The following is a 71,332-nucleotide window of genomic DNA, read 5'->3' on the forward strand; positions in this document are numbered from 1 at the left end:
CCGGATGGCAGCCATTTGAAGTGGCCGGATCCAAAGCAGGAGTAGATCGCTGCCGACTCACACAGGCCGACTAGAAACCCATTACACAGTTTCCATCATGTGAACACACACATATCCCTATACCCGTACCCCCACCCACTGCCCTCCTCAGAGGGGTTAATCCTATAAACGTCCATGCCATACCCCTCTCCACCGGATATATATAACTAGTTTTGAAAGAAAAAAAATAAGTAGCTGGGTCAGCCATGCTCCCTCTCCACCCCTTGCAGGTGTGGCTTGGGGCTGGGCCAAGACCCCTACCCTTACGTGGCAGGATTGGAGTGAGTTTGCCCACTGCCCTGCGCTACGCAGAGGGATCGGGCCCACCTCCCCTGCCCTGGGCAACTCTCCATCCAGCCTAGACGCCAAAAATGCTGAGCACCGCTGGCACAGACGGCGATAAAGGATGAACCACAAAGGACCAATTGTGAATGTGAGGACAGGAAGAGTTTGTATGCTGCATTTTCCCCCATTTCCATCATTTGCTCAGTTTAATGGCAAGTGTTTACTAGCCCTTGCTGTCTGGTGTGCTGACCCCAGGGTCTCCCCTGTGCCAGAGACTGAGCCCCATGCAGAGAGCAGGGCCCTGTGCTGAGCGCTCCCAGCCTGGGGCTGCTTATACCCTCCTGGGAGCAGCATGCAAATCCCTGGCCAGGGCTACTGGTTAAATAGAGATCCTGTATCCAGGAGCCTCAGTCTGTACCCAGCCCCTTGCTGCCTGCTGACTCTCCCGTGTTATAGGGCAGCAGCAATGAACTTCTTCGGTATAAAACAGTACATACCTCACAGAAGCCCCATCATAGGGTGTTTGGGATCCTCATCGCTGCGAACGGCCGTGGCAGTGGGGCTTCTCATTCCCTTGGGCCCTTGTGGCATGTCCAGCCCAGCCTGCCCAAAGGGGGAGCAACACAATAGTCCAAGTCCTGAATTTCCAAGAAACATTTCTGCTGGCATTATATTCAGCTAAGTGTAGCCCAGGTCTACACGGGGTTGTATTCCCCTCTCCAATTGAGGGAATAATTGGCAGGTCAGTGTGCTGTGGAGGGACACAGCAGCCCAGTGGCTGCCGTTGTCCCCTATAGTGTCAATCCCAGTCAATCAATTACTGAACTATATACAAATTTATTACTGCAATAAAATCATTAAAGGGTAAGGACATAAATTATATATGTACAAATTTACAAAACAATATACCCTATACCATTTATATACACCCAATTATTATTAAAAAATACAAATGAATAACAGAACAACCCAGAACAAAGGTTATGGATGGAGCAACCTTATAACTCTGTTAATATACTAACTATTACTTCAACTTATTCACATAAACTTTAAGGCACAGTCTACAAATATAAAAAGGAATCCTTAGACTACGCAGGTGCCCTCTAGGGCAGGGCCCCATTCCCAAGGTACCACCACAGTAAAGGAGACGGGGGGGGGAAAGAAAAGGAGAGGCAGACCCCCAAAACTCCTAAGACCCCGCTGTCACCCAGGAGTGGCCACGTGGTGTCCCTTCACAACCATGGGGGTCTCTCTCCTGAGGGGACCCTCTGTCCAGGGTTACTTACCACTCCACAGGCCCGCAGGGTTGCCTCCCATTCTGCAGGTCGAGCAAGGTTCCCTGCCAGGCTTTCCTGCCGCCCGACTCTGCTGCCACCGGCCTGGCTTAGGGCCACGTACAGCACTGTGTGTAGTGGGCGCTTCACCTTGTGCTACGGGTTGGAGGCCCAGGCAGCCTTGTACAGCACCGGTACTCCGTCTGCTCCTCGACTCTCTGGGCAGCATCGTCTGCACTGAGCTGCTTCTGCATGACAAAGATGCTGCTCTGTACACCAGCCTGTGCACCATGTCTCTGGCCACGCACCAAAAGGTGCAGACCCGAGCCACCTCATGCAACTCCCAGGGCCCAGACACCGTGTGCCGTGCTGCACACCAAGAGCCTAACTGCTGGGGCGGTCTGCAGCTCCCTGCTGATGGACATCCTCAGGGACTCTCCTGGGCTCCGGCTTCACCTGCCGAGCCGCTCTCCTCCGCTCTACGCCCTGCTCTTCTCCCTTCTCCGCCATCTCCCTCTGCCGGGCGCGCAGCTCCTTTCATATTCTCCAGGGCTCCCACCCTGAACTCTTCGCGACCGGACAGTGCTGCAGTCTCCAAGCAGGTCCGCTTCACCTCTTCTTCCCCTCCATTCAGGACAGGGGCATGGCTTCATTGCTCTTGCTGCTTCCTGATTGGTGGATGCACTCCACCAATCAAAACAGCAGAATCTCAAGCCTGGGCCTGAACCCAAGCTCTGAAACATGCGCTGCTGCAAGGACATTTCCAAAAGGCTTGAGGGGAAGCACACAGCTCTCCTCCCCCATTCCCATTTCTCTCAGCTCCTTTGGCTTCCAAAGAAACGCTGCTTGTGGGCACCAGAGAGGAAGGAATCTCTCCTCTACCACCTCAGGTCCTGCTAGGCCCTCACAGCCTCACCAATCGTTCAGGACACTCTTTCCTGCTTCTGTATTTCATGGGTCATTTGAAAAAGCCAGAAAAAATCTTTGGTTACATGAATGCCACCACCTCCCTGCACCCTGGATCAGGTCTGCCCTGCCCTGGCACCCCCAAATCCCTGGTTCTGCACCTTCTCCCACCCAGCAGGGAAGGGATACGACACAGAGCTGCTGCCACCACCCCTCCTGGCTGGGCTCAGGCAGGACAGCAGCAGCGGGGCAGTAAGAGCCATGGTGGGTGGCTGGGCAGGTGTGTCGTCCTTTCCTGCTTGCTCCCCTTGGACAGCCCTGGGAGGTCAAGGCAAGCTGGGGGGCACAGGGGCCATGATGGGAAGTGGGTTTTCTGTAGTCACTGGCTTTCTCTAGGACAGGGACAAAGAAAGTGATTCAGGAGCTAGAGCTTGAGCCAGGGAAAAGAGGTGCTCTGTACATGTCCCAGGACCAAGCCAAGGCACTGTCTGTGAGGAGAGAGCAGCTGGGACTTTGGGTAAGACAGAATATCCTAAATCCTCTCAGTGTCCTGGCCCCTTCCTGCCAGACCTCTCAAGGGCAGTGGCTGCCCTGGGCACAGGGGCAGCAGCCTCCCAGGACCAGGCTGTGCCAGGGGCTCCAGGCTGTAGCCCCCGTGCAGCCAGCATTGGCCCTCAGCCTGGCACCACCGCCCATCTTTCCTGGGTTACCGAAGGACTCATTCCCAGATTAACAGGCAGAGTCACTCCCCAAAGCCTTGGGAACCATGTGCCAGACCTGGGTCTCTCCCTGCCCCACTGTGCCCTCAGGCCCCAGTACCAAGGTTTCCTGTTTCCCCAATCGAGCACAATTCCAGCTTCTGCAAAGGTCTGCAACCGAGAGCACCTCTGATCTGCTGCTTCTCCCCTCCCTGCTGGGCACCTGCCTCTCCAGCCTGCAGGGCAGGAGCCTGCCCAGAGCAGCAAACAGCTTCCTACTGGAGCCCTCCAGCCTCTTCTGACAGCTGGTCCAGGGGAAGCTGATCTCAGTGTGGGGAGATCATTATATCACTCATAAGCCCTTCCTGGGGCAGGGAAGTCTCCAGTTGGGCTTTTTCTTCCCTGCTTCAGGGATCTGCAGCTCATTCCCTCTCCCTGCAGTCCCTACACAGTTTCCAACAAAGTCTTGTTTTGGTTACAGAAACCTTGGAACCTCCCATTCATTCAGCCCATAAGCTTCAACTCTGTCCTGCCATCTTCAAGCCTGGCCCCAGACAAGGGCACCTGACACTGTCCTTGCTTGGTGCTGGACACACCCCAGGGTCTGCTAATGAATTGAAAATACGAGTGTTGCATAGACAAGCATGCATGCATGCACGCACACACACTCACACTCTTCCCCCGTCTTGCAGTTCAGTGGAGACTCAGACTCTCCAGGGCTGCTCCAAGCACCTGCTGCATTTGCAGCCAAGAGCAGCAGACACAGAACATGCTCGGTGTCACCAAATGAGACACAGGGACCAGAACCTGCTGGTGCTCATGGGAACCCGAGCTGCACCATCAGCCTCATCTCTCTACTGCAGGGGGCCAGAAGTTGCACACTGCAGCAATCCAGAGCCCAGCACTGGGATGCCCCCCTGCACAGACACAGCTCTGCAAAGCTTTCACCCCCGGGGGTGTCCCTTTGCACCAACCCTTTCTGCTGCACCAAACTATGGGCATCTGCAATGCAGAGATCACTCCAAGCCCACACAGCCCCACCCTCACACCCAGGCACTGATGGGGGAAGAGCCCATGGCCATCAGCAGCCCTGTTCTGTACCCAGAGAATCTTCTCCTCCTCAGGGACAAACCTCATGACTGGCGGCCTCAGCCCCAAGCCCCTCAGGCTCCCAGGCTCCCCCAGCTAGCACTGGCACCTCAGAGAACATCACTGGGGCCCAAATCCCTACAAAACCCAGTACCCATACCCTAACTCAGGTTACTGACACTCGGGCACACAACATGACCTGCTGGGATCTGGCCTCATCCCTGCCAGGTGACATCGTCTCCTGTCCACTGCGCAAATGGGGATGTCTTATCCTAGCTAAGGAGAGAAGGCCCAAATGGACCAAGGCTGACGATCAAGGGCCCCTGAGATACTCGTGCCCTGTCATCAGGAGGGTGGAGAAGAGCAGGGAACTGAAGCCAGAGTCCTGCCCACAGCCTGCTTCAGCCATGGATCCAAGCACCGGCCCTTCCCCTCTGTCTGTGCTCATCCCACTACCTTCTTATGTGCAGAGACTCAGAGCCCTGTGCAGAGAGAGGAGGGCCCTGTGCTGAGCACTCCCAGCCCAGGGCTGCTCACACCCTCCTGGGACCTGCATGCAAATCCCTGGCCAGGGGCTCCTGCTTAAATACAGCTTCTGGGCCGTGAAGCCTCAGTCCATGCCCAGCCCCTTCTTGCCTTCTGGGAGTCCGCCTTGTTATAGGGCAACAGAAATGAGCTCCTTATTTCTCTTCTTCTTCCTTCTCTCTTCTCTCCCATGTAGGTTGTGGGGAAGGTTGGTGGGAAGCCAGAGCACTGGGGCTTCCTCCCTGGACCTGCTTCTTCACCTACTTTCTCTTTTCTTTAGGTGTGCTCTCTGCTGTGCAGCTGGTTGAGTCTGGCCCAGGGGTGGTGAAGCCTGCAGAGACCCTCACCCTGACCTGCACTGTCACAGGCGACTCCATCAGCAGTTACTATTGGAGCTGGATCCGGCAGCCTCCTGGGAAAGGGCTGGAGTGGATGGGGTACATATATGGAAGCAGTGATAGCACAGGCTACAACCCGTCCCTCAAGAGCCGCATCACCATTTCCAAGGACACCTCCAAGAGCCAGTTCTCCCTGCAGCTGCGCTCTCTGACAGCCGCAGACACCGCCACGTATTACTGTGCCAGAAACACAGTGACACAGAGCAGAGCAGGGGCTGCACAAAAAGGGGAAGCCTGTTCTTCTTAATGTAGCAAAATTACAACAGTCCAGACAAGGAAGTTTCCACTTGAAAACCTCACACACATGGAGGGAAACTCTGATAGGATCATCCTTGGCCATCTGAGGGTTGTTATATTTGGACTCATAACATTGCAGACAGCAAAGGCCTGAGAGCTTCGCTAGGCTTTTGACAAGACAGAGGTTATCAAGCAGTACAAGTCTCAAGAAGGCTTCATCACAGAGCATTTGGGGCCTTGTCAGCATGGATGGGTATGGCAGTGGGGCTCCTCCTCACTGCCTGGCCCTGCCTGCCCAAAGGGCCACCAGCACAATACTCCTCAATTCAAAACCCACATCTTTCCTGCAATTGCATTCACCAAACATTCCCAAAATGCTTGAAGGGAAGTACCCAGGTTCTCCTCTCCCACTCCAGTTTTTCCTAAACAGTGTGAGAGTTTGTGGAGTATTCACTCTAATCTCTTGGCGTATATAAATCACAGGTGAGTATATTAGGACTCGAATTACCACATCATTCCTCATTTCTTTCTCTCACTTGTGACCCTGAGTCTTGCCTCCCATGTCTTGTTGTCGAAAAGAGTTTGTCCTGGTATATGTAACCATTAAGAGATGGAGTACTGGTCTATCCTATTGAGTGTTTGACCTTTTCTCAACAAAAAAACAAAAAAAAAAGAAGAAAAAAAGGTTTTTTATTTTGTAGTAAACCAGAAAGGAAAACTCACTTCGTGCTAAAGTTCCTTTATTAGGTGTCTCTCTAATTTTTTTACATTGATTCTTAGGTCTCACATTGCCTGAGTTGTGTGATCTGACACAAACCTTTTTCCCAACCTACTGATTAATGCCTTCTCCAGTAGAGGTAAGTGTTATGTCCCATATAATCTTTTACCTTAGGTTTCTCCTTTACAACAGTGCTTCAGCCTGACCTCATTTCCCGAACGAAGGATTTAAGAAAAGTTTTACTTGTCACTGTGCGACTCCGCTGTCCCTCCTCCGCTGACTGTTGCTTTCTCAACGTCATGCTGACTCCAGGAGAGTATTCTTGTCGGTGATTATTTATTCCGTTTCCCTCGACTCGACGCAGTCTCCTGTTTTTTCCAGCCAACTGACAGTCGATTCTTCTCTGCCCCATCTTCCTAATCAGCTGCCTCTTTGTTTCCATGTCATGCCTCTCTCCTCCTCTCTGGCTGGTGATGCACCAGGTGCATTGAGCAGCTGCTCCATAAATGCAGTTTCCTCTTTTCTTTTCGGGTCTTGGGTAATGTCGCTGCCAGTTCTCTATCTTCATGACAGTAAGCAATCACCCTAAAAACACCAAAGAAGCTGTGATATGCAGCCAAGCCCTCAGATACCCCCTAATTTGCACTTTAGGAGAACACCCGGGATTGCCACCTCACCAGTCTAAAAAAGACTTTCACCCAACAAGGAAACTTCTCCAGAGCGATAGGTTTTAGACAAAGAAGTTACAGAGTCAGGAAAGGTGGACCGGTCACCCAGCACCAGCTTGATAATCTCTGTAAAGGAGAGAGACTTAGCAGTAAGAGGTGGGGTAACACTCTGCGAACTTCACTGGAGCAGTCTGTCTCCCCCATTCCTGATCTCATGCTAACCAGGCCGGCCACCTATAGTATTTGAGCAACAAACTCTGGTAACAATAACATCCGCAGAGTGATTTGAGGGAGTGTGTGTATGTATGTATGAGAGCTCTTTTGCATATTATAATCAATAAATGAAGCATTTTGCCTTATCTCCCTCATAAAGTCTCGCTCATCAGAAGAGGTATTTGGTAATTTTTGCAGCACTCTCACCTCCCAGATGGACACCTTCCTCTTCAAAACCCTCTTCCCTCAGTTTCTCTAAGCTGCAGAACAGGAGCCAGCCCAAAGCAGGAACCAGCCTCCCCGGCATGAGTCTGATTGAGCAGCTGGACCTGATGGGCAGGTAATGACTGCAACTGAGAGGTAATTAGGGCCCCGTTAACCCTTTCCAACCTACTGCTCATCCAGCAGTCTGGTCTCCATCAGAGCAGGGACAAGGTGTGTGTTTATGCACAGGAGGGTGGAAGTTGTCCCCTTGGCCTCTGCAGGACCAGGTCCCACCTCTGCAGACACTTCCAGGGACTAGGCCCTGGCAGCTCCAATATCTGGAGACACCCTCCCACCAGCCCCTTATTGCTTTGCAGTGAGATGGCATCCTCTAGCTCAGCACAGCCTGTGTAGAGAGGCAGAGATGTCCAGAGAGACCCTGCCAGGTCCCAGCTTTCTGCAGCATGTGGGACAAGGGCCCTCGGGGCAGAGACAGCCCGAACCAGGGACGTTCCTGTGCCCTTACCCCGACCCTGCAGAGACTCAGGCTGAACCAGGCTGATTCCTCCACCAGGGCCAGCACCTCCCCCACCCACCTGTCACCACCTGCCTGAGAGCTTCGCTGGGCATTTGACAAGACAGAGGTTATCAAGCAGTACAAGTCTCAAGAAGGCTTCATCACAGAGCATTTGGGGCCTTGTCGGCATGGATGGGTATGGCAGTGGGGCTCCTCCTCACTGCCTGGCCCTGCCTGCCCAAAGGGCCACCAGCACAATACTCCTCAATTAAAAAATAACAAACATGTCTTTCCTGCAATTGCATTCACCAAACATTTCCAAAATGCTTGAGAGGAAGTACCCAGGGTCTCCTCTCCCACTCCAGTTTTTCCTGCACAGTTTGAGGGTTTGTGGAGTATTCACTCTAATCTCTTGGCCTATCTAAATCAGAGATGAGTATATTAAGTCTCAAATTACCAGATCATTCCTCATTTCTTTCTTTCACTGGCGGCCCTGACTCTTGCCTCCAGTGTCTTGTTGTAGAAAAGAGTTTGTCTGAGAGGATGTAACTTAAACACCACTAAGCAAAGGAGTACTGGTCTAGCCTATTGAGGTTTTGACCTTGGTCAAAAAAGAAAAGGAAAAAAAAAAGGTTTTTCATTTTTTATTAAACCAGAAATGAAAAACCACTGGGTCTTCTTTGTGCTAAAGATCTTTTATTAGGTGTCTATCTAATTTTTCTAAATTGATTCTTACATCTCAGCATCGCCTGAGTTGGCTGAACTGACAGAGGCCTGTTTCCCAACCTACTGATGAATGCCTTCTCCAGTAGAGGTAAGTGTTATGTCCCTTATCATTTTTAACCTTCCAAACAAACTCAAGCAGTGGAAACTCAAATGAGATTTTGTCTTTTCTCCTAAAGCAGCAGTGTCCAAAACAGGGTGACTTCCCCTTTAAGTGCTATAAAACTTTTTGGTTTTGCTGTATTTTATTTTAGGTTTCTCCTTTACAATTGTGCTTCAGCCTGACCCGATTTCCCAATTGAAGGATTTAAGAAATGTTTTACTTGTCACTGTGCGACTCCGCCGTCCCTCCTCCGCTGACTGTCGCTTTCTCAACGTCGCGCTGACTCCAGGAGAGTATTCTTGTCGGTGATTATTTATCCCGTTTCCCTCGACTCGACGCCGTCTCCTGTCTTTTCCAGCCACCTGACAGTCGATTCTTCTCTGCCCCATCTTCCTAATCAGCTGCCTCTTTGTTTCCATGGCATGCCTCTCTCCTCCTCTCTGTCTGGTGATGCTCCAGGTGCATCGAGCAGCTGCTCCTCTTTTCCTCTTTTCTCTTCCCAGGACTTTCCGGTTTTCAGGTAATGACGCTGCAAGTTCACTACCTTCATGACAGTGTTCCTAACTCCCTTTGGCTCCCATAGCACTCATCTTCACGGCCACCAAACAAAGAGAGACTCCTCCACCTCCTTGAATCCTCCTAGGCCATCACATCCTCAGCAGCCACTCAGGACATTCCTTCTGCTTCTGTATTTCATCAGATATTTCAAACCCCACTCAGGAATACTTGTCACAGCGATCCCAAAGGCTCCAGCTCCTTCTCACGCAGCAGGCCCTGGGCACCTGCAGGGCAGAGATTGCTCTGTGCCCAAACAGCCGCACCCTTGCACCCGGGCAGCAATGGGGGAAGGGATCACAATGGTCACCAGGTAGAAAAGCAGGAGCAGCAGGCAGGGAGACATTGTAAGGGCCTGGACCCTGCTCTCTGCTCAGCACCAGCCAAGCCTGGCACCTGAGAGCAGGCCCAGGCTGCTCCTCCCATGGGTAAGGCCAGCTGCAACAGGAGGGGCTCTTGCATCTCCAGGACCCCCATATCTCCATGGACAGCACCCTTCCACAAACCACCCAAGCCTTGGGATTCAGCAACTGTTACAAGACCTGGGTCCAGCAGGCTCCTGGGAAGGGGCTGGAGTGTGTCGGTCTCATACGCTACCAAATAATGGTGGCACAGCAGAGTACAGTAGTGCCGTAAAAGGGCGATTCACCATCTCCAGGGATGAGTCCAGCAGCACCACACAGCTGCAGATGAACAGGCGGAGAGACGAAGACACGGCCGAGTATTACTGTGCCAGTTACAGTGATCCCAAACCTCCTGGGCTTCATACAATAACCTTGAACTGTGAGCTGTTCAGGCCAGCAGAGAGCAGCAAACATTGTCTAATTAAATAGTAATAGGCGTAGACCAGGTCCAGCTCCCAATGGCCACCTCCCCCACCCCTTTTTTTGTGTCATGTCTGAGGCCAAATCAATGAAATCAGTTCTGCATTGTATCCACTGAGCACAGCTCAAATGTTCAAGTGTTTTTGGTGCTGCCACGGGGAAGTCTCCTCCCTCCCAGACTAGGCTACAGCCTGGGGCTTCAGATCTTCCCACATCCATGGCAGGCATCCTGCACGCAGGCCCGAGCCTGGAGGCCTTGTGGTTCAGATGCTCCCTAGTCTTGCTTCCCACTGGACACAGGAAGATGGAGGAGAAGCCCAGGAGCAATCCCTCATCACCAAAATTGTCTAGCTGAGATCTTCCCGCTGGAGGCAGTCAGGTCTCTCGCAGGCAGCAGCCTTCCGGCCCCTCAGCTCCCTAAAGCTTCTCCTGGACATGACATGCCCCTGCACTGACACATCAGGGCTCAGTGCATTTTCTACCTTCAGCGCCAAGCCTGCATCCAACCCCTCCACGGCCCTTGAGGCCTGCTCCATACACAGGCACCAGCAGAAAGCGAGGAAGCAAGGCAGGAGCCAGCCAGGCCTGCGGAGATCCTTCCCAAAGCGCCACCCCCAGACAGTGCTGCTGCCCAGGAGCAATCCCTGAGCAGCGTGGCTGGAGCTCCCTCCCTGCCTCACCCCAGGAAAAGGCCCAGGGAGGAAGAGGAGGCAGGAACTGCTCTGCACAGGGCAGGGACAGGGCGGCTGTGGCCAGCTCAGCACACGTTGTCCAGACCCCCAAGGATCTCACTAAGCAGCTTTCAATGGGGCTGGGCCTCTGGGCTGAACAGGCCTGTCAAGGGGCAAGGTCAGAATAGCAGCTGGGAGGGTTTAGACTCCAGCTGCCAGGGATCAGTCACATCTGTCCTCCGCTGACACTCCCAGCATCACAGCCCTGCCACTTGGAGGAAACCAGGAGCTTAGGCCAGCTCAGAGCCCAAACTGCACAGTTTTTCCAACCAAGACCTCACCCAAGAACCCCGGGTATTTGATAGTTTCCTGGACAATCTTAGCTGCGGCAATGCTCCCTCCCTGTTGTACAACAGAACCAGAAACAAACACCAAAGACAGTGTCAGAGATAAAAGAAGTGCAAGATCTCATGCCAGCATCATCATCTTGAGGACCAAAACCCACCAGTCCCTGCAGCCGCGCTCCCTGGCAGCCACCAACCCCACCACGTATTACTGAGCTGGGGACAGGGTGACAGAGCCATGCAGGGGCTGCACAAGAGGCAGAAGCAGGCTCTGATCAGACACCAGCACCAATTTTTCCTGAGAGAGGCGGTGTGCAACTGTAAGAACAAGAAAAGGAGTCAAAGGCCCCAAAACTGGAGAAACCGCCGCCCTGCCCTGCCCTGCCCTGCGCGGCTGAAGGAAACGTGCCCTTTTCCCAGAGCACAGCCAGGTGCTGCCTGTGTCCAGGGACCAGCTGGGAATCACCAAGCGGGACACAAGGGATGTGAAGACCTTCTGCAAGGCCCTCAGTCTCTGCAGAGAGAGGCAGCCAGGACTCACTCACCATCGACCCCAGCACCTCACAGCGCACAGCAGGGTCAGTCTATGCCACAGGGAAAGCCCCAGCCCCTTCCTCCCACAGCGGGACCCAGGCATTCCCAGTTCCCCCACCTTCCTCCTCCTGCCCCGTCCCTCCAACAAGCCCAAGCCCCTGAGTCAGTGCTAGTGGAGGGGGAACACCAACCACACGAAAAATTTGGTTTAATTAAGCTTTAGCATAAATCAATAATGTTTAGCAAGAATATAGCAATCATTTTATTGTTTGTTTTAATGTATGGATTTTAAGTTATTATGAATTCAGTTTGTTATTGCATCTTTACAGCGATTGCAGGTTGTCCCAGCAACACCCTCCTAGCTACCCATGGGCATTACCAGCCTACATACCCACACCCCACACCAGGATGGCATCCAAATCTGCCTTACATATCTACAAGAGCAACATTACAATTCAGAGTACAGACCCGAAGATATTACTGACCTCATACACAGCAATATCACTTTTAATAACCAACACTTCCTCCAGATCATCTGCATGGCTATGGGCACCAAAATGGCCCCACAGTATGCCAACATTTGTATAAGGCACCTGCAAGAAGAATTACTCAAGGACTGCACCATCAAACCATCTGCAGTGAAAAAGCAATCACCCTAAAAACACCAAAGAAGCTGTGATATGCAGCCAAGCCCTCAGATACCCCCAAATTTGCACTTTAGGAGAACACCCGGGATTGCCACCTCACCAGTCTAAAAAAGACTTTCACCCAACAAGGAAATTTCTCCAGAGTGATAGGTTTTAGACAAAGAAGTTACAGAGTCAGGAAATGTGGCCCGGTCACCCAGCACCAGCTTGATAATCTCTATAAAGGAGAGAGACTTAGCAGTAAGAGGTGGGGTAACACTCTGTGAACTTCACTGGAGCAGTCTGTCTCCCCCATTCCTGATCTCATGCTAACTAGGCTGGCCACCTATAATACTTGAGCAATAAACATTGGTAACTATAACATCCGCAGAGTGATTTGAGTGAGTGTGTGTGTGTGTGTATGTATGAGTGCTCTTTTGCATATTATAATCAATAAATGAAGCATTTTGCCTTATCTCCCTCATAAAGTCTCACTCATCATAAGAGCTATTTGGTAATTTGTGCAGCACTCTCACCTCCCAGATGGACACCTTCCTCTCCAAACTCCTCTTCCCTCAGTTTCTCTAAGCTGCAGGACAGAAGCCAGCCCAAAGCAGGAAACAGCCTCCCCGGGTTGAGTCTGATGGGGCATCTGGTCCTGATGGGCAGGTAATGACTGCAACTGAGAGGTAATTAAGGCCCCATTAACCCTTTCCAGCCTACTGCTCTTCCAGCAGTCTGGTCTCCATTAGAGCATTGACAAGGGGTGTGTTTATGCACAGGAGGGTGGAAGTTGTCCCCTTGGCCTCTGCAGGACCAGGTCCCACCTCTGCAGACATTTCCAGGGACTAGGCCCTTGCAGCTCCAACATCTGGAGACAGCTTCTCAGCAGCCCCTTATTGCTTTGCAGTGAGAGGGCATCCTCTAGCTCAGCACAGCCTGTGTAGAGAGGCAGAGATGTCCAGAGAGACTCAGTGCCCTGCCATGTCCCAGCTTTCTGCAGCATGTGGGACAAGGGCCCTCGGGGCAGGGACAGCCCGAACCAGGGACGTTCCTGTGCCCTTACCCCGACCCTGCAGACTCAGGCTGAACCAGGCTGATTCCTCCACCAGGGGACAGCACCTCCCCCACCCACCTGTCACCCCCCGCCCCCCACACCCCCACGCAGCTCCCGTCCCACTGCACCAGCACACGGGGACCCCGGCTCCTTCCCACCAGCAAGGGACGGCACCACACACCCTGCACTGCGTTTGCTAGGCCCCTAAACAGCCTCCTGCCCCTTTCCCCTAAGCATTCCCCACTAGGGATGCAGACACAGCCCCTGCCCCACAGCCTGCAGCCAGGCAGGGCTCAGCTACCAGGGGCTCTCACTACCCTGGGAGGCAACCAAATCCCCCAGTGTCAGAGAGGGACACAGCGAGAACCCCAACCCCAGGCACTGGGCTCCCAGAAACTGGTTTTACTTTAGGGCTTCAGCTCCCAGGCCTTAACCTGGAGGCCAGGGCAGGGAGTGCAGACACCTCTCCTCATCTTCCTCTCCCAGCTGCAGGGCAGGAGCCTGCCAGGAGCAGCCAACAGCCTCCCTGCAGCCTGCTGGAGCAGCTGGGCTGGAACAAGCTGGGAGGTTAGCCCTGCCTGTGCTGCTCCCCCTGGCCTGCCCCTTCCCTCCTCCAGCCTGGCCTGCACAGGGCATGTTTCCGCATACAAGCTGCTCCCCTGCATCTCCCCAGCACCTACTCCCTAGTTCAGGGAAGAGCAGCAGGGTATCTCTGTGTGTGCCTTGGCAAAGGGTACAGACATGGTGCAACAGGCATTGCCCATAGCAGAGAGGCACAAGTACATACACACAGAGCAGCAACACATGCACACACTCACGCATACACATATAAGACCCTCCATATTATTCCTAGGTCAGGCCCTTGAAAACTCTGTCTGTGTAAGCTTAGGTCAACCTAGCAAACCTGCCCATGTAGCTGCCTCTGAAAACTCAGCACGACGACACCCAGGAGCTGAGCTTCCCTCCTGGGCTCTGCCCCCTGCTCTTCCAGGCCCTACTCCAGGGTGAGGGTTGGGGGCTGCAGACATCTCCACATATTGCACAGGACACAGGCACATAGAGAAGGGCAGGCGCTGGGCCAAAGGGAAGCAGGTCCCTTACAGGCAGTTAGTGCCTTTTTTCAGCATTTCCACTGGCTGCGCACAGTAAGAGAGAAAGCAAAGCAATGCGGCCCTCTGCTCCACCCCAGGACCCTGCCATTCGCTGTAATACCTGCCCCAACCGTAGGCGATTCCCAGGAGCACGAGGAAGCCCCATCCTGGATCTGTATGCTCCAAGCTCCATCTCCCACTCCAACATGGCCTCCTCATCAGCTTGTGCTGCCCCACACCAACCCCACCTGCTGCCTTTGCATCTCCTGGAAGAGCAGGAGCTCCTTGGGGCAGGGCCCTCATGTCTGCTCTGGGCCGGTGCAGCATGAGCACAACAAAGGCTGGGAGATGTAAGGACAAGGGAGGACCTGGCATGAGCAAGGGGAAATCCACAGACATCCCCTGAGAGCAGGGATCAGCAGCAGCCACTGCACTGCACACGGGGAACAAAACTCACACAAACAGGAACACATGAATATCTGTGCAAACTGGTTGATTTGCAGATTCCCCTGATCCATCCCCCATCTCCAGGCCCAAGAGGGGGTGTCATATTGAGGTCCATGCCTTGAGCTGCCAGCCTACCCCTGAGCAAGCAGGAGCCTGGGGCACCATGCCATGAAGCAGGACCAGGGTGGGGGGACCTCTCTTCCACTCCCAGCCCAGCCCTCTGAAGACTCGAGCTGGCAACAAGCAGGTAGGTGCAGGGGGGCAGGAGTGAGGGGAGCCGGTGCCCCCAGGGCAGACCAGGACTGGGGCAAGGTGGGGCTCTGAGCAGGTCTCAGGGGTCGGTGAATCCCAGAGGGGGCTGACTATCAGGGACAAACCTCAGTATGGGGGTCTCAGCCCCAAGCCCCTCAGGCTCCCAGGCTCCCCCAGCTAGCACTGGCAGCTCAGGGAACATCGCTGGTGCCCAAATCCCTACAAAACCCAGGACCCATACCCTAACTCAGGTTACTGCCACCCGGGCACACAACATGACCTGCTGGGATCTGGCCTCATCCCTGCCAGGTGCCATCGTCTCCTGTCCACCGGGAAATGGGGATGTCTTATCCCAACTAAGGAGAGAAGGCCCAAATGGACCAAGGCTGAGGATCAAGGGCCCCTGAGGTACTCATGCCCTGTCATCAGGAGGGGGGAGAAGAGCAGGGAACTGAAGCCAGAGTCCTGCACACAGCCTGGTTCAGCCAGGGATCCAAGCACCGGCCCTTCCCCTCTGTCTGTGCTCATCCCACCACCTTCTTCTGTGCAGAGACTCAGAGCCCTGTGCAGAGAGAGGAGGGCCCTGTGCTGAGCACTCCCAGCCCAGGGCTGCTCACACCCTCCTGGGACCTGCATGCAAATCCCTGGCCAGGGGCTCCTGCTTAAATACAGCTTCTGGGCTGGGGAGCCTCAGTCCATGCCCGGCCCCTTCTTGCCTTCTGGGAGTCCCCCTTGTTATAGGGCAACAGCAATGAGCTCCTTATTTCTCTTCTTCTTTCTTCTCTCTTCTCTCCCATGTAGGTTGTGGGGAAGGGTGGTGGGAAGCCAGGGCACTGGGGCTTCCTCCCTGGACCTTCTTCTTCACCTACTTTCTCTTTTCTTTAGGTGTGCTCTCTGCTGTGCAGCTGGTTGAGTCTGGCCCAGGGGTGGTGAAGCCTGCAGAGACCCTCACCCTGACCTGCACTGTCACAGGTTCCCCCATCAGTAGTTACGGTTGGAACTGGATCCGGCAGCCTCCTGGAAAAGGGCTGGAGTGGATGGCAAACATAGATGGAAACAGTGGTAGCACATACTACAGCCCATCCCTCAAGAGCCGCATCACCATTTCCAAGGACAACTCCAAGGCCCAGTTCTCCCTACAGCTGCGCTCTCTGACAGCCGCAGACACCGCCACGTATTACTGTGCCAGTGACACAGTGACACAGAGCAGAGCAGGGGCTGCACAAAAAGGGGAAGCCTATTCTTCTTAATATAACAAAAGTACAGCAGCCCAGACAAGGAAGTTTCCACCTGAAAGCCTCACACACGGAGGGAAATTCTTCTAGGATCATCCTTGGCCATCTGAGGATTGTTATTTTTGGGCTTATGACATTCCAGACAGCAAAGGCCTGAGAGCTTCGCTGGGCATTTGACAAGACAGAGGTTATCAAACAGTACAAGTCTCAAGAAGGCTTCACCACAGAGCATTTGGGACCCTGTCAGCATGGATGGGTATGGCAGTGGGGCTCCTCCTCACCGCCTGGCCCTGCCTGCCCAAAGGGCCACCAGCACAATACTCCTCAATTCAAAAAACACTTTCCCCCTGCAATTGCATTCACCAAACGTTTCCAAAATGCTGGAGAGGAAGTACCCAGGTTCTCCTCTCCCTCTCCAGTTTTTTCCGGCACAGTGTGAGGGTTTGTGGAGTATTCACTCTAAACTCTTGGCGTATATAAATCACAGTTGAATATATTAGGTCTCAAATTACCAGATCATTCCTCATTTCTTTCTTTTACTAGTGACCCTGAGTCTTGCCTCCCATGTCTTGCTGTAGAAAAGAGTTTGTCTGGGTGGATGTAACCATTAAGCGATGGAGTACTGGTCTATCCTCTTGACTTTTTGAGCATTCTCAAAAAAAAAAGTTTTTTATTTTGTATTCAACCAGAAAATGAAAACCCACCGGGTGTTCTTTGTGCTAAACATCTTTAATTATGTGTCTATCTAATTTTTCTAAATTGATTCTTAGGTCATAGCATCGCCTGAGTTGTGTGATCTGACAGAAGCCTGTTTCCCAAGCTACTGATTAATGCCTTCTCCAGTCGAGGTATGTCCCTTTTAATTTTGACCTTCCAAACAAACTCAAGCAGTGTAAACTCAAATGAGATTCTGTCTTTTCTTCTAAAATAGAAGTGTCCCAAAATAGGGCGACTTCCCATTTAAGTGCTTTAAATGTTGTTGGGCTTGTTGTATTTTATTTCCGGTTTCTCCTCTACAATGCTGCTCCAGGCTGAACCGATTTCCCTAACGAAGGATTTAGGAAAAGTTTTACTTGTCAGTGTGCAACTCCGCCGTCCCTCCTCACCTGACTGTCGCTTTCTCAACGTCACGCTGACTCCAGGAGAGTATTCTTGTCAGTGATTATTTATCCCGTTTCCCTCGACTCAACGCGGTCTCCTGTCTTTTCCAGCCACCTGACAGTCGATTCTTCTCTGCCCCATCTTCCTAATCAGCTGCCTCTTTGTTTGCATGTCATGCCTCTCTCCTCCTCTCTGTCTGGTGATGGTCCACATGCATCGAGCAGCTGCTCCAGAAATGCAGTTTCCTCTTGTCTTTTCCCATTTCTTTCCGGATTTCGGGTCATGCTGCTGCCACTTCTCTATCTTCATGACAATGTTCCTAACTCCCTTTGGCTCCCATGGCACTCATCTTCATGGCCACCAAACAAAGAGAAACTCCTCCACCTCCTTCGATCCTCCTAGGCCTAAGGCCATCACATCCTCAGCAGCCACTCAGGACCTTCCTTCCTGCTTCTGTATTTCATCAGATATTTCAAACCCCACTCAGGAATACTTGTCACAGCGATCCCAAAGGTTGTTATGGAACCGGGGTGGCCAAATACCTTTGGCATCTTGGAAGCTCATCTTTTACTGAGCTGCATAGACTCTCTCAGGTGACAACCTCTGCAGGGACCATTCTCACGGGGAAGCCTGCACAAGGACACCTCCCTGCACAGACACAGCTCTGTAGCTCTCTTCCAGCCTGGTGCCTCCCCGGGCTCCAGCTCCTTCTCACGCAGCAGGCCCTGGGCACCTGCAGGGCAGAGATTGCTCTGTGCCCAAACAGCCGCACCCTTGCACCCGGGCAGCAATGGGGGAAGGGATCACAATGGTCACCAGGTAGAAAAGCAGGAGCAGCAGGCAGGGAGACATTGTAAGGGCCTGGACCCTGCTCTCTGCTCAGCACCAGCCAAGCCTGGCACCTGAGAGCAGGCCCAGGCTGCTCCTCCCATGGGTAAGGCCAGCTGCAACAGGAGGGGCTCTTGCATCTCCAGGACCCCCATATCTCCAAGGACAGGACCCTTCCAGAAACCACCCAAGCCTTGGCTTTCCCAGCAGCCTGCAGGCATTAGGCACAGCTGACACTGCCCGGAGCTAGGACCCTTACGTCTCCATCCTCTGAGCAAACCCTAAATACACACAGTCTGCCTCTGGCTCTCAGCACCACTGTGACTCCCTGCACCCAGCAAGCCAAGCACCGACTCTCTGCTCCTCTGCACCCAACAGGGACCAGGCTGCCTCCCCCTGGCCTCAGACATCTCCACACCAGGAGGCACTACTCTGCCAGGGCTGGGAACACGTCCCTTCAGCAAAAGCGCAATCAGGGCCCCGGGGCCTGGAGTGGGAGTTGCACAGAGGTGGGATAGGAGAGTCCATTACCTGGTGTCTGTGCTTAGCATGGCTGATCCCCATCATCTTTAAGAAGGCCTTTGACACCATCTCTCACCCCATTCTCATCAATAAATTAAGTGACTGTGGCATTGATGCCTGCACAGTTGGATGAGTAAAAAATTGGCTGATGGGGCGCACCCAGAGAGTAGTGGTGGATGGGTTGTACTTAAGCTGGTGAGATGTGGGCAGTGGGGTACCCTCTGATCCTCTGGCCCGCACTGTTTAACATCTTCATCAGCGACTTGGCCGAGGGGGTGGACTGCACGCTGTCCAAGTTTGCTGATGACACTAAGATGTGGGGCGAGGTGGATACACTTGAAGGGAGAGATTGGCTGCAACTAGGTTTAGACAGACTACAATATTGGAGAGATGAGAATAGTTGGAGTACTGCATCCAGTACTGGGCGTCGCACTTCAACAGGGATGTGGCCAGCTTGGAGAGGGTTCAGAGGAGGCCCCCTGCTTGGTGAGAGGGCAGCAGGACAGGCCCTACGAGGAGAGACTGAAGGACCTGAACCTGTTCAGCCTCAGCAAGAGGAGGCTGAGGGGGGACCTGGTGTCTGCCTACAAACTCATAAAGGGAGATGAACAGCAAACAGGCATACCCCTTTTTTTTCCCCAGCACGACCTGCAGGGACAAGGAACAATGGTCATAAGCTGATGGAGAATAGGTTTAGGTTAGAGATCAGAATGCAATATTTCACAGTTAGGGTGGCCAAAATCTGGAATCAACTTCCCAGGGAAGTGGTCCTCGCCCCTACTTTACACAAATTCAAGAGGAGGTTGGATGATCACCTGTCTGGGGTCTTGTGAACCCAGCATTCATACCTGCCTGTAGCAGGGGCTCAGGCTAGATGATCTGTTCAGGTCCCTCCTGACCCTCGCTACTAAAAAACTACTCTGAAACTATACGTGGCCCTACAGCCGGCAAACATCCTCCACCCCCAACAGGGGCTTCAGATATTTCCAAAGTCTTTTGGCAGGCATCCTATGTGCAGGCCCAAGCCCGGAGGCTTGGGGTTGAGATGACCCAAGTTTTGTCTGCCCTCCCACAAGTGCACTGGGCAGGGGAGCAGCAGGGAGGACTCCTTTCCTGGGAACATGGCAACTGCCCTGCTGGGAGCCCTCGACACTGACTGCTGTAAGGGATACTGAGCTTTTGTAGCTGAGCTTCCCGAGCCGAGTTAAACATGGCCAGAGCAGGGAGGAGCCTGGGAAGGGCAGATCTATCCTGTCCTGGGTTCGCATATATGCAACCCGGAGCCTCAGCCCCTGCATAATCCGCCAGCGCTCCAGCCCCTCGGAGTCAGAGGGGAGCAGGGGGACACAGGGATCTGGCACTGCCCATCAGCCTCTGTGCAGCCCCAGTAGCAGGACGACATCTTGGGAAAACATTTTGTTCCTCCTGGCAGCAATGCCAGGTAATTTGCCAGCCCCAGCCATGCCCTGGGCTCCTCACAGACCTCAGGGACCCTCCGTTGTCTGATGCAGAGCAGGCTGCGTTTAGCAGGATGCTTCCCCATGGCTCCTGAGGCTGTGGGGCAGGCCCTGCAGGGATGTGATGCTTACAGAACTTTTCTCCCCAGGTGCCTGGGCCCAGGTGCAGCTGGTGGAGCCCAGACGGGGAGTTCAGAAGCCCGGGGGGTCTCTGCGCCTCTCCTGCAAGACCTCGGGATTCACTTGCAGCAACTGTTACAAGACCTGGGTCCACCGGGCTCCTGGGAAAGGGCTGGAGTGGGTTGGTCTCATACGCTACCAAGTCATGGTCTCACAGCAGAGTACAGTAGTGCCGTAAAAGGGTGATTCACCATCTCCAGGGATGAGTCCAGCAGCACCACACAGCTGCAGATGAACAGCCTGAGACACGAAGACACGGCCCAGTATTACTGTGCCGGATACAGTGATCCTAAACCTCCTGGGCTTCATACAATAACCTTGAACTGTGAACTGTTCAGGCCAGCAGAGAGCAGCAAACATTGTATAACTAAATACTAATAGACTTAGACCAGGTCCAGCTCCCAATGCGCCCCCCTCACCCCGCCTTTTTGTGTCATGTCTCCAGCCAAATCAATGAAATCAGTTCTGCATTGTATCCACTGAGCACAGCTCAGTTGTTCCAGTCCTTTTGGTGCTGCCATGGGGAAGTCTCCTCCCTCCCAGACTAGGCTGCAGCCTGGGGCTTCAGATCTTCCCACATCCATGGCAGGCATCCTGCATGCAAGCCCGAGCCTGGAGGCCTTGTGGTTCAGATGCTCCCTAGCCTTGCTTCCTGCTGGACAGAGGAAGAGAGAGGAAAGGCCCAGGAGCAATCCCTCATCACCAAAATTGTGTAGCTGAGATCCTCCCGCTGGAGGCATTCAAGTCTCTCACAGGCAGCAGCCTGCCGGCCCCTCAGCTCCCTAAAGCTTCTCCTGGACATGACATGCCCCCTGCACTGACCCATCAGGGCTCAGTGCATTTTCCGTCTTCAGCGCCAAGCCTGCATCCAACCCCTCCACGGCCCTTGAAGCCTGCTGCATACACAGGCACCAGCAGAAAGTGAGGAAGCAAGGCAGGAGCCAGCCAGGCCTGCGGAGATCCTTCCCAAAGCATCACCCCCAGACAGTGCTGCTGCCCAGGAGCAATCCCTGAGCAGCGTGGCTGGAGCTCCCTCCCTGCCTCACCCCAGGAAAAGGCCCCAGGGAGGAAGAGGAGGCAGGAACTGCTCTGCACAGGGCAGGGACAGGGCGGCTGTGGCCAGCTCAGCACAGGTTGTCCAGAGCCCCAAGGATCTCACTAAGCAGCTTTCAATGGGGCTGGGCCTCTGGGCTGAACAGGCCTGTCAAGGGGGAAGGTCAGAATAGCAGCTGGGAGGGTTTAGACTCCAGCTGCCAGGGATCACAGTCACATCTGTCCTCCACTGACACTCCCAGCATCACGGCCCTGCCCCTTGGAGGAAACCAGGAGCTTCGCCCAGCTCGGAGCCCAAACTGCACAGTTTTTCCAACCAAGACCTCACCCAAGAACCCCGGGTATTTTATAGTTTCCTGAACAATCTTAGCTGCGGCAATGCTCCCTCCCTGTTGTACAACAGAACCACAAACAAACACCAAAGACAGTGTCAGAGATAAAAGAAGTGCAAGATCTCATGCCAGCATCATCATCTTGAGGACCAAAACCCACCAGTCCCTGCAGCCGCGCTCCCTGGCAGCCACCAACCCCACCACGTATTACTGAGCTGGGGACAGGGTGACAGAGCCATGCAGGGGCTGCACAAGAGGCAGAAGCAGGCTCTGATCAGACACCAGCACCAATTTTTCCTGAGAGAGACAGCGTGCGACTGTAAGAACAAGAAAAAGAGTCAAAGGCCCCAAACCTGGAGAAACCCCCGCCCTGCCCTACCCTGCCCTGCGTGGCTGAAGGAAATGTGCCCTTTTCCCAGAGCACAGCCAGGTGCTGCCTGTGTCCAGGGACCAGCTGGGAATCACCAAGCGGGTCACAAGGGATGTGAAGACCTTCTGCAAGGCCCTCAGTCTCTGCAGAGAGAGGCAGCCAGGACTCACTCACCATTGACCCCAGCACCTCACAGCGCACAGCAGGGTCAGTCTATGCCACAGGGAAAGCCCCAGCCCCTTCCTCCCACAGCGGGACCCAGGCACTCCCAGTTCCCCGACCTTCCTCCTCCTGCCCCGTCCCTCCAACAAGCCCAAGCCCCTGAGTCAGTGCTAGTGGAGGGGGAACACCAACCCCCAAGAAAAAAATTGTTTTAATTAAGCTTAAGCATAAATCAATAATGCTTAGCAATAATATAGCAGCCATTTTATTGTTTGTTTTAATGTCTGGATTTTAAGTTGTTATTATGAATTAAGTTTGTTATTGCATCTTTACAGCGATTGCAGGTTGTCCAGCAACACCCGCCTAGCTACCCATGGGCATTACCAGCCTATATACCAACACCCCACACCAGGCTGGCATCCAAGCCTGCCTTACATATCTACAAGAGCAAGATTACAATTCAGAGTACAGGCCCAAAGATATTACTGACCTTATACACTTCATCCTCATACACAGCAATATCACTTTTAACAACCAACACTTCCTCCAGATCATCGGCACGGCTATGGGCACCAAAATGGCACCACAGTATGCCTCATATGTATAAGCCACCTGGAAGAAGAATTCCTCAAGGACTGCACCATCAAACCCTTGCTGTACTTAAGATATATCGATGACATCTTCATCATTTGGACTGAAAACCTGCAATCTTTGATTGCATTCCATGAGAAATTCAACAATCACCATCCCTCCATCTGAATATCTCTTGAATACTCCAGCACCAACATCTCCTTTTAGACATGATGATCAGCATCCATAATGGCCAACTACAGACCTCATTATGCAAGATCTCACAGACCAACATGTATATCTGCAGTCAACAAGCAATCACCCTAAAAACACCAAAAAAGCTGTGATATACAGCCAAGCCCTCAGATACCCCCAAATGTGCACTGAGGAGAACACCCGGGATTGCCACCTCACCAGTCTAAAAAAGGCGTTCACCCAACAAGGAAACCTCTCCAGAAAGATAGATTTTAGACAAAGAAGTTACAGTCAGGAAAGGTGGACCGGTCACCCAACACCAGCTTGATAATCCCTGTAAAGGAGAGAGACTTAGCAGTAAGAGGTGGGGTAACACTCTGTGAACTTCACTGGAGCAGTCTGTCTCCCCCATTCCTGATCTCATGCTAACTAGGCTGGCCAACCATAATATTTTAGCAACAAACATTGGTAACTATAACATTCGCAGAGTGATTTGAGTGAGTGTGTGTGTGTGTGTGTGTGTGTGTGTGTGTGTGTGAGTGCTCTTTTGCATATTATAATCAATAAATGAAGCATTTTGCCTTATCTCCCTCAAAGTCTTGCTCATCATCAGAGCTATTTGGCAATTTGTGCAGCACTCTCACCTCCCAGATGGACACCTTCCTCTCCAAACTCCTCTTCCCTCGGTTTCTTCAAGCTGCAGGACAGGAGCCAGCCCAAAGCAGGAACCAGCCTCCCTGGAATGAGTCTGATGGGGGATCTGGACCTAATGGGCAGGTAATGACTGTAACTGAGAGGTAATTAGGGCCCCATTAACCCTTTCCAGACTACAACTCTTCCAGCAGTCTGGTCTCCATCAGAGCACGGACAAGGTGTGTGTTTATGCACAGGAGGGTGGAAGTTGTCCCCTTGGCCTCTGCAGGACCAGGTCCCACCTCTGCACACACTTCCAGGGACTAGGCCCTTGCAGCTCCAACATCTGGAGACACCCTCCCACCAGCCCCTTATTGCTTTGCAGTGAGAGGGCATCCTCTAGCTTGGCACAGCCTATGTAGAGAGGCAGAGATGTCCAGAGAGACTCAGTGCCCTGCCAGGTCCCAGCTTTCTGCAGCAAATGGGACAAGGGCCCTCGGGGCAGGGACAGCCCGAACCAGGGACGTTCCTGTGCCCTTCCCCCGACCCTGCAGAGACTCAGGCTGAACCAGGCTGATTCCTCCACCAGGGGGCAGCACCTCCCCCACCCACCTGTCACCCCCCCCCCCCCCCCGCCCCCCACACCCCCACACAGCTCCTGTCCCACTGCACCAGCACACGGGGACCCCGGCTCCTTCCCACCAGCAAGGGACGGCACCACACAACCTGCACTGCGTTTGCCAGGCCCCTAAACAGCCTCCTGCCCCTTTCCCCTAAGCATTCCCCACTAGGGATGCAGACACAGCCCCTGCCCACAGCCTGCAGCCAGGCAGGGCTCAGCTACCAGGGGCTCTCACTACCCTGGGAGGCAACTAAATCCCCCAGTGTCAGAGAGGGACACAGCGAGAACCCCAGCCCCAGGCACTGGGCTCTCAAAAGTGGTTTTACTTTAGGGCTTCGGTACTGAGGCCTTAACCTGGAGCCCAGGGCAGGGAGTGCAGACACCTCTCCCCTCAGCTTCCTCTCCCAGCTGCAGGGCAGGAGCCTGCCAGGAGCAGCCAACAGCCTCCCTGCAGCCTGCTGGAGCAGCTGGGCTGGACCAAGCTGGGAGGTTAGCCCTGCCTGTGCTGCTCCCCCTGGCCTGCCCCTTCCCTCCTCCAGCCTGGCCGGGACAGGGCATGTTTCCGCATACAAGCTGCTCCCCTGCATCTCCCCCACACCTAGTCCCTGTCTCTCAGTCCTACCCAGCTTGAGATATCCTTGTAGCACTGACTTCTTGCACTGATGCCATGCACTTTTCTGCTGGGAGTGAGACCCCCAGCCAGAGCACAGGAAAGTTCAGCAGGGACACTGTGTGTCTGCCTTGGCAAAGGGTACGGATATGGAGCAATAGGCACTGCCTATTGCACGTGGGCACAAGTACACACACATACAGTAGCAACACGTATGATTACACATAGAAGTCCCTCCATATTATTCCTTGGTCAGACCCTGGCAAACTGTCTGTGAAAGCTTAGCTCAACCTAGCAAACCTGCCCATGTAGCTGCTTCTGGAAGAGCCATGACACCCAGGAGCTGAGCTTATCTCCTGGGCTGTGGCCTCTGCTCCTGCAGTGCCCTGCTCTGCCCCCTGCTCCTCCAGGCCCTAACCCCAGGTGAGGGTTGGGGGCTGCAGACATCTCCACATATTGCACAGGACACAGACAGCACAGGCACAGAGAAGGGCAGGCGCTGGGCCAAAGGGAAGCAGGTCCCTTATAGGCAGGTAGTGCCTTTGTCAGCATTTCCCCTGGCTGTGCTCAGTAAGACAGAAGGCAAAGCAATGCAGCCCCCTGCTCCACCCCAGGCCCCTGCCGTTCACTGTAATACCTGCCCTACCCTAGTTGATTCCCAGGAGCACGGGGAAGCCCCATCCTGCATCTGTATGCTCCAAGCTCCATCTCCCACTCCAACACGGCCTCCTCATCAGCTTGTGGTGCCCCACACCAACCCCACCTGCTGCCTTTGCATCTCCTGGAAAAGCAGGAGCTCCTTGGGGCAGGGCCCTGATGTCTGCTCTGGGCCGGTGCAGCACGAGCACAACAAAGGCTGGACCAGAGCTGTAGCCAGTCAGAGCTGTAAGGACAAGGGAGGACCTGGCATGAGCAAGGGGAAATCCACAGACATCCCCTGAGAGCAGGGATCAGCAGCAGCCACTGCACTGGTCCAGGGGAACAGAACACACACGAACAGGCACACATGCATGTGCATGCACACTGCCTGATTTGAAGCTTTCCCTGATCCATCCCCCATCTCCAGGCCCAAGAGGGCGTGTCATATTGGGGTTCAGGCCCTGAGCTGCCAGCCTAACCCTGAGCAAGCAGGAACCTGGGGCACCATGACATGAAGCAGGACCAGGGTGGGGGGACCTCTCTTCCACTCCCAGCACAGTCCTCTGAAGACCCGAGCTGGCAACAAGCAGGTAGCTACAGGGGGGCAAAAGTGAGGGGAGCTGGTGCCCCCCAGGGCAGACCACGAGTGGGGCAAGGTGGGGCTCTGAGCAGGTCTCAGGGTTCGGTGAAGCCCAGAGGGGGATGCCAATTAGGGACAAACCTCACGACTGGGGGCCTCCGCCCCAAGCCCCTCAGGCTCCAAGGCTCCCCCAGCTAGCACTGGCAGCTCAGGGAACATCGCTGGTTCCCAAATCCCTACAAAATCCAGTACCCATACCCTAACTCGGTTTACTGACACACGGGCACGCAAAATGACCTGCTGGGATCTGGCCTCATCCCTGCCAGGTGTCATGGTCTCCTGTCCACCAGGCAAATGGGGATGTCTTATCCCAACTAAGGAGAGAAGGCCCAAATGGACCAAGGCTGAGGATCAAGGGCCCCTGAGGTACTCATGCCCTGTCATCAGGAGGGGGGAGAAGAGCAGGGAACTGAAGCCAGAGTCCTGCCCACAGCCTGGTTCAGCCATGGATCCAAGCACCGGCCCTTCCCCTCTGTCTGTGCTCATCCCACCCCCTTCTTCTGTGCAGAGACTCAGAGCCCTGTGCAGAGAGAGGAGGGCCCTGTGCTGAGCACTCCCAGCCCAGGGCTGCTCACACCCTCCTGGGACCTGCATGCAAATCCCTGGCCAGGGGCTCCTGCTTAAATACAGCTTCTGGGCCGTGAAGCCTCAGTCCATGCCTGGCCCCTTCTTGCCTTCTGGGAGTCCCCCTTGTTATAGGGCAACAGAAATGAGCTCCTTATTTCTCTTCCTCTCTCTTCTTTCTTCTCTCCCATGTAGGTTGTGGGGAAGGGTGGTGGGAAGCCAGAGTGCTGGGGCTTCCTCCCTGGACCTGCTTCTTCACCTACTTTCTCTTTTCTTTAGGTGTCTTCTGTGCTGTGCAGCTGGTTGAGTCTGGCCCAGGGGTGGTGAAGCCTGCAGAGACCCTCACCCTGACCTGCACTGTCACAGGCTACTCCATCAGTACTGGTTACGATTGGGGCTGGATCCGGCAGCCTCCTGGGAAAGGGCTGGAGTGGATGGGGTACATATATGCAAAAAGTGGTAGCACAAGCTACAACCCATCCCTCAAGAGCCGCATCACCATTTCCTCAGACAACTCCAAGAACCAGTTCTCCCTGCAGCTGCGCTCTCTGACAGCCGCAGACACCGCCACGTATTACTGTGCCAGAGACACAGTGACACAGAGCAGAGCAGGGGCCGTACAAAAAGGGGAAGCCTGTTCTTCTTAATGTAGCAACATTACAACAGTCCAGACAAGGAAGTTTCCACCTGAAAACCTCACACACATGGAGGGAAACTCTAATAGGATCATCCTTGGCCATCTGAGGGTTGTTATATTTGGACTTATAACACTGCAGACAGCAAAGGCCTGAGAGCTTCGCTGGGCATTTGACAAGACAGAGGTTATCAAGCAGTACAAGTCTCAAGAAGGCTTCATCACAGAGCATTTGGGGCTTGTCAGCATGGATGGGTATGGCAGTGGGGCTCCTCCTCACTGCCTGGCCCTGCCTGGCCAAACGGCCACCAGCACAATACTCCTCAATTAAAAAATAACAAACATGTCTTTCCTGCAATTGCATTCACCATACATTTCCAAAATGCTTGAAAGGAAGTACCCAGGGTCTTATCTCCCACTCCAGTTTTTCCTAAACATTGTGAGGGTTTGTGGAGTATTCACTCTAATCTCTTGGCGTATATAAATCACAGTGGAGTATATTAAGTCTCCAAATACCAGATCATTCCTCATTTCTTTCTTTCACTGGTGACTCTGAGTCTTGCCTCCAATGTCTTGTTGTCGAAAAGAGTTAGTCTGGGTGGATGTAACCATTAAGTGATGGAGTACTGGTCTATCCTATTGAGTGTTTGACCTTTCTTAACAACAACAAAAAAAAGGTGTTTTATTTTGTAGTAAACCAGAAATGAAAACTCACCGGGTGTTCTTTGTGCTAAAGTTTTTTTTATTAGGTGTCTATCTAATTTTTCTACATTGATTCTTAGGTCTCAGCATCGCCTGATTTGGCTGAACTGACAGAAGTCTGTTTCCCAAGCTACTGATTAATGCCTTCTCCAGTAGAGGTAAGTGTTGTGTCCCATATAATCTTTTACCTTAGGTTTCTCCTTCACAACGATGCTTCAGCCTGACCCAATTTCCCAAATGAAGGATTTAAGAAAAGTTTTACTTGTCACTGTGCGACTCCGCCGTCCCTCCTCCGCTGACTGTCTCTTTCTCAACGTCACGCTGACTCCAGGAGAGTATTCTTGTCGGTGATTATTTATTCCGTTTCCCTCGACTCGACGCGGTCTCATGTCTTTTCCAGACAACTGATAGTCGATTCTTCTCTGCCCCATCTTCCTAATCAGCTGCCTCTTTCTTTCCATGTCATGCCTCTCTCCTCCTCTCTGTCTGGTGATGCTCCAGGTGCATCCGGCAGCTGCTCCAGAAATGCAGTTTCCTCTTTTCTCTTCCCAGGTCTTTCCGGTTTTTGGGTCATGCCGCTGCCAGTTCTCTATGTTCATGACAGTGTTCCTAACTCCCTTTGGCTCCCATAGCACTTATCTTCATGGCCACTAAACAAAGAGAGACTCCTCCACCTCCTTGAATCCTCCTAGGCCATCACTGCCTCAGCAGCCACTCAGGACCTTCCTTCTGCTTCTGTATTTCATCAAATAATTCAAACCCCACTCAGGAATACTTCTCACAGCGATCCCAAAGGCTGTTATGGAACCGGGGTGGCCAAATACCTTTGGCATCTTGGAAGCTCATCTTTCTATTGAGCTGAATATACTCTCTCAGGTGACAACCTCTGCTGGGACCATTCTCACGGGGAAGCCTGCACAAGGACACCTCCCTGCACAGACACGGCTCTGTAGCTCTCTTCCAGCCTGGTGCCTCCCCGGGCTCCAGCTCCTTCTCACGCAGCAGGCCCTGGGCACCTGCAGGGCAGAGATTGCTCTGTGCCCAAACAGCCGCACCCTTGCACCCGGGCAGCAATGGGGGAAGGGATCACAATGGTCACCAGGTAGAAAAGCAGGAGCAGCAGGCAGGGAGACATTGTAAGGGCCTGGACCCTGCTCTCTGCTCAGCACCAGCCAAGCCTGGCACCTGAGAGCAGGCCCAGGCTGCTCCACCCAAGGGTAAGGCCAGCTGCAACAGGAGGGGCTCTTGCATCTCCAGGACCCCCATATCTCCATGGCCAGGACCCTTCCAGAAACCACCCAACCCTTGGCTTTCCAAGCAGCCTGGAGGCATTAGGCACAGCTGACATTGCCCTGAGCTAGGACCCTTACGTCTCCATCCTCTGACCAAACCCTAAATACACACAGTCTGCCTCTGGCTCTCAGCACCACTGTGACTCCCTGCACCCAGCAAGCCAAGCACTGACTCTCTGCTCCTCTGCACCCAACAGGGACAAGGCTGCCTCCCCCTGGCCTCAGACACCTCCACACCAGGAGGCACTACTCTGCCAGGGGTGGGAACACGTCCCTTCAGCAAAAGGGCAATCAGGGCCCCGGGGCCTGGAGTGGGAGTTGCACAGAGGTGGGATAGGAGGGTCCATTACCTGCTGTCTGTGCTTAGCACAGCTGATCCCCATCACAGGAGAAGACAGCAGGGCTGGGGTGAGGCAGGGAAAATACAAATCAGGGGCAGGCTGCCCTGTTTCAACTGCTCTTTCCTGCTGCCCAGATGCCCCCTGCACTGACAAGCCACAGCCCCTCGGGTCTATGCAGTGAGCTGCCAACACCCAAGAGCTTTCCCCAGAACCAAAGAAGGGACTTGGGCGCCAACTCCTTGTCCTGGATGCAGCTCTGAAAGGTATTTCATCCTCCCACAGGTGAGGGAGGGAAGCGTTGCACACATGCTGCACACACCTGCCAGTCCATAATACCTTGTATTGATACAGAATAAGAACAAAAAAAGCAACAATACAAACAATCAAATAATTGTATCTCTACCAATCCTAGGGCTGTCATCAGAGTCAAAGTACATGGGGTCAGGACGCAGGCTCCACTCTGAGGCTCTCTCTCAGGTGTCACCAGTCTGGTGGTGGGATGCCGAGGCCCTCAGCCCGCTTCCAGTGGGCTGCATGAGATGGGCTACTGGTATGCCCTTGGTGACCTCAGGGACCCTTCCCAGGGGATGGGGAGAGGGGGAACCTCTCAAGGAAGAGAAGGAGGGACGGGACAAAGGAAGGGATGGGAAGGATGGACAAGACAAAGGGAGGGATGAGGAGGACCCAGAGCAGTTCTCCTCAACCCGTGGTTCTCCTCAACCCGTCTGTGCCCAGCCCCCTCCTCCCTGCTGAGAGTCTCCCTTGTTACAGGGCAACAGCAATGAGCTCCTTATTCCTGATCCTGCTTCTTCTCACTTCTTCCACATGTAACCCGGGTGCACCCAAGTACTGTGCCCCCCTCTCCAGATAGAAGGGATGGGTGGCAGGCAGAAGTACTGCAAGAGGGATCTGCAATATGCAGGCCAGGACATTTTGCTTGGCACACTACTGCCAAACCGGGCTGTTGGCACTCCGGCACCTTCCAAGGTAGACATTGTGGGGTTTTTCGGCACTCGTGCCAGAAAATGTTGCCTACCCCTGCCCTACAGAGTCAGGCCAACACAAGAGATACTTTACTATATACAGACGTATTTATATATTAATTAAGGGAATTGCTATTAATAAACATATATGTACAATAGGCCTGTGTGAAGCGGCTAGTATCTGTTTCAGATTTGGCTGATTCGGGAGCAGTGATTCAATTCAGTGACTCGAATCATTGTCCTGAACTGATTTGGCTAAATCCTATTCAGAGATTCGGCTCCTGCTGCACCTCCGAATCAGCCAGGCCCATCCCCCCCAGCCGGCAATGACTGCCCGCCCACCCCAGCTCCAGACTCTTTGGGGGGGGGGAAGCCCAGGCTCACCAGGTGCTGCCAGGTAGGGGGCAATTCCTGCTGCCCCCCTACTGCCCCACGCTGCACCCCCCCCCCCCCCTTATTCCCCCAGGCCCCGCCATGTGTGTTCTGCCTGGGGCCAGCTCTGGCCCTTTAAGAAAAAAAACAAAAATGAGAAATGCCCCGCACTCACCATTTCTGCCAGCGGGCAGCAATCCTCGATGCCCCCCGCTGTGTGGGGGCTCTGCACGAGCCCCCTGAAGCCCCAGTGCAGCTGCAGGAGCAGTGAGTCCCAGGGCTTTTCTCCATTTAATTTTCTTAAAGGGCTAAAGCTGGCCTGGGCAGGGCACCAGTGGGGGGAGCTGGGGACTTGTGCAGAGCCCCCATGCATTGGGGGGAAGTAGGGATCTCTATGCAGCCCCAACCCACACAGGCTGCAGCTGGAGGGAATCCACAGCCCCTGCTCTGTGCAGGGCCCAGCCAGTGCCCCGACATCTCTGCCCTCCAGCCCCAGGGAAAATGGACCTGGAGCTTAGTTTGGTTCTCATGACAGCAGTTCTGCAAGATATTTTCTACCTGTGACTCGAGGGAGGCCGTGGGGCATTGGGGCCTTAGCATGGGAAAGTCACAGAAATATCCCCCTTCAGGTTCAGGGAGCATCCAAAGCTGCTGGGCTGCCTTCACAATGTCACACGTGGTCACCCATGCTGTGCACCTTTGACACTCCCACTCGCTCTGTCTTGTAAATAAAGGACTCCGTTGTGGCTGTAGTTGGAAGGGACCTTCCAAATGACCTAGGGGAGTTAGGCACCCACATCTCTGTAAAAAAGTGCCCTGTATACCAGTGAGAACCCACCTGCCCCTGCAACCCAGGACTGTCCTGTGCCAGCACCTGTAGCAGGTCAGGAGAGAGATCTCATTTGCACAGGGTTGCATAGCAGATAAGAGCTCAGGGTTATGTATGCAAGTGAACCCCCACCACCTTCCCTTAAAGGAAGGGCCATTCTCTCCCTCAGGCAGCTTTGGCCAGCTCCAGCCCCTTGTGACACCACTGCATTTGTGCCTTCACCCATGTCCCAGCCCCCAGGGAACATGGGCCCTTTGCTCCTGTGCCCCTTCCTCCTGACCATTGCCTTCAGCGTCTCTCCCAACCTGCCCCGGACCTGCTGCCATCTCCCTGACGGGGCATCTCTGTGCTTTCTTCAGGTGTCTGTTCCCTGGTGCAGCTGACCCAGGCTGGGGGAGCCCAGGGGAAGCTCTCAGGGCCCCTGAGATCACCTGCACCAGGTCTGGGCTCTCCCTCACTGAAGATGGGAACGCTGTGAGCTGAACCGGCAGCCCCCAGGGAAAGGTCTGCAATGGCTGTGCCTCCTCTCCTGGGATGATGACAAGTCTTACCAGGACACTCTGAAGTCCCGCCTGACCAGCTCCAAGGACACATCCAAGAAGGAGGTGTATGTGGAGTTGAGAGGCCTGGAAGCCAGAGACAGCGACACCTACTACTGTGCCAGAGCACAGAGACACGGCCATGGGCCCCCGTACAAATACTAGCTGTTATCCCCTCACCCTCAGCTGCTCTCTCTGAGCATTTGGGACCAGGCCTTCAGCGGGGGGACCTGACCCTGGCCCCAGCACCACCCCCCACCTGTACGAGCTGAGTGTTGTGGGGAGGGGTGACCCCCCCCCCCCCGCCCCACACCCAAAGGCCCAGCCTTGGCCAGGAGTGACACTGTTGTTTGATGCAGATCCAAGTGCTGGAAACCCAAGCAGGGCTGGGGACATGAACATGGGGCAGAGCAGGGTCTGGAGAGTGTGGGGTAGCGCAGAGAGGCTGGGGGTCTGACCAGGGCAAGGCGGCGAGCTGGACTCTGATAGAGAAGTTGTCCCAGCACAAGAAAACTGGGATGGGATGGATAAACTTTTGTTGTAGATTCATAGATTCATAGATGTTAGGGTCGGAAGGGAACTCAATAGATCATCGAGTCCGACCCCCTGCATGGGCAGGAAAGAGTGCTGGGTCTAGATGACCCCAGCTAGATACTCATCTAACCTCCTCTTGAAGACCCCCAGGGTAGGGGAGAGCACCACCTCCCTTGGGAGCCCGTTCCAGACCTTGGCCACTCGAACTGTGAAGAAGTTCTTCCTAATGTCCAGTCTAAATCTGCTCTCTGCTAGCTTGTGGCCATTGTTTCTTGTAACCCCCGGGGGTGCCTTGGTGAATAAATCCTCACCAATTCCCTTCTGCGCCCCCGTGATGAACTTATAGGCAGCCACAAGGTCGCCTCTCAACCTTCTCTTGTGGAGGCTGAAAAGGTCCAGTTTCTCTAGTCTCTCCTCGTAGGGCTTGGTCTCCAGGCCCTTAACCATACGAGTGGCCCTTCTCTGGACCCTCTCCAGGTTATCCGCATCCTTCTTGAAGTGCGGCGCCCAGAATTGCACGCAGTACTCCAACTGCGGTCTGACCAGCACCCTATAGAGGGGAAGTATCACCTCCTTGGACCTATTCGTCATGCATCTGCTGATGCACGATAAAGTGCCATTGGCTTTTCTGATGGCTTCGTCACACTGCCGGCTCATGTTCAACTTGGAGTCCACTAGGACTCCAAGATCCCTTTCCACCTCTGTGCCACCTAACAGGTCATTTCCCTAGGCTGTAGGTGTGCTGGACATTTTTCCTCCCTAGGTGCAGCACTTTGCATTTCTCCTTGTTGAACTGCATCCTGTTGTTTTCTGCCCACTTGTCCAACCTATCCAGGTCTGCCTGCAGCTGTTCCCTGCCCTCCGGCATGTCCACTTCTCCCCATAGCTTTGTGTCATCTGCAAACTTGGACAGAGTACACTTCACTCCCTCGTCCAAGTCGCTGATGAAGACATTAAAGAGTATCGGTCCAAGGACTGAGCCCTGCGGGACCCCACTGCCCACACCCTTCCAGGTCGAGACCGACCCATCCACCACGACTCTCTGGGTGCGACCCTCTAGCCAATTCGCCACCCACCGGACTGTGTAGTCATCCACGTCACAGCCTCTTAACTTGTTCACCAGTATGGGGTGGGATACCGTATCGAAGGCCTTCCTTAAGTCTAAGTATACAACATCCACCCCTCCTCCCGTGTCCAGGCGTTTCGTAACCTGGTCATAGAAAGAGACTAGGTTGGTCAGGCACGATCTGCCCGCCACAAACCCATGCTGGTTTCCCCTCAGCATAATTTGTCCTGCCGGGCTCTCACAAATGTGAGTCTTGATAATTTTTTCAAAGACTTTGCCAAGGATGGAGGTGAGCCTGACTGGCCTGTAGTTGCCCGGGTCCTCCTTCCTCCCCTTTTTGAAAATGGGGACCACATTGGCCCTTTTCCAGTCCTCTGGGTCTTGGCCCGTGCGCCACGAGCGTTCGAATATTCCCGCCAGTGGCTCTGCAGTGATGTCGGCCAGTGCCTTCAGCACCCTCGGATGGAGCCCATCCGGGCCTGCCGACTTAAAGGCATCCAGTTCTTCCAAGTGACTCTGCACCATCTCAGGGTCTACGCATGGCAGTCTGGCGCCTTTCTGCTGCCTCTACAACCCCAGTGAGAGACTTGTCGTGCCCCTCGCTTAGGGACACTGAGGCAAAGAACTCGTTGAGGAGTTCAGCCTTGTCCCCCCTGTCCGTCACCAATTGTTTCTGCCCATTTAGCAGCGGTCCTATTCCTCCCTGGGCCTTCCTTTTACTCCCAATGTATCTGAATATTTCTTGTTGTCTTTTAGTTGGGATGCCATCCTCAGCTCCATGGTAGCTTTGGCCTGTCTAACTGCCTCCCAACAAGCACGAGTAGAGGAGGTATATTCGTCTTTGGTGATCTCTCCCTGTTTCCACTTTTTATGTGCTTCCTTTTTGGCCCTTAGGCTGCCCTGGATTTCTGTGGTCAGCCAGGGAAGCCTCCTGGCCCCTTTCCCTCTTTTGCCTCACATGGGGATCGTCTCGCTTTGTGCCCGAAGGATCATTTCCTTAAGGCACAGCCACCCTTCTTGGGCTCCCATCACTTCAAGACCAGTGTCTTGAACTTCTCAGTACCTGTGCAGTTAATCCAGCAAGGGAGGGGATAAGACCCCAGGGGAAGGGGAAGAGGAACCCAAGGCAGAGCTCACCTGCCTTGTGGCTGCAGCCAAAACCCACCTGCCAGTTAGAGATGCTTTCGGGTAGAAAACCACTCAACACAGAAACAACCGTCTGCTTTTGTCTGCATGACACCTGCCCTGGGGGCCACGGGGGCCACTCAGAGACTTGTCTGTCATTGCCAAGCACTGGCCCACGAGTCCAGAGACCGGCACACTCTGCGCCTTCAGCTTGGGAGGCCGTGGCCATATCACTTCATCTCACCTCTCTGTGCTGCTGCTTTCCGATCCCTAGGGAGGCCTGTGCCGCTGACACTCCTGGGAAAGGGGTGATGCTTGTACCAGCGCTGCATCATACCCTTCCCCCAAGAAACACTGCACCCCTTCCAGCCCCAGCCCCGATTTCCAATGAACAATGCCCACAGAGCAAACTCAGCTCTTGGGCATGTCTCTTCCTTCAGACACGTGTGGGGAACTTTGCCATGTTTCCTCCATGTTGTGTACACACTGAATCTGCTTATGATGACAGTCAGGAATATTATGCAATAACTGAAACCCACTCCAGCCCTTTTTCAGGAGCCTGTTGGATCCAGTGCATGGCGTAGCTGCCAGAGCTGAACCTGGAGACTTTGCAAGAAAGGTGGAAAGAGTCTGCAGGCTTCTTCCTGGCCCCTCCACACTCCACCAGCTGCACCTGGGACCAGACACCTGGGAAAAGACATGTCCATGCTGATGTGACTCTAACCTGGAGAGGCTGCCAGGCTCAGGCCACCTCTTGGAGTTACAGGTATAAAATACCTTGTACAGCTGCTGCCATGAGAACAAAGCTGAGCCATGGGCCATCTTCCCTGGGGCTGGAGGGCAGAGAGCTCAGGGCACTCGACCCTGGGACACGGGTGGGGGGGCTGTGTGCTCTCAAGCTGGGAGCTGCAGCATCAGGTGGGAGCCTGCAGACTTTTAGCAGCAATGTCTTGGGGCAAACTTCAATTACTCATTTAAGAACAAGTGAAATTAATTTACTTTCATTTACTTTATTGCAAGGGATAAAGGGAGCCTTAACCTCCAGGGTAGGAGGCCCTTTCCCCTTGGGCACGACATCCTAGGGCTGGTGAGTATGCTGCCACTACCTATCATCATTCCCTGAACCTCTGATAGAAACCAGCTTCAAATAGAGAGAGACCTGTGGGCCAAATGGGCCTCCGGCCTGATCCATGAATGAATGTCCTACAGCCTGAATTCTCATTTGCTCCAAGACCCCCGACCCTCAGTCACCAAAGGCCCCTGCAATCTAGGAAAAGACAAGCTCCCCACGACAGAACACAAATACCTGAAGTCAGAAAGATTTGTCATTTTCCTAAGCTGTTACTTAGGTATTTGGGACTGGTTGGACCTACTGAAAAACTCCAGGGCCAACTCATGCAGTGAGTCAACAAGGCTCTGCAAGTAAGGAGAGGCTGAAGGGTCAGATCTCCAGAAATGCAGTGAGAGGAATAAAGGGTTTTATAAACAGACCCATGAAGGCTTGGGGCTTGCCAGGCTTCTCCCCATAAGCAATCGCTGGCAGAGCAGCACCATGCTACCCTGGGGGAGCATCCTGTGCCTCCTCAATGCCCTCCCAGGTAACTCTTCCCCCTACCCATGTCCAGGCAGAGGTGGCAGGTACCCGAGAGCACTGCTGGTTTTTACCCTGGTGCCCAGAGAAACCCAGGACAGGATAGGTTTCCAGCGGTTTCATCCGCTCTCATGCAGGGCCTGAGGGAACGTGGTCCTTTGAATGTCCTTTCCCCACAGGTACCCATTTGCAGGTCCAGGTGGTGGAGTCCGGAGGGGGAGTTCAGGTGCCCACAGGATCTCTCTGCCTCCCTCACCTGCCAAACCTCTGGGATCAACTTCATTGCCTAGTAGTTGGAGCGGTTCTGGCTCTCCCCAGCCACAGGGCTGCAGCGGGTGGCAAAGATACGCAAAGCTGCCAACAACCATGCCACCGACTACAGCGACATGGTGAAAGGGTGGTTCACCATCTCCAGGGATGACTCCAGCGGCCTGCTGTACCTGCAGACAAATGGCCTGAAGGCAGAAAACACAGCTCTGTATTACTGCACCAGACACACAACAATCAGAGATGTATTCGAGTCTCTATGAAAACCTCTGCAAATGCTCCCTCCCTCCTGGTGATGGCACAGAGCAGAAGTCACTGAGGTAACACAGCAGTCCCGGCCCAGCACTCCTGGATTTCAAGTTCTCCAGGCCTTTCACCACCTGTTTATGTCTCCATGGCCCCAATCCCAGGTCATGCTGGCCCCATCTGGAGCAGAAATAAAGCAGCCCAAGGTATCCACTAGTCAATCCAGTATAGCATGAGTGCACCCCAGCTTGCCCAGTAGTATTCAATCTGGTCCTCCAGCTTCGGTCTGCTCTCAAGCAAATAGAAATATGCTGTGTTTGGATTGCCAGCAGCAAACTAACTTTTGGTGAGATAGACAGCTGCTCCAGCAACAGACTCTCCTAGTGAGACACCGCTGCTCTCCTGAGCGCTGCTCTGTACGTCTATAGATTGGGACAGGGTTATCTAGGGCCACACCTGAGCCCATCACTGCAGCATCTCAGCATGTCACAAGCCTGGGGGAGGCCAGGGAGAAAACTGCCAAGTGGGAGAACAGGAAAGTGGGTCTGGGGGGAGTGATGGGTGAATGCCAAGAGGCACAGACTGGGCTCCAGCACCATAGTACTGGGTGCCCCAATGGGCAGAAGCGAAGACCCAAACCAGTGCTGTCTGGGGCCTGTCCGGTCCCTTCCTCACCAAACCTCTCCCACAATGGTGAGACTTGAAGGATCATTCCCACAGCACTGGTGGAAGCCTCTGGGACTGGCCGGGGTCAGAGATGGAGCCTGTGTTAGGTGGGCCACTGGTCGCATCCAGCCTACCTAACACCAAACCCCAAGACAACACTCATAGCGCAGGGGTCATCAATGCAGGGCAGGGGGCTCAGGGTACCTGGGAGCATGGTCCCCAGTGCCTAAACCTGCACTCCTGGGGCAGCAATGCAAGCCCTGGCTTAATTCACTGCTCCTGCAGACACCCAAGTGAGGGACAACCCTCAGCCCCAAAGCTCCCAAACACGCTGAGCAGCGACACAGAGTGGGCTGAGAGGAAGGGAAGGGAGCAGGAAGGATTCATGTAAAAAGCAGTCAGTATCTTTGTGTAGACCGCACAGACAGGACCCCACATGCAGACCTCGCATTCAGCCCCTCTGGCCCAGCCCTCCATTGCACTGGACCCTCCTCCTCCCAGGGAGGGGGCTGGAGGGCTGGAGTAGAGCGGGGCTCTATGAGAGCAGAGAGATGCAAATCCAGTGCTGCACAGGCCTCATAAATGCTGACACCCTCTGGTCCTGCAAGGTTGGGGGGAGCAGGGGGTGAGCAGAGGTCTGTGCCATCCCTGCAGCCCAGCACCATGCTGTCCTGGGGATCTCTCCTCTTTCTCCTCATGGCCCTGTCAGGTGAGTCCCCAGCCCCCTGCCACAGCCCACACATCCCTGCACACCTCCAGGGAACAACCACTAATAATCCTCACCTGATTCAAAGGCAATGGAAAATCTGCAGTGAGTGGCCCCCTGGCTCGGTGGGCTTTGGCACAGGCTGGCAGAGACAGGATCCTGAAACACGCTTTTTTCTCCCCAGGTGCCCAGTCCCAGGTGCAGCTGCTGGAGTCGGGAGGGGATGTGAGGAAGCCTGGAGACTGTCTGCGCCTCTCCTGCAAAGCCTCCGGGTTCACCTTCAGCAGCTCCTACATGGACTGGGTCCGACAGGCTCCTGAGAAGGGGCTGGAGTGGGTCGCAAGTATAAATGCTGCTACTGCTAAGCTCACCACATACTACAGTGCTGCGGTGAAGGGGCGATTCACCATCTCCAGAGACGACTCCAGCAGCACATTGTACCTGCAGATGACCAGCCTGAGAGCTGAGGACACGGCCCGCTATCACTGTGTGAAGCCCACAGTGACCAGAAGCCTGCTGTGCCCAATACAAAAACCTCTGTGCAAACCTCCTGCCAGCTCAAGCCAGCACAGAGCAGCAGCCAGGGCCTGAGCACAGTACATTAGGCAGAGGGGGACACCGGGCACAGGCACACGCCGTGCGCAGGTAGTGTGACGCACAGCGGGAGCACAGAGCACGCAGCCCCTGCCCACTTGGGCAGCAGGGTCCTGGCCACAGCATCCTCCCTCCTCCCTGCAGCAGCTGGCTCAGACACAGCCAGCCAGGAGACCCCAGGGCCTGGACAACTGCCCCAGCACCTCGCACAGCCAGGCTGGATCGAGCTTCTCCAGCACTTGCACTCCTGGCAAACACCCACAAGCCGGGACACAGGGAAAATGTATGCTTCTGATGTAGCAGTAAGCTGCTAACAAGTCCACTGTCAGCCCTCTCTTTTTCAGGGTGAAGAGTCCCAGGTCCCTCAGCCTTTCCTTGTATGGCTTGCCGTGCAAGTCTCTGATCATATGGGCAGCCCTGCTCTGAGCTCTCTCAAGCTTTACCATGTCCTTGTGAAGGTGCGGAGCCCACACTGGACGCAGTACTCCAGCTGCAGTCTCACCAGTGCTGAGAAGAGCCGAATAGAGCAGGAGAATCACTTCCTTGCAATGGTTTTGCTGGAGACACATCAATCGATGCATGCCAGCGTAGTGCTGACCCTGCTGGCTACAGCATCGCACTACTGGCTCATGTTCATGAGGTCAATTATTACCCCCAGGTCTGTGGTGGCAAGGGATGGGGAGCTTTAGTCCTGCTGCCTGATGAGAGGCACCAGTTGCACAAGCACCCATGTCACGAGTTTTGTCTCTCAGCAGCTAGGGGTGCAGGGCCCCTGAACCCCCCTGCACCGATCTCCTTAACAGCTGGCAGGCTTCGTGGCCACAGCAGGGCCTAGCAGCCAGGCGGCAGTAGTTTCCCTCCCCTCCGCCTCAAGACAGACGCAGTAGCACAAGCACCCAGGACACGGGTTTTGCCAGTCAGCAGCCAGAGGTGCAGGGCCCCAGATCCCAGACACCTGCATCCATCTCCTCGACAGCGGGCAGGCTTCATGGCCTCAGCAGGGGCTGGCATGTGTGCAGTTTTGGCCCTGCTGTGGCTGAACACATACACCACACAAGTGTGGCTCTCAAGGCGAGGGGTGCCGTTTCTCCCAATCCCCTGAAACTATATTCTTGAAAGTTGGCATGCTTTATGCTCTCAGAAGGGGCTATTATTTCTGCAAGTTTTGTCCAAAGCTGGCTATACACGACAAAAGTTATATGCTGTTTCAACCTTCCCCATTAAAGCCTATGGGTGAAACGTCAAAACAGCGTTGAAATGGTGAAATGTTTCGATTTGCCTCGTTTTGTTTCGAGGCTGTTTCGAACGTATCGGTTTCATTTTAGTTTTCTTGTTTCGACCTTGAAACAGGTAAAAATAAAACTGGTGGGGAAATTTTGCACAGCCCTAATGCAGAGGAAGGATGAGACTGTCCATTAGCTAATGCTGTGTGTATTTTCCCATGAGGTGTCCTGTCCCAGGTCACACTGAAGGAGTCTGGCCCGGGGTAATGAAGCCTGCACAGACCCTCAGTCGGACCTGCACCGTGTCCAGGTTCCCTCTCCTTAGCTACACTGTGCACGGGGTTCACCAGGGAGCAGGGCAAGGGCTGCCGTGGGTCGGAGTTATCTGGGGCAGTGGAAGCACTGAGTACAACAGTGCTCTCCAAAGCTGCCTCAGCACCAGCAAAAACACCCCCAGCTACCAAGGGTACCCATGTCTCACCGGGCTCCAGCCTGCCTGGTATTACTCCACAGCCTGGTATTACTGGCCAAAGACACAGAGATTAAAAGCCAATAAAAGCCGGCACAAGCAAACATCCCTGTGGGACCCACCTGGCCGTGTGAGCAGCAGAGGCAGCATATGCCATCCCGTGCTCTGCCTACTGGGTCAGACACACGAGGCCTTCTAGATCCCATGAACCAGCCAGTGATTAAATCCAGGTAAGGCTCAAGAGTGATCAGTGGGTCAAAATCCCTGATGGAGTCATAGATTCATAGAAAGTTTGGTCCGGAAGGGACCTCAGGAGCTCATCTAGTCGAACCCCTGTTCAAAGCAAGAACAACCCCAACTAGATCAGCACAGCCAAAGCTCTGTCTAGTTCGGTCTTAAAAACCTCAAAGGGTGGATAGCCCACCACCTTCCCAGGTAACCTGTCCCAGTGTTTTGCTACCCTTTTAGTGACATTTTTTTTCCCTAATCGTGATGGCCAGAACCAAAGAAATTAATAAGAAATACATACGTGATTTTTAGAGCCATTTGGAAATTTTGTCTAATATAAAGCTTGTATTTTTGTAACCTGCAAATGTAACTCGTAACTCTTTGTAAAAGTGACTAGGCCTCAAAGACAAAGCTATAGTTGTAAAGTTAGCTGACCTAACGTTTTTTTCTTGCTCAGAAATTAGCCTTGATGATGATAAAACCGGGTTGAACCGCCTGGCCGACCCAGCACGTTCCAGCAAAGCACGTCTCAAAAAACCATCTACAGAGAGATGTAAAGGGGTTGGATTTAGGCGTAGTACTGTTAATTTCAAACCTGAAGATGCTGCGGTGTAATTTGATTATTGGATAAACCCAAGTCTGGGGAGTAACCTTTTATAATAACTCTTAAGTCCTTTTTATCCCGTAGAGTAACCGCTATAGAACAAGATTGTGCATGGCTCTAAAGCCAACAGATTAGCGTAGGACTAGGTATAAAAAGTGCGTGCATCAGGTGACCGACAGGAAGGAGGGAACAGGACGGTCACTGCTGTTCCACGCCCGCACCCCGGACTCCCCGTGCGAGTGAGGATCGGATCCTGATCAAGGGAACTTCCCCGGTCATCCCTCTGGCAGTGGCTATTGGGGACGCCCGACTTCTCTGGGATCACCTGGCGCGCACCCGGCATTGAGGGACTATAGATAAGTTGCCAACCCATGTCTGTCTATTTGTTGTTTTAAACAGCCAGTGGCTGATACTCTCACAGTGCCCAATACTGCATTATCTGACTATCGCATTTATCTTTCTGTTAACTGGTGTGTGTGTGTGTGTAAGCTATAATAAACTTGCAATGATTTACACCCAACCCTGCCTCCTTGATCCGGAACCAAACAACCCAGTGACTAAACTTATGCAATCACAGTGCATCAGGTGAACTGGAGACTCAGGATGAACCAGGCTGATTCCTCCACCAGGGGCAGCACCTCCCCCACCCACCTGTCACCCCCCGCCCCCCACACCCCCACGCAGCTCCTGTCCCACTGCACCAGCACACGGGGACCCCGGCTCCTTCCCACCAGCAAGGGACGGCACCACACACCCTGCACTGTGTTTGCTAGGCCCCTAAACAGACTCCTGCCCCTTTTCCCCAAGCATTCCCCACTAGGGATGGAGACACAGCCCCTGCCCCACAGCCTGCAGCCAGGCAGGGCTCAGCTACCAGGGGCTCTCACTACCCTGGGAGGCAACCAAACCCCTCAGGGGTCAGAGAGGGACATGGCGAGTACCGCAACCCCAGGTGTTGGGCTCTCAAATGTGGTTTTAATTTAGGGCTTCAGCACTGAGGCCTTAACCTGGAGCCCAGGCCAGGGAGTGCAGACACCTCTCCCCTCATCTTCCTCTCCCAGCTGCAGGGCAGGAGCCTGCCAGGAGCAGCCAACAGCCTCCCTGCAGCCTGCTGGAGCAGCTGGGCTGGAACAGGCTCCCCCAGCTAGCACTGGCACCTCAGGGAACATCGCTGGTGCCCAAATCCCTACAAAACCCAGGACCCATACCCTAACTCAGGTTACTGACACACAGGCACACAACATGACCTGCTGGGATCTGACCTTATACCTACCAGGTGCCATCGTCTCCTGTCCACCACATAAATGGGGATGTCTTATGCCAACTAAGGAGAGAAGGCCCAAATGGACCAAGGCTGAGGATCAAGGGCCCCTGAGATACTCGTGCCCTGTCATCAGGAGGGTGGAGAAGAGCAGGGAACTGAAGCCAGAGTCCTGCCCACAGCCTGGTTTAGCCATGGATCCAAGCACCGGCCCTTCCCCTCTGTCTGTGCTCATCCCACCACCTTCTTCTGTGCAGAGACTCAGAGCCCTGTGCAGAGAGAGGAGGGCCCTGTGCTGAGCACTCCCAGCCCAGGGCTGCTCACACCCTCCTGGGACCCGCATGCAAATCCCTGTCCAGGGGCTCCTGCTTAAATACAGCTTCTGGACTGTGAAGCCTCAGTCCGTGCCCAGCCACTTCTTGCCTTCTGGGAGTCCCCCTTGTTATAGGGCAACAGAAATGAGCTCCTTATTTCTCTTCCTCTTTCTTCTCTCTTCTCTCCCATGTAGGTTGTGGGGAAGGTTGGTGGGAAGCCAGAGCACTGGGGCTTCCTCCCTGGACCTGCTTCTTCACCTACTTTCTCTTTTCTTTAGGTGTGCTCTCTGCTGTGCAGCTGGTTGAGTCTGGCCCAGGGGTGGTGAAGCCTGCAGAGACCCTCACCCTGACCTGCACTGTCACAGGCTACTCCATCAGTGGTGGTTACGGTTGGAGCTGGATCCGCCAGCCTCCTGGGAAAGGGCTGGAGTGGATGGGGTACATATATGCAAGCAGTGGTAGCACAAGCTACAACCCGTCCCTCAAGAGCCGCATCACCATTTCCTCGGACAACTCCAAGAACCAGTTCTCCCTGCAGCTGCGCTCTCTGACAGCCGCAGACACCGCCACGTATTACTGTGCCGGTGACACAGTGACACAGAGCAGAGCAGGGGCTGCACAAAAAGGGGAAGCCTGTTCTTCTTAATGTGGCAAAATTACAACAGCCCAGACAAGGAAGTTTCCACCTGAAAACCTCACATACATGGAGGGAAACTCTAACGGGATCATCCTTGTCCATCTGAGGGTTGTTATAGTTGGGCTTACAACACTCCAGACAGCAAAGGCCTGAGATCTTCGCTGGGCATTTGACAAGACAGAGGTTATCAAGCAGTACAAGTCTCAAGACGACTTCATTACGGATCATTTGGGGGCCTTGTCAGCACGGATGGGTATGGCAGTGGGGCTCCTCCTCACTGCCTGGCCCTGCCTGCCCAAAGGGCCACCAGCACAATACTGAATTCAAAAAACACGTCTTTCCTGCAATTGCACTCACCAAACATTTCCAAAATGCTTGAAGACAAGTACCCAGGTTTTTCTCTGCCACTCCAGTTTTTCCTGCACAGTGTGAAGGTTTGTGAAGTATTCACTCTAATCTCTTGGCGTATATAAATCAGAGTTGAGTATATTAGGACTTGAATTACCAGATCATTCCTCATTCTTTCTTTCAGTGGTGACCTGGAGTCTTGCCTCTCATTTCTTTTGTAAAAGTGCTCCCCTGGGACAAGGAGCTCTTGCATCTCCAGGACCCTTATTTCTCCAAGGACAGGACCCTTCCAGAAACCATCCAAGACTTGCTTTCCCAGCAGCCTGGAGGCATTAGGCACAGCTGGCATTGCCCTGTGCTAGGACCCTTACGTCTCCATCCTCTGACCAAAGCCTAAATACACACAGTTTGCCTCTGGCTCTCAGCACCACTGTGACTCACCGCACCCAGCGAGCCAAGCACTGACTCTCTGCTCCTCTGCACCCAACAGGGACAAGGCTGCCTCCCCCTGGCCTCAGACACCTCCACACCAGAAGGCACTACTCTGCCAGGGGTGGGGACAGGTCCCTTCAGCAAAAGGGCAATCAGGGCCCCGGGGCCTGGAGTGGGAGTTGCACAGAGGTGGGATAGGAGGGTCCATTACCTGCTGTCTGTGCTTAGCACAGCTGATCCCCATCACAGGAGAAGACAGCAGGGCTGGGGTAAGGCATGGGGGATGCAAATCAGGGGCAGGCTCCCCTGTTTAAATTGCTCTTTCCTGCTGCCCAGACGCCTCCTTCACAGACAAGCCACAGCCCCTCAGGTCTATGCAGTGAGCTGCCAACACCCAAGAGCTTTCCCCAGAACCAAAGAAGGGACTTGGGCACCAACTTCTTGTCCTGGATGCAGCTCTGAAAGGTATTTCATCCTCCCACAGGTGAGGGAGGGAAGCATTGCACAGATGCTGCCCTGATAATATTTCCTTTTATCCTACCCTGTGTCTCAGGTGCCTGGTTCCAGTTGCAGCTGGGGGAGTCTGCACGGGACAGGAGGAAGCATCAAGAGTCTCTGCATGTCTCCTGGAGATCCTTTGAGTTTACTTTCATGGACTGCTACATTGTCTAGGTCCAGCAGGCTCCTGGGAAGGGGCTGGGCTGGGGGGCTGAGATGAGGAATACTGGATCCAGCTAGTGGCCCTCCTTGGCTGTGAACGGGTGATTTACCGTCTCCCAGGACATCTCCCAGAGCCTGCTGCACCTGCAGATGAGCAACCCAAAACTGGAGGACACAACACATATAACTGTGCCAGGTACAGTGATTCAAACCCAATTTAAAGCGATATAAAAACCCAGCTCAGAACTCCCTTTTAAAGGTGCTAGCTGGGGGCAGCCCACTCACAGAGCACAGCCCTGCACAGAGACAGGAGAAGATGCACGGCCCATGGGAGAGCAAATCACACTCACAAGGCTCCTTTCAATTCCATCAGCCCTGACAAAAACTGTCCCCCGGCCCAGCTCTACAAATATCACTCCTGTCCCCAGGAAATCCCGGGCAGATCCTTTATGGTCTCTTCAGCAGAGAAGAGATTTCAAGAGGGAGCAGTGGATTCAGCCACCTTCCCCACATGGAATAGCCCAGCTTGGTCCCATTGCTGGGCCCAACATCATGTGCAACAGATTTCCTCACGTGGTTGAATCCTTATGTCCAAGCAAGGGCTGGTCTCTGTGAAAGCATTGCCGATGCAGCCTTTGTTGGAGCCCCTGCACACCCAGCCCCACATGCCCACCGAGGGGCTGGCCCCTGCTGCTTCCTGGGCTAACTGAATAGTGTCCCTGTTCAGCAGGTTTCCAGGGCACCTATATCCAAAGGACTCAAAGCCATATGCCACTGGTCCCCCCTGGGGATACCCCACTCCTAGCCTGGCCCTGTTTGTAGCCTCCTGGAGACCCTCATGCAAATGCCCCCTCTCAGCCGGCCTGCTTAAATATTGGTCCCAAGTTCAGGAGCCTCAGTTCGAGGCCAGCCCGGACACTGCCTCCTCCTGCCTCCTGGGATGTACATGAGCCGAACAACTGAGAAGAACACACTGTGCAGACCTTGAAGCACTGGAAAGCCCAGGAGGATGAATTCAGTCAACACTGTGTTATTCTTCATGACTATGGCTTCTCTCTTCCCTCCCATGTTGGAGCTACAAGAAGAGCAAGAGTGACAAAAGATTAGCTCATACCTTCTACACCCAGAGTCCAAAAAAAGATTAGGGTTGTATCACAGCAGCTTGTTATTCAGTGCCAGCTATCTATCCATCCACACATCCTGGATGGACCAACAGGTGTCTGGATAAATATATATTTATCTAGACAGAGACATGGAAAGACAAAGATTTAGGACTTTAATACATGAAAAACAGTCAGCAAAAAAAGCTCAGTGTTTCTGTTACAGTATTCATTGATTAATGTGTCTTTTCCTTGTTAGGTAAATAGATAAGGGAATAGTTACTCATCTATTTCTCTGTACCTCCGGATACATGAATGGACAGATATGCATAACCACTCCTGTAGAAACCTCGCTTTTTGAGAATTATTTTATTTATATCAAATCCTTGTATCCCTGTCAAATCCTTATTCTATCTATTTACCAGCCTACTTATCAATCATGCCACTAAAGGTCAGGCTTTACTACCTCTATATTCAATGGATGTTTAGTGTTGCTAATGTTTATGGGGAGTAGTGGGGGGTGGGGAGATAATTAGGTGCTATGGTGATTAGAGTTATATTTGTCTCCAGACTCATCTGATTGAGTCTTAAATCTATGAGGCTTTATCAGTTATAGAAACCTTCTGTTTCTTCTAAAATATAATCCCTTGAATAAAACCATACTATCATATTAAAATTGGGCTTGAAGGAACCTTGGAAGGTCATCTAGTCCAATGTCCAGCTTAAGCCAGGATCATCTCTTTCTAAACAATCCCAGAAAAGCGTTTGTCTAACTGGAATTAAAATGTCCATAAAGAGGGATTTTATAACCTCTCTATTCATCTTATATAATGCTTAACCATTTAGGATGTTCTTCCTAATATCTGGCATAACTCTCCCTTCATGCAGCTGGAACCCATTACTTCTTGCCTAGCCTTCTAATGATTTGAGGATAATAAAATCATCTCATTGATGGGTCGATGGAACAGGAGTCAAACTTCCAGTGAAAGAGAGATGGGAAAATAAAAAAAAAAACTGGATTGATTTCTGACTCCCACCTTGTATAATAGTGGTATATCAGACATATAGAAAACAAACCAAAAAAACAATCCCAAAGAGCAGCACCCTCCCTACACTCCTGGCAGCCCCAGGCAATCTTTTAGTATCATTCCACTCTTTGACAGAGATAACGATAATAATACTAATTAAAATTACCATTTTCAGGCCCCCTTTCTGTCCCGGCCCCAGGCAGCTGCCCAGTTCACCCACGCCTGTGTCCAGCCCCATCAAAGAGCCAACTAGAGACAGAGCTCTTGTATTATGATGGGGACTATCACGGTAGTTTCCCATGCTCTACAGAAGCAAGGCGAGTGCTTTCCACTCAGCAAAACCCCTAGGTAAGCTGGATGTGTGTTTTGTACACATCACTGAAGTTGAAAAAAAACCAAAACAGTCGGCTTATAACACAGGAACAGTGATCCCAAGTTTAAATTGCACAGGAAGCAGAGGAACATGTTTGCCAGGAAATGCAAAACCAGAAGCAAACCAGCATCTATCTGATTTTTTTGTAACGTCCAATTGCTTATTATCACATTGGTGTGGAAACATTTGTGAATTATCAGTCTGCGTATTTTGTTTGCTGCGTACAAACCAACGTCCAACCTGCCCCCACACTCCCTAAGAACAAGCACAATTTTACTCACCACAGTTTGGGAAAATGCCGCCTCACTTTTGAGATGTTCAGGGGTAGGAGACTGGTCCTTCAGCCACTGGTAAATGACCCCTGGAATTGGTCAAGGTGGCCACACAATCCAGAGCCTTCCAAAGTTGTAAATCCTACTTCTTCTGCCCTACAGAAACCTCACAAAATCACACATTTAGGAAAAAAAAGTGGGGGGCGGGGCGGAGAGAAAACCGCTCCCATGTCTCCCTCTCCTCAGTATCAGGAGAGAAAAAGGAAAAGGAATATAGTGTGAGCAGAGACAACCTTCAGATATCATCATTACAATTGCTACTTAAGAAACTATAGAGCTAGGCAGACATTTAGGTCTTCATAGAAGGCAAATGAGAAAATAATAATTAGACAAGTGGGCAACCTTTCACTGGAGGATGAAGAGGCAATTCCTTCAGTAATTGAAAAGAAGTGGCAATGCCCAATCACATAATACAACATATAAGTGTCTGCCTTTTGAAGAATACATGGGAGTCTCCTTACCAAACATAAAGCATATTATGCCCTTACCATTCTGAACTCCATTTTCTAAATTTTTGAAACGTCTGCCCAAAGCCAACGAGAGCACCCTTTCTCCATAAATTTGAGACTTCTTGATGCTATCAGCACCAGAGACTTGAAACAGTGAGATGGAGGTGGTATGGCCAGTGCCTAGGAGCCATCAAAGAGTGTGTTACTTATGATATCTTGGCTGCTGTATTTGAGGCCTGATGTATCTTTTCAAAATACTTATTGTTGAGAGAGAGACACAGAGATTTCTCAACATCCCTGGGACATTTGTCTCTGGAGTTTCCCCAGTTAATTCCCAGGTGATGACTTATTAAGACTTCTGTGTACAGTGTACAGTCGTACGTCCAGTGTACAGTCATCGGAGAGGTCGCCCGGGTCTGGGGGCATCCGGTTTTGGCACTCCAAATGTACATGTACAGTGTACAGTCATCCAGGTGAATGTAGAAGTCCACATCTCTGTTACTGATTATGTGTATGCCTTTTAGTCACTGGGAGGCTCAAAACCAGAGACATGGACGTCTATGTTCACCTGGACAACTGTACACTGTACATGTATATTTAGAGTGCCAAAACCGGACGCCCCCAGACCCGGGCGACCTCTCCGTGACCTCCAAAAGGTCCTGCGACAACAAAGTCATGCTGAGAAGCAGCATGGAGCCAACCCCAGCTGCTGTGCGCTCAAACAGCACAGCTAGGGGGGCACCCAGGCCATGGGTCTTGGGCTCACTCACCAGCCCAGACCCCATACCACCAGTGTCTTAAGGCAACACCTCACCCACAAGGCCAGCAAGCTCTCCTTCCTGGAGACCTGTCAGGTGCGCCTCTTATCTCGATGCCTCTGGGCACAGCAATGAAAGAGTCAGGGGCCCCGCGAGTAAATAACTTCTCCCAGAGACCAGCTTATTCACAGTGCCAGGGTGGGATTTGAACCCATCACTCCCACTCCACAGACAAGCACTTGCCCCACAAGGCCAGCAAGCTTTCTTTCTCAGGGACCTGTCGGGTGCACCTCTTATCTCAATGCCTCTGGGCACAGCAATGAAAGAGTCAGGGCCCCAGGAGTAAAGATCTTCTGCCAGAGACCAGCTTACTCACAGTGCCAGGGTGGGATTTGAACCCATCACTCCCACGACAAGCACTTGCCCCACAAGGCCAGCAAGCTTTCCTTCTCAGGGACCTGTCGGGTGCACCTCTTATCTCAATGCCTCTGGGCACAGCAATGAAAGAGTCAGGGCCCCAGGAGTAAAGATCTTCTGCCAGAGACCAGCTTTCTCACAGTGCCAGGGTGGGATTTGAACCCATGCTACTAAGCCTCTAAGCCAGCACTCTCCCCACCAGGATAGCAAGCTCTCCTGGGAGAAAAGCTGTCGGCTGCGCCTCTTGACTCGGTGCCTCTGGCCACAGCAATTAAAGGGACAACAGGCTGACCGCATTGTAGTACTCACAGTGCCATCGGACTTACCTGGTCCAATGGAGGCCAGCACCTGCTGGCTGTAAGTGAACCAACTTGAAATACATCACTAGTTGCCGGGCAGACTCTAGCCCACCAGGAAGGAAGCCCCTCTCTCAGGTATGTGATACCAGTCAGGTAGGCAGAGAGAGCAGGTTTGCCCGCTCCCCCAGGAACGTATCCAGCTCAGGTTACCTAAAGAGACAGGGTAAGGATGTGTCTCTCTGCTGGGCCCTTCCTTATCAAACTGTCACAGAGCAGAGACTTTGGGGAGAGACAAAGGTGGCTTTCTGCGACATAAGGCCCTCAGCCCATTGAGAAGAAGCCCTCGTATTGGCCACAGCCCAATACTCATCATTGCCTTTTTACTCTCATGTTCATGTCACCTACAAACCATAGGCAGAGTGTGTATGGAGGAGCCCTCACACCTCCAGGCAGAAGACCGGGCTCTCTCGGCCTTCCAGCCAGGGCTGCCACAAACACAAGGGGAGCCGGGTGGGATGTGTTAAGGACAGGCCCTGCTTGCTCTACCCCGCGGGACACACACAATCAGTCACACAACAGCCATGGCCCACCTAACTCCCTGAGCCAGGGGAGTAGCAGGGGGTCGACCCCAGGGATGTTCTCTTTCATTGGGGCTTAACCAAGAAAGGAAAGTGTTTCCGAAATGACAGACAAGAGCTGAGAGCACCAGGGCCATTCAGCTCCCGGGAGCTCCAAGGAGGGCATCTGGGACCCTTGGCCAAGACCTGTCCGACTGACATAACCCCCACACTCTTCCCCAGCCAAGGCACATCTGAGATTGAGCCCTGTGGCCCAGCACCTGCTCCCCATGGGCCGGCCCTGCCTCTGCCTCACTGCATTAGGCAGGGCTGCAAGCCCCCTTCCCTTTGGGAGAGTCAGTGGAGGGAGGGAGGGAGTGGGGAGGGGGCAGAGGGGCTTGATCTTTCCAGGCAGTGGTGACATGTCCCTCACTCAGGGAACTAAACAGGGCCCAGCACAGTGCCAGGCATGGACTGGATGCAGCAGGAGGGACAGTCCTATTCCCTCCCCCAGCCCCTCTCACAAACTAATCAGCCCTGAGAAGGGATGGCACCCGTGTTTCTTATGGAGGGGGATATGCAAAACAGAGTGACATTTCTGTTTCTGTCTGCCCACCTCTGCCCACGCTGTACACAGATACCTTCTGCCTCCCCTGTCCCTGCTCCTCTCCCACCACTCCCAGAGACAGCGTCTGTTCCCACCCCAATGGCCATGGGACTTCGGATCCACCTCCTTTTCATCGCAGCAGCTCTGGAAGGTATTCTCTGCTCTCAGATCATTGCTGAGGCTGATCCACCTTGTTCTACTCACCATAATATACTCATGGTTAAAAGTGACTCTCTTTGCAGGTGTCTGGTCTCAGGTGCAGCTGGTGGAGTCTGGAGGGGCCTTGAGGGAGCCTGGAGACTCTCTGTGCCTCACCTGCACAGGCTCGGGATTTGATTTGAGGAGATACGGCATGGACTGGGTCCCACAGGCTCCTGGGAAGGGGCTGGAGTGGGTTGCAGTTATCTATTCGGACAGCAGTAAAGAATACAACGCAGACCCTGTGAAAGGACGATTCGCCATCTCCCGAGACAACTCCGGGAGCCAGGCACACTTGGACATGAGCAGCCTGAGACCTGAGGACCCTGCTCAGTATTACTGTGCAGCTCACAGCAGTGAAATATCCATCTCAGCTTATACAAAAAGTTCCTCTTGCCTTGAATGTAACAGCCACATGGTGACACCCACGGTCTATAAACTACAACTCTCAATGGAGAAAAAGAAAATAGTGCAAGGGAGCTCTGACTGCTCTCCTCCATTTATGGGGGAGGAAATAGCGTGGTATTTCAAGGAAAAAAAACCTGTACAAACACATAGGGACCACTCACAGATGGACCAGATGCTTTCTTCTTCCTCCTGCTTCATCCCAAATTTCACAGCCCCCAACTGATGAACCAAAATGACCCAGGTCCCCCAGATCAGGACACAGTCATCTAAGGTCGGATTGAGCAAAACCTTCGTAATTTTGTCCAGAATATTTACACCAAGAGGATAAACCTGATGGAGAAGGCTCAGGCTTCGTGTTGAGAGGACTGTGACACCCAGATCTTTACTCTGGTCTCCCCCTTTCTCCATCACCCTCTGATGTCAGTAAGCAAGACCAGGTGGTCTGGGATTGGTGCTGGGACAGGGTGGGGACCCCTTGCCCAAAAGTAACTGGGCCTCTGAGCTGTACCTAGCCCCACCCGGCCCCGATCTGAAAGACTGGATTGTACGGTGGCAACAGCGCACCTACACTTGCAGTATTTCCCACTCACATCTCTTAGGGACTGCCATCACCTAGACTCCCTCCCCTCCCCAACCCAGACTGCACCCCTCTGCCAGGCCCTGAGCTCTGAATTCCTCACTGTGCAGGGACTACATCTCATGTTAATGCTGTCTCAGCCAAGCCCATAGCCCATGTACAAACCTGAGCACTCCCTCTTCTCTCTCAGCCTCCCCCACCAATCTGTGCCTTGCCTGGAGACCAGAGATCCACTGTCTGCCTCGGGGCTCTCTCCATCTCCGCACACATGGCACCAATCAATGCTGTGGATAGTGGCTGGGGGCTGACATTCAAACCCCCTCCCATCCCATAACGGGAACCTTGGCATTGGAGAGCATATCCGAGCCCAGGTAGACCCTGGGCCTGCTGCCTTAACAGGCAATAGACCCAGGTGCACACATGGAGCGGGCTCCAGTGTAAGGTTACCACATGTCTGGGTTTTCCCAGATATGTCCTCTTTTGTGGCCCCCTGTGCTGCGTCTGGGTGGGTTTTCAAAATGCAGGCAAATGTCTGGGTTTTTTGCTGTTCATCTGCTCTCCAAGACGGGCTGTTTGAGGCAAGGTGATTGCCAGTTGGGGGTCATATGCTCCCTGTCCCAGCTCCAGCAAGGTAAAGAAAGAGAGAGAGAGACCGGGCACACACGTAACGCGGGAGCTGCTTGGGCAGCAGGGCTGGTGGGGTGGGCAGAGGTCTGCGGGTCGGGAGTGAGGAGCACCAGCAGGGTTGGGGGAGCAGAGGCTGTGGGTCCAGTGTGGGATACTGGCAGTGCTGGAGGGGCAGGGGCTGCAGGTCAGGAGTGAGGGGCACCAGCACGGGGTGGGGGGCAGGGGACTGCTGTTTGGGAGTGAGGGGCTGGGGTCAGTGGGTCCAGAGTGAGGGGCAGCAGCAGGGCTTGAGAGGTGGTGGATGGTCAGTGAGCTAATGGGCAGGGGCAGGGCACCAGCTTGTCACTGCCCCCCACCCCCTTGGAAAATCTCACCCTCTGCGGTGCCTTGTCTCCCTACTAGATGCTACACAAGAACAACCTGCTACCTCTTCCCCTAAATCACTCCCATCCCCTAATTTCCTTTCCTTTCCATCTCATCCGAGGAAACCAGCACCCACCAACTGCCCACAGGGGTGAAGAGCAGGCTGTGCACAATCAGGGCCATGAAGCCTTGTCTGGGAGTGGCTGCAAGGCACCAGGTAGCAGGGCCTGACTGCCCCTGTTCACACCCCAGCACAATCTCTTCCCACCATGAGGAGAAAGCAGCTGTGCTGCTTATAGGGTGAGCGAGATGCAAATCAGGGGCAGGCCGTCCCATATAAAGCTGTGTGTCTGTCTTACCGGGATGCACCCACAGAGGCAGCCTGAAGCCTGTGGGGTCTGTGCAGTGACTGGCCATCACCTCCAGAGCTTCACCTCCAGAGCCAACAAAGATGGGACCTGGGCTCCACCTCCTTGTCCTGGCAGCAGTGCTGGAAGGTATTTGGCACACTTGGAGGCCAGGACATGGAGGGGACAACTGCATCGATCCCATCCTGATACTAGTTACTCTTGCTTCATAACTTGGTTTTCAGGTGTCTGGTCCCAGGTGCAGCTGGTAGAGTCTGGAGGAGATGTGAGGAAACCTGGAGACTCTCTGCGCCTCTCCTGCAAAGCCTCTGGGTTCACCTTCAGTAGATATGGCATGCAATGGGTCCGCCAGGCTCCTGGGAAGGGGCTGGAGTGGGTTGCTTATATTGGCACATCCTCCTCTCACATATACTACGCTGACAGTGTTAAGGGGCGATTCACCATCTCCAGAGATGACTCCAGCAGTCTCCTGCACCTGCAGATGAACAGCCTGCGAGCAGAGGACACGGCCCGCTATTACTGTGGAGACACACAGTGATTCAAATCCTATTAGAGCTAATGCAAAAAACCCTGAGCACAAACTCCACTTGTGCCCTGTGCCACAGGAGGCTGCAGGGACCAGAGCAGCACAAGGCCAGGCCCAGTGCTGGAGGGAGCCCACCTGTTGGTGTCAAGGGTTAACACTTTCTTTGACTGCACCAGTCACACATTCCTCTGCATGGGGTTACTGGGTGCACTGGTCTCCACACTCAGCACTGGAGCCAGTCCTGATGGGAGGGCAAGGGCAGGGGCTGCACTCCCAGCTCTCTCTAGGGAGAAGCCTGGGGACTCTCAGTCTCCCCCCTCAGCAGGCAGCTGGCCCATTTTAGTATCATTGGCAAACTTGGACAGTGTGCTTTCCACCCCCTCATCCAAGGTGCTGATGAAGATATTAACCAGTGCAGGCTTGAGGACCAAGCCTTGGGGTACCTCACTGCCCACATCTCACCAGGTTGAGTACAACCCATCCACCACTACTCTCTGGGTGTTCTCCATCAGCCAATTTTTGACCCATGAAACTGTGTAGGCATCAGTGCCGCAGTCACTTAATTAATTGATAAGGATGGGGTGAGAGACAGTGTCAAAGGCCTTCTAAAAGTCTAGAAAGACTATGTCCACAGCGACACCATCATCCAAGGATTTAGTTACTTGGTCATAAAAAGCAACCAGGTTCATCAGGCAAGACCTGCCTTTGATGAACCCATGATGATTGCCCCCGAGCATGATCTCCCCTGCAGCCCCCCACAGATGTTCTCCAGGATGATTCTCTCCAAGATCTTCTCCAGGACTGAGGTGAGGCTTACAGGCCTATAGTTACCTGGGTCCTCCCTCCTCCCTTTCTTGAATATTGGGACCACATTACCTAGTTTCCAATCCCCCGGCACCTGGCCAGATGACCACGGATGCTCATACAGCCGGGCAAAGGGCTCCACGATGACCCCTGCCAGCTCCCTCAACACCCTTGGGTGGAGGCATCTGGACCTGCAGATTTAAACATGTCTAGCCCTTCCAGAAAATCCCTAACTACCTCTGGGCTGACTGGAGGCCTGACAGAGCTATCCCCAAGATTGTCCCTACGTCTGGTAGGTGGGATACCCTGGTCCCTGTTCAAGAAAACAGAGGCAAAGAAACTGTTAAAAATATCAGCTTTCTTGTCTGGCGTAGCCACAAGGTTACCGTTTGCATCTCGTCTTCATGCTGTGGTCCCTGTGCCTGAGTGCTGGCCTCGATGGTGAGGGGCATGCTGGCCAGGGTCCCTGCCTCCATCCACTGGGAGGGAATCTGGTCCTGATTGTACAAGAAGGAACTGGTCAGAGGTGGATCATGGACTGAATTCAACCCCAACAGCTCCTTTGAAGGAAGAGCTCCCCTACCTGTACCCACCGCTGCTCCCAGCACCTCCATCCTGCCCTGGACCTACAACACTACACACCACAACCCCGGTTCCCAACCCAAGACCTGTTCGGTTCCCCACATGCCCCTGTAGGACCAGACTCTCGTCCCCTCCCTGCCCCTGCACTTACCCTGCAGGGCCATCCCCTCCTGATGCATGGGGTGCACTTGCAAAAAAGAGAAAAAACAGAAAGTGAAGTGGTAGGTCGAGGGGAACGCCAACCCAGGAAGGAGTTTAGCTCAGTGTGGCACCAACCCCCACGTCAAGCACCAAACAAAACAAGCCCCGGTTAACAGAGAGGGACACCCCTACATCACAGCAGTGCGCACACATCCTCCCACAAAGCACCAGGAAAGCAACCTCTTCCCCTCATCCTCTTCAAGAGCTTTCCAGAGTCAGGGCTCAGCCCTGCCCTTTTTACAAACACACCCCCCCACCCCACCCGGGTACAGGAGCATAGAGGGCCTCATTTCTGCATTGCCATTCTCCCTAGCAGGGGTATGAAGAGCAACAGCTCCTCCACCTTGTCCTGCTCATCCTCAACTTCCCCCAAACAGCCCATCCAAGATGGTCCGCATGTGAGTGTGCACAGCCTGTCACTGCCTGCGCAGGCCTGCACCGAGTGTGTCAGGACGCTGCTGGGTTCCCCTCTGGAATTGCTCCTTCCTGCCCGACTTCCCCACCCCTGTCTCCTCCCCGAGGGCCCCAGAGCCCTGCGGCCCCTGCCCCACACACACTCACCAACAACTTCGCCTGCCTCTGCTGGGCACTGCGGAGATGAAATCATTTCACAGCTCAGCGAGAGCTGGAGCCGTCTCAGAAATCAGCCCCTTCCCTTGCGGATCTGAGTGGTCTGCTCCTCAGCCCCAACCAGAGGGAGAGAGAAGGACCCAGGACACTCTGCCCTGCTGGGATCAGGGCCCCCCTAACCCCTCCCACCAGCTTCCTGGTGCTCAACATAATCTGTAGGCAAGGCCGTCCCACATGTGGGTCCCACTGCCTCCGCACAGGGTCCTGGGGCTCAGAGAGCATGAGGGCTTTGCCCAGGACACAGCTGTTTGGTACGTGTGGGCACAGACACCTTCATGGGTCGTCCTGACCAGGAGGCAGATGGGCAGCTGATCATCACCGAGTGCTCATCCAGCACTGATCCTCGGGCTAAAAACTGACATTGGGGAAAGCACCAGACCTTTCCCCATCCTGCTCTTTTTAGACCTTGGCAAGTTCGGGTCTGCGTGGGCTTTTAGCAGGACTCCTGATGCCCAACGCCAGCCAGACAGAGGGCACTCAAGGAAGACTAGCAAGTACAGCAGAAAACTAGCTGAGCTGAGCAGGGAAATTGTCAGTAAACTACATCACAAAAAGGAAGCTTAGAAGAAGTGGAAACTTGGACAAACAACTAGGGAGGAGTACAAGAGTATTGTTGTGGCATGCAGGGATGAAGTCAGGAAGGCCAAAGCACAACTGGATTTGCAGCGAGCAAGGGAAGTGAAGGGGAACTAAAAGGTTTTCTACAAGTATGTTGGTAGCAGGAGGAGAATGAGGGAAAGTGTGGGTCCCTTACTGAATGGGGGAGGCAACCTTGTGATAGAGGGTGCAGAAAAGGTTGAAGTGCCCAATGCCTTTTTTGCCTCGGTCTTCACAAGCAGGGTCAGCTCCCAGACTATTGCATGAGGCAGCACAGTTTGGGGAGGAGGTGAGCAGCCGTAAGTGCGGAAAGAACAGGTTAGGGACTGCCTATAAAAGCTGGACGTGCACAAGTCCATGGGGCCGGATGGGATGCACCCAGGTGTGCTGAGGGAGATGGCTGATGTGATTGCAGAGCCTTTGGCCATCATCTTTAAAATCTCATGGCAATCACGAGAGGTCCCATACAGTTGGAGAAGGGCAAACACAGTGCCCATATTTAAGAAAGGGAAGAAAGTGGATCCAGGGAACTACAGACCAGTCAGCCTGATTTGGAAAAAATCATAGAGGAGATCCTCAAGGAATTTATTTCTAACCACGTGGAGGAGAACATGATTAGGACCAGTCAGCATGGATCCACCCGGGGCAAGTCATGCCTGACCAACCTGATTGCCTTCTACGATGAAGTGACCAACTCTGTAGATGCGAGGTGATGGGTGGATGTGATGTACCTTGGTTTTAGGAAGGCTTTTGACATGCTCTCTCACAAGTCTCCCAGGCAAGATAAGGTAGTATGGGATGAAGAAAGGACAGCAAGGCAGACATAGAACTTGCTGGAGCAATGGGCTCAGAGAGTACTAATCAAAGGTTTGAGGTGTAGTTGGCAGCTTGTATAAAGTGGAGTGCCCCAGGGGTTGGTCCTGGGGCTGGTTGTGTTCAATGTCTTCATCAGTGATCTGGAAGATGGCATAGAGGGCACGCTCAGCAAGTTAGAAGAGGACACCAAGCTGGGGGGAGTAGTGGATATGCTAGAAGTTAGGGAAAGGATTCAGAATGAACTGGACAAATTGGAGGATTGGGCCAAAATGAATCTCATGAAGTTCAACAAGGACAAATGCCAAGTCCTGCATTTAGGACAGAAGGGTCACAAGTACTAGTACAGGCTGGGGGCTGACTGCCTGGGCAGCACCTCTGCTGAAAAGTCCCGGAGGATTACAGTGGAAAATAAGCTGAATATGAGCCAGCAGAGTGTCCTGGAGGAGCCTGCGCGGTGCTGTGTTGACTACCTTGTCACAAGTACAAATGCTTTAGCTTCTGCTGTGATGTACTTGTTAGGCCAAAATGTGTTAGGGCTGTGGCTGCAGACAATAAAACTGGCCAGATATTTGCCACCAAAATGAGCCTCTGGTCCTTCTTTAATACGCGATTGGTGTTGATATCTCTTGGCTGCAGCTTGTCACACTGCTGTTCCTGAGACTTCAACTCTGACAACACCCAACGAGGACAACAGCAACGATGACAAGAAAACCCCAGACGACAGCCAGCCAGCAGAAAGCAGTAGTCACTGCTAGCATTGAGCACCTGGGGCAGAGGACGAATGTAGGTTCATGCCTCTAAGCTGGGCAGGCACATGCCACCCCACAGAGGTGGCCAGAGGGAGTTTGCTGGGTTTCTCCACTGCAGCAAGAGAGACCAGCTCTGGGCATGAACGTGCTCCCTGCATCCCCCTGGGAGACAGGCCCCACTCAACCCCAAAGGGCATGGGAGAGGAGGGGAGAAAGGAGATGAAAGCAACAGACCGTTGTGTTTCAGCCCCTGCAGTCTGCTTTATAGTGGGTCTGGTTCCCCACCAGCCTAGAAAGATTTGCCCCAGCCCTCTTTCTATCCCAGACAGCAGATAAGTTCCCATCCACATGCAGGAAGGCAGGTCAGCACACAGGATCACACACAGGAAGGGTCCCCAGCACCTGATGAATGCTGGGTTCCTGAAACCTTTCCTCAGCCTGAGCAATCCCCATCTCCTGCTGAGCTCCCTGCCCTGCTTCACACAGATTCTGACCAGTGCTGGCAGGACTCAAATATTCTCAGTCCTTATGCAAAAAAGGGAAACCACATACAAATCCGTGCCCAGGCACTTCACAATGGTGTGGCTTAGAGGGAACAGGTCCCATCAGAAAAGGGCAAGGAAATAAGGCCCCGGAGCCTGCTGTGGGAGGTACCCAGACACATGGGATGGGAGGGTCCAGCCACTGTCTGTGCCCAGCACAACTGATCCCCCTCCCTGGGGAAAGCAGCAGGGTGGTATAAGGCAGGGGACATGCAAATCACAGACAGGCTGCCCGCTATAAATCACTTTGTCCTGCTGCCCAGGCAGCACCTGCACACACAACCCATAGCCCTCAGGTCCAGGCAGTGACCACCAACACACAAGAGCTTCCCCCAGCACCAGGGAAGATGGGACTTGGGCTCCACCTGCTTGTCCTGGCCGCAGCTCTGCAAGGTATGTCATCTTCCCACAGGCAGGGGAGGGGAGCCTTGCACTGATGCTGCCCTGATACTAGTTACTCTTGGCTCCTACCTTGCTTTTCAGGTGCCTGGTCCCAGGGGCAGCTGGTAGAGTCTGGAGGAGATGTGAGTGTGGCAGAAATGCCACCGTGGGTGCCCCTCTCCAGAGACCTGTCTCAGCCAGCCTGGGAGGCTGGTGTTGAATCCCTCAGGGTGGGGATCTCCCACCTGGTCTACATGACAAAAGCCTGGCGCCTGGGAGGCGATGCTCTGGTCACCTGGGCAGGGGGGAAAGACCCGGCCCTGCGCGGGCCCAGGTAGCCAGGGATGCTGGGGAGATTGGTCGGCTTGTGGCCAGTATTGGCAGCTTCGATTGGACCGGGCTGCTGAGGTCAGAGAGGTTATTTAAGGGCTCGGTCCAAGAAGAAGGGGGTCAGCCATTAGCCATGCGGTCATCCAGGTGAATCTGAGCCTGGCTCTCTCCTCATCACCGCATGCTCCAAGAGTGCCCTGCCTCCAGAGGATACAACAACTACCTCCGGACGATGAGAGTGAGTAAGCTACTAAAGATCCGATTAGATATTTAGTTTCAGTAACTCAGATGCGTTTAAACGGCTACCTCAGCCACCCTGGTTTGCTCTATGGGATTCCTTTGATATTCCTGTAAGATTTCTATGATAGTGCTCTACCTTTTACCCTGTTTTCACCCTACCCCTGTAATCAATAAAGTTCTCCTTTGTGACCGGTGTGGGAGACTTATTGAGGGGTGGGTCTAAATTATGCCAAGGAGGCCCCTTAGGTCTGTGGACTAAGGGAGACTTTCCTAATAAGCCCCTGACTTGGGGAAGTGCCCCAAGTGCTTGTATTGGATCTAGTACCCATTGGACGATCAGGCCTGCGTTCTCCAAGGCGCGCAGAGCCAGAAGTGAGTCCAGAGCCTTGGATGGTGGCAGCGGGACCCCAGGCTAGCGGGGGTGCTCCAGGGAAGGGGTCGGCCGGACGGGAGGCACCCTAAGGGAGGCACTCAGAGCCTGGAAGGTGGTCGGGCGCAGGGAGGTGGGCGGCTCAACGCAGGGAGCGCCCCCTACTGGCCCGCCACACGTGGTGGTAGCGGTGGGATCCGAATACCCTGCTGTATTTGAGGCATAATTTGGGAAAGGAATAGAGTCACTGAAATCCCTTGAGCAAACAATTTCTAATTTGACATCGGGTCGACTGGATAGGGTAGAGAGTCAGGATGGAGGACGAGTATGTCCGGATGACTGTGCCCGAACTGAAGGAACTGGCAAAAGAGAGAGGCCTTCACGTGAAGAAAGGGCTAAAGAAGGAAGAGCTGATTAAACTTTTGTGCACCAGCGAGTCAGAACCAGCATCAGCTTCATGCTTGTCAACTCCTGGGCCTGACCCAGGACCACACTCCCGCTCGCCAAGCCCAGAGGCTGCCGGGAGATCACTCTCTGAGAGCGAGCAACAGAGACTCCATGAGAGAGAGATGAAAAGGATGGAGCTGGAGGCCCAGCGTGAAAGGGAACAGCAGGAAGAAAAGAAGGAACAACGACGGCTGGAGATGAAAAGGATGGAGCTGGAGGAGAAAAGGCTGGAGCAGGAGGCCCAGCGTGAGAAGGAGCAGATAGAATTGAAAAGGCTGGAGCTGGAGGCCCAGCGCCAGCGCGAGAAGGAGCAGATAGAATTGAAAAGGATGGAGCTGGAAGAGAGGAGGTTGGAAAGGGAAGCCCGGTTGGAGGCACAAAAGCTGGAAGCACAGCTCCATTTGCAGACCATTGGGGGAAACGCGAACCCTCCGCAAGCGTCCGGGGAACAGCCCAAACTGGACGTCTCCGCCTTCGCTCGCTACCGAGAGGGAGACGATCCTGCGGTGTTCCTAAGCAACTTCGAAAGACAAGCCCAGCGGTGTAAGGTGCCGGAGGAAAAGATCATGATGTACCTGTCTGCTCTGGTAGAAGGCGACATGGCGGTGATCCTGAACAGCCTGCCCCCAGATGCAGCTGATGACTATAATGCCTTCAAAGCTGCTGTGTCCAAACGGTTCAAGTTAGGACCGGATTATTTTCGGAAAAAATTCCGTAATACGCGCCCACAACCCGAAAAGTCATTGAATGATTATGTGGTCATGTTGTACGACACATGCAGTAAATGGTTAGCCGAAGCCAAGGTTGACAATTTAGATAAGGCAAGCCATCTCCTGGTGCTGGAACAATTCTATTTTTGCTGTCCGAGAGAGGTTAAGACCCTGGTCAGGGACAGGGACCCCAAAGATGGTTACGAGGCCGCAGACATTGCAGACCGACTGTTGCTAAACCGGGAGAAGCCTCCCTACTCTGGGAAGGAGCAAAAAGGGTTCCAAAGAGGGGGGAAGGGAGGCCCAGGTCAAAAAGGGGAAAGAGGGCCACCTCCTGCCGAGCGCAAGGCGGCCCCAGATTCGGACAAACCACCCAATTCGGAAAAGAGGGGGTGCTATAACTGCGGGGAGCAGGGCCACATCAAGCCCAACTGCCCAAAGCTAAGCACTAGACCCAGGCCCGTCAGGCGTGCAACAGCCGTGAGCAGCGAGGGGGAGGGCCAGAGCCCCTCTGAGGAGAGTGTCTGTTGCTACAGGATCACAAACTCAGAGGAGGTGATGGCCCCCCACCGGACCATGATCACGGTGAAGGAGAGGACCCTTGTGGGGGAACTGGACACGGGGGCCAGTGTGACACTGATTAGTTCCAACCTGGTCTCACCTGCAGACATAATCCCGGGGAAGACCCTCACTATTCACGGAGTGGGGTCCGCACCCCAGAAGGTACCGGTATTCTGTGCCCCCGTCGTGTGGAACGACTGTGCAACGTATCTGGAAATGGGGGTACTGGAAGAGGCTCCGGCCCCCATCCTGGTGGGACGGGATCTTATAGAGCAGGAAGCCCAGCTCCGGAGGTGGGAACAGATCCAAGAGCCAAAGCCCCACACCGTTCATGCGGTGACTCGCCTGCAGAGCAGGAAGGCTAAAGAAGGGGGGTTAGGAAATCCCCGGGAGAAAGTCACACCATTGGCCGCAGGGGAAGGGACCCCTGCAGACGGCGATTGCACCCTGGTCCCAGAGGGAACCGGTAACCCCGAGGGTGGGTTAAGTGACAGTCCCGGGGAGGCGTGCATTCCGTCAGTGGCAGAGGGAGGTGACACTAGCAGGGAGGAGACCCAGGAAGTCCCTGTGGGTGAGTGTGCACTCCCTGCTGATTGCCTAGTTGGGCAAGAGGAGTTCAAGCAGGAGGTTTGGGAGGACCCCAGCTTGGAGGGACTCCGGCAGATGGCTCAGGAGCAAGAGACTGAGTTCACTCTGGACAAGAGGGAACAGGTGGTCTGGGATAAGGGGCTTCTCTATCGGTTGTGGGTGCCGAAGAACCATGCCGAGACCAGGGAGCCGCAGCGCCAGCTCATAGTACCCCGGAAATACAGACAGCAATTGCTTGCCCTGGCTCATGATCTACCGTGTGCTGGTCACATGGGCAGGGAACGGACACGTCAGCGGTTGCAGGTGAACTTTTTTTGGCCCAGAATTGCCCAGAATGTGACGGACTATTGCAAATCTTGCGAGACATGCCAGCGGACGGGCAAAAGCGGGGACAAGAGAAGAGCTCCCCTGCAGCCCCTCCCGATCATAGACCAACCCTTCCACAGGGTGGCCGTGGACATTGTGGGACCGCTGAAGCATAGGACTCGTAGAGGAAAGAAATACATACTGACTCTGGTGGATTACGCAACGCGGTACCCGGAGGCAGTTGCCTTGACCTCCATCGAGGCCCCCGTGGTGGCTGATGCCCTCATCAAGGTCTTCTGCCAGCTGGGTTTTCCCTCCGAGATCCTGACGGACCGGGGTGGGAACTTCATGGCGGAGGTAATGGAGTGCCTGTGGGACTGCTGTGGGGTGCAACACCTTAAGACCACAGCCTACCACCCTCAGACAAATGGGCTGGTGGAAAGGTTCAACGGGACCTTGAAAGGGATGCTCAAGGCCTATGTGGACTCCAACCCCAATGACTGGGATGAGAAACTGCCGCATCTGCTCTTTGCCTACCGGGAGGTGCCCCAGGAGTCCACTGGGTTCTCGCCCTTCGAGCTGATGTTCGGGAGGCGAGTGCGAGGTCCTCTCGATTTGGTGAGAGAGGAATGGGAAGGGAAGATCGCTTCCACAAAGACCTCCGTGGTGGAGTATGTGCTTGACTTCCGTCAGAAACTGACTGACATGATGAAGGTGGCACGGGACTCCCTGGGACAGGCCCAGGAGAAGCAAAGGTCCTGGTATGATGAGAAGGCCCGCTTACGTACCTTTGAGCGGGGTGAGAATGTGATGGTTTTCCTGCCACTAAAAACGGACAAGCTGCAAGCTGCTTGGGAAGGTCCCCATGCTGTCCTGGACAGACTGGATGATGTGACCTATGTAGTGGGTATTAAGGGTAGGAAACCTAAGACAATTCACGTGAACATGCTTAAACCCTACTACGACAGAAAGGAGATGGTATTCTGGGTCCCCTCCGTTGAGGGAACTCCGGAGGACCCCGAGGAGCCGGTCATGTATGGAGACTGGGATGGCGAGGCAGGGATCGAGGATCTCCGCCTGCCGGACCATCTGCCCTCCCAGGACAAGGACCAGCTGCTCGCAGCGCTCAAGGACTTTGAGACTGTGTTCTCTAACAAACCAGGTAGAACGGACCTGGCGGTACACTCGATAGAGACGGGCAGCCATCGCCCTATATACTCCCGACATTACCCAGTCAATGAGAAAGTGAGGCAAGAAATAGAACGGGAGATCGCAGAGATGGAGGAGTTGGGGGTAATCCGGCCTTCGACGAGTCCCTGGGCCAGTCCGGTGGTGCTCGTCCGGAAGCAGGACGGGACCATCCGGTTCTGTGTGGACTACAGGAAGCTGAATGCCATCACCACCCTGATGCGTACCCTATGCCCAGGATGGACACGTTGCTGGATCGCCTGGGCCCAGCCAAGGTGATCTCAACTCTCGATCTGTCCAAAGGATTTTGGCAGATGGCCCTGGACCCGGATGCCATAGCCAAGTCTGCCTTTACCACACCTACGGGGCTATACGAGTTCACAGTTTTACCTTTTGGTTTGCGCAACTCGCCCGCCTCTTTCCAGAGACTGATCAATAATCTGCTGCAAGGATGTGAGCAGTTTGCCATGGCTTACATCGATGACATCGCCATCTTCAGTCCGGATTTCGAGTCGCACCTGACTCACCTGACCACCGTGCTAGGTAAGATCAAGCAAGCTGGTCTTACGGTGAAAGCCAAGAAGTGCCAGTGGGCACTATCGGAGGTAGTGTACTTGGGTCATCGTGTGGGTGGAGGTCAGATTGCTCCCTTGTGGGACAAGATCGAGGCCATCAAAGACTGGCCACCTCCCCAGACCAAGAAGCAAGTCAGAGCCTTCCTTGGCCTGGTGGGTTACTACCGAAGATTTGTCCCAGGGTTTGGAGCAACCGCAGCCCCGCTGCACGAGCTGACCAAGAAGGGCAGCCCGGACCCGGTGGTCTGGAAGCAGGGGTGCCAGGAAGCATTCGACACCCTCAAGGCTGCCCTGGTCAAACAACCGATCCTGAAGGCACCGCTCCAGGATAAACCCTTCTACGTGGCAACGGATGCCTCCGACGTAGGACTGGGAGCTGTACTCTTACAGGAGCATCAGGAGACACGGCACCCCGTGGCGTACCTCAGCCGGAAGCTAATCCCTCGGGAGCGAAACCTGTCCTCCATCGAGAAGGAGTGCTTGGCCATCGTCTGGGCCCTGAACAAGCTGAAGCCTTACTTGTAGGGACAACAGTTCACCGTCCTGTCGGACCATGCCCCACTGCAGTGGCTGCAGACCATGCAAAACACCAATGCCAAGCTGCAACGTTGGTCCTGGCAGCTGCAGGAATTTAATTTTACTGTCCAACACATAAAAGGAAGCCAGAACGTGATAGCGGACGCCTTGTCACGAAAGGACTCTGGGTAGTGGGTCCTTGGGACTTGGGACTAGTGAGGAGATCACTAGCATAAGACTGCCATCAGGTTTTATGGTTTCTATCTGTTATTGTCTTAACTTGTTCCATGTTCCAGGTTTTTCCCTTTTCCTTCTTCTGGCATCCCGGGGGAACCCCCAGACCCGACACGCCCGGACCCACGGCCCTGAGAGGCCCCGTGTCCGAGCTTGTAAAGGAGGGGGGGGAAGTGTGGCAGAAATGCCACCGTTGGTGCCCCTCTCCAGAGACCTGTCTCAGCCAGCCTGGGAGGCTGGTGTTGAATCCCTCAGGGTGGGGATCTCCCACCTGGTCTACATGACAAAAGCCTGGCGCCTGGGAGGCGATGCTCTGGTCACCTGGGCAGGGGGGGAAAGACCCGGCCCTGCGCGGGCCCAGGTAGCCAGGGATGCTTGGGAGATTGGTCGGCTTGTGGCCAGTATTGGCAGCTTCGATTGGACCGGGCTGCTGAGGTCAGAGAGGTTATTTAAGGGCTCGGTCCAAGAAGAAGGGGGTCAGCCATTAGCCATGCGGTCATCCAGGTGAATCTGAGCCTGGCTCTCTCCTCATCACCGCATGCTCCAAGAGTGCCCTGCCTCCAGAGGATACAACAACTACCTCCGGACGATGAGAGTGAGTAAGCTACTAAAGATCCGATTAGATATTTAGTTTCAGTAACTCAGATGCGTTTAAACGGCTACCTCAGCCACCCTGGTTTGCTCTATGGGATTCCTTTGATATTCCTGTAAGATTTCTATGATAGTGCTCTACCTTTTACCCTGTTTTCACCCTACCCCTGTAATCAATAAAGTTCTCCTTTGTGACCGGTGTGGGAGACTTATTGAGGGGTGGGTCTAAATTATGCCAAGGAGGCCCCTTAGGTCTGTGGACTAAGGGAGACTTTCCTAATAAGCCCCTGACTTGGGGAAGTGCCCCAAGTGCTTGTATTGGATCTAGGACCCATTGGACGATCAGGCCTGCGTTCTCCAAGGCGCGCAGAGCAAGAAGTGAGTCCAGAGCCTTGGATGGTGGCAGCGGGACCCCAGGCTAGCGGGTGTGCTCCAGGGAAGGGGTCGGCCGGACGGGAGGCACCCCAGGGAGGCACTCGGAGCCTGGAAGGTGGTCGGGCGCAGGGAGGTGGGCGGCTCAACGCAGGGAGCGCCCCCTACTGGCCCGCCACAGTGAGGAAACCTGGAGACTCTCTGCGCCTCTCCTGCAAAGCCTCTGGGTTCACCTTCAGTAGCTTCAACATGTACTGGGTCCGCCAGGCTCCTGGGAAGGGGCTGGACTGGGTGGCTGAAATTCAGCATGATGGATCCAGCCAGTGGTACTCCCCGGCTGTTAAGGGGCGATTCACCATCTCCAGAGACAACTCCCAGAACATGCTGTACCTGCAGATGAGCAGCCTCAGACCCGAGGACACAGCCCTGTATTACTGTGCCACAGACACAGTGACTCAAACCCTATTCATGGCAATACAAAATCCCAGCTCAGATCCTCCCTTCTCAGATGCCAGGAGGGGGCAGCCACGCTGCACAGCACAGCCCTGCACAGAGGCAGGAGGGGACACAGGGGACCGGGGAGAACAGACCCCCGCCTCGAGACTCTTTTCCACTCCAGGAGCCCTGACAAAAGCCACCCCCAGGCCCAACTCTGCAGACATGGCTCCAGGCCACAGGAAAGCCCAGGCAGGTCCTTCTCAGTGCATGTCCCAGGAGGACAGCAGGTCCAGTGGCAGCAGCAGCCTGGGCAGAGTGGGGTGTACCCAGCTCAGGATGTGGGAGGAGGAAGAGGTTTGAGCTCAACAAGCTTTGGCACCATCACCCACTGCTGCCCGGGGCTCTGCCCCACACAGCCGTTCACCCTCACTGCTGGCCACCCACCCAACACACACACCTGCTTCAGCAGACAGCCTCCCAAGGCCCAGCCTGCTCCCCTGCTCCCCACGGCAAACCCACCGCGACTGACTGGCACTGACTCCTGCTCTTGCTGCCTCAGGCTGATGAGCTGGGGCTCATGCCACAGGAAAGTCTGACCCAGATCCAGGGCAGGGAGCGAGATTTCAGACACTGGTTGGACAATGCAGCTGCTGCCTGGCATGTTGTCAACCCTGGACACAGCCAACACTAGGAGAAAGTGTGTGTCTTGTGAGCACAGGGTAATCAAGGATCCCACTGAGATCCTGGTGTTTTCCTGTGTGATGCCTGCTCCCACAGTCAATTGCCAGGATCTGTGCAGCAGACCATACCAGTTTCCCTGGAGGATGCCCGTGTCCCAAGGAGAGGGTCCCAGGCCCAGCCCAGCCCAGGGGCCCCTTTATGAAGCAGCTAAGACCACTCCTCCCTGCCCCTCCTGCTTCCCCCGTCTTCTGCTCCCCTCTCTCCTGGGGGGCTGCTCCCAGCCAGATGGGAAAAGCTGCCCAGGGGAGAGACTGTCTGGGGCTCAGTTCATGCTTGTTGTCCCCTCAGCCCATCTGTGGAGGATCCAATCCCTGGGTCTGGATAAGGCCCCAGGGGAGAGGGGAAAGGAGGCAGGGCAGAGCTCACCTGCCTCTGGGCTCCAGGGAGAACTTGTTTGCTGGTTTGGGGCACTTTAAGATAAAAGCTGATACAAGAACTAAATGACTTTCTTTTCCCATGACACACTGGAGATCTCCCGCTTTGGAGCAGATTGAATTAATCTAGTCTGCTCTGCACACACGCTGAGGTGAACTGTGCTGCGCCACGTGCCGTTGTATAAGTGGCAGAAGGCACGGCAGCACACAGGAAATGGCAGTGGTGCACTTGTGAAGTAAAGCACCTTTAAGGTGTTTTAGTTTAAAAGTGCAGCACCACCATTTTCTCAGTGGCGACACTCATTTTGCTGCTTATACAACGGGAAGCGTCACAATGCCAAGAACTTTTCAAAGCTCCTAGCACTGTAGCACTTGCATGTGTAAAAGTGCCCAAAAAGAGTGTTAAGGTCTGTGCGACTTCACACCAATTATATCCCCTGAAAGACCTGCCCAGGTTATCATAGCTAGAGAGCACCTCCTAGGGCAGAAAGGCAAGAGATAGAGCACATCTGCTCTCCTACTAATTAAATTTACCTTGAGGTATTCAGTAGCCTTACAGAGGCTTGGCGGCACAATTTCTAATGCAGTCAGAACACTTTTGGTAGACAGCTTAACCACTTCCAAGTAGAAGAGGCTGGGGCCATTTGTAAAGGAGGTGTTTCAGCTCCTGGACACACACACACAAAGCCCAGTCTCATCCCAGATGGGACCCTAAAACACTCCTAGGGCCTGCGAGGATCTGGGGCTCCACTCCCCAAGGGGGTTGGCTGACCCACAGACACTCGGTAATCCCTGGCTCTGGATGCTGCAGCTTTGCTTCCTCTAAAGTCCCTACCTAGCATTCAGTGAAGCCAGCTGTAGCTACCAAAAAAGTTGGCACCTGTGATTAGTTAGTCTATAGGGTACAGCTCTACCCCTGCCTTCTTTAAACCTGTCCCCAGCCTAGGTCTCAAGCCACAGTTTTGGCTGCTGAACAAACCCCAGAGGGCTGCTCGCGTAGAGGAGACAAGGTGACATGCACACACACACTTCTGCTCTGTAAACGGCATAGCTGGGGACACGCTGAAACAGCAGAGGAGGAGCTGAAGAAAAAAGCTGGAAGCAGAGTCTGAACAGCTATACAACAAGTATGTCAGCCATGTATGAACGCACATGCAACAAGCATCTCAGGCTCCTGCCCTGCACTTTGTCCCTGCTCAGCATTAACTAAGGGAAGAAGCTGAGGCCAGCCCAAGACCCAACCCATACAGGCCTGCCTGCCCCTCCAGCACTGCACAGCACCAACTCCAGGGGAAGAGCCCAAGCTGAGGCCCCATCAACCCAACTATCCTGGGACAAGGCTGGTGGGAGGGAGAGTCCCTGGAGCCAACACCCAGAAGCCTGAAGACAAGTCTCCTTTAATATGAAGGCAGGGAATCTCCTAGGATCTCTCATTGCCCCAGGGAGAGGACAAACCATGCATGAACCAAGGAGAGTCATGCAGAGGGAACCCCCAGTCTCAGGCAGGGGGTGTCCAGTCCCTGGGGAAGGCTTCAGCTCCGAGGCACCAACCTCAAGCCCAGATCAGGTTTTGGATACACCTCTCCCCTCATCTTCTTCTCTCAGCTGCAGGGCAGGAGCCTGCCAAGCATATCCAACAGCCTCCAATGAACCCGCTGAAGCAGCTGGGACTGATGGGGCCAAGTGCAGATGGGGAGGTGACTGGAGCCTTAGTTAAATCTTTCTGGGATGCTGCTGTCTGGTCTGCCTCTTCCCTACAGCAGACAGGACTTTAATGGGCAGGTTTCTCCCAATAAGCAACTCGTTCCCAACATCTGCCCAGTGCCCAATCCCTGTCTCTTAGTCCTGCCCAGTCTGAGCTCTCTAGGATCAGGAGATCTCTGGCTGCTCTGGGTGCTGGCTTTCCTGCTGGGGCAGTGTGGTGGGCCAGTAAGGGGAGGTCCTGCACTGAGCCTCCCACATCACTATGCCCCTCAACCTTACTTACTCTACGTGTCTCTCCAGAGGCACCTAAGCCCTGGCAGACCCCCTTTCAAGGCCCACCACAGAGTCTGGGGTAACGTGTGCTGCCACCACGCTGAGAAGGGACTTTCTGGAGCCTGTGTGCTCATGGAAACACAGGCCTAATAGTCCTATGTGTACTAGACCCAATACAAGGACTTGGGGCACCTCCCCAAGCCAGGGACCAAAAAGGATAGTCTCCCTTAGTCCACAGACCCAAGGGGCCTCCTGGGCATAATTAAACCAAGCCCTCAATAAGTGTCCCACACTAGGTACAAAGGAGACCTTAATTGGTTACAGAGGGGAGGGTTAGAATAGGGTCCAGGGTAGAGCAATATCAGAGAAATCCCATAGAGCAAACTCCTGTGGCTGGGGGAGCCTTTGATCTCACATCGGAGTTACTGTGAGCTATATATCTGGTTGGATCTCAGATAGCTTAATCACAAGTATCATCCAGAGGCTGTTGGAGAATCACTCTGAAGGCAGGCAGTTCCTTGATCATGAGTTTTGAGAGAGAGAGCAAGCTTCAGAGGGTCCAGCTCTTCTTCGTTCCTGACCATCCCTCATGGCTGCTGCCCCCTCCTCCCGGGCAGTCCTTAACTTATATAGCCCTTGTGACCTCACTTACCTGGTCCAATGGAGGCCAGCACCTGTTGGCTGTAAGCGAACCAACTTGAATTACATCACTAGTTGCCGGGCAGACTCTAGCCCACCAGGAAGGAAGCCCCTCTCTCAGGTATGTGATACCAGTCAAGTAGGCAGAGAGAGCAGGTTTGCCCACTCCCCCAGGAACGTATCCAGCTCAGGTTACCTAAAGAGACTGGGTAAGGATGTGTCTCTCTGCTGGGCCCTTCCTTATCAAATTGTCACCGAGCAGAGACTTTGGGGAGAGACAAAGGTGGCTTTCTGCCACACAGGGTCCTCAGCCCATTAAGAACAAGCCCTCGTATTGGCCACAGCCCAATACTCATCATTGCCTTTTTTACTCTCGTTTTCATGTCACCTACAAACCATAGGCAGAGTGTGTATGGAGGAGCCCTCACACCTCCAGGCAGAAGACCGGGCTCTCTCGGCCTTCCAGCCAGGG

General features: G+C 53.8%; 2 gene segments (V, D, J or C); both read left to right on the forward strand.

The window, feature by feature from the left end:
- The first annotated feature begins 7,959 nt into the window (after positions 1-7,959).
- On the forward strand, positions 7,960-32,568 carry LOC132251565 (Ig heavy chain V region MOPC 141-like). The segment is given in 4 exon segments: positions 7,960-7,967; positions 9,101-9,117; positions 15,971-16,172; positions 32,328-32,568. Coding segments are annotated over 4 exon segments (468 nt in total).
- A 6,026-nt stretch (positions 32,569-38,594) lies between these two features.
- LOC132251566 (Ig heavy chain V region 914-like) lies at positions 38,595-39,195 on the forward strand. The segment is given in 2 exon segments: positions 38,595-38,607; positions 38,789-39,195. Coding segments are annotated over 2 exon segments (420 nt in total).
- Positions 39,196-71,332: the final 32,137 nt, after the last annotated feature.

The sequence above is a fragment of the Alligator mississippiensis genome, chromosome 7 (genome assembly GCF_030867095.1).
Source record: "Alligator mississippiensis isolate rAllMis1 chromosome 7, rAllMis1, whole genome shotgun sequence".
NCBI classification, from domain to species: domain Eukaryota; kingdom Metazoa; phylum Chordata; order Crocodylia; family Alligatoridae; genus Alligator; species Alligator mississippiensis.